Source organism: Apium graveolens, chromosome 4 (assembly GCF_009905375.1).
Source record: "Apium graveolens cultivar Ventura chromosome 4, ASM990537v1, whole genome shotgun sequence".
NCBI lineage: Eukaryota > Viridiplantae > Streptophyta > Magnoliopsida > Apiales > Apiaceae > Apium > Apium graveolens.
In genome coordinates, this window is record NC_133650.1 from 315179087 (window position 1) to 315251175 (window position 72089).

Consider the following 72089-nt stretch of genomic DNA (forward strand, 5'->3'; position numbering starts at 1 on the left):
TGTTGCTTTGTCGACTCTAAGCTTGGTAAACTTTTTGTCTTTTATGTCAAGGGGCTGCCATTTTCTATCTGATACGGGCTGTCGCTAGTATTCTCGACCTCTCGGACTTTGAAATTTCTCCTTTCCAGTATCCCTTCTCGGCGATGAACGTCGAGGAGATTTGGAGTCATACCTTCGAGACCTCGGGGTCCAGGGGCTATGAGTTCTTGACCTGTCATACTTATAATTCGAGCGTCGGGGAGATCTTATGCTTCCCACCGCTTTTTGAAGCATCATCCGATGTTCGACAATCTGGAAAGCCGCATGAAGATGTTGGGGATGTTTTTCTATGAGCTCTTCTAGCAGAATGCCATATCAGCTTCCATCAATGCCTGCTGCTATATAGTTTACTGCCAAAGGTTCCTCTAGGTCTGTTATTTCAGATATAGCTTGACGAAAGCGACCTAAATTGCTTCTCAAGGATTCGCTAGGCCTTTGACGCATCGTAATCAAAGATGCTGTGATCTTGCCCCCTTTGTAGTTGCTTGAAAACCTCCTCTGAAATTTAGTTTTCAATGTAGTCTAGGAGTCGATCGACCTAGATGGGAGATTGTTATACCAACGTAAGGTTGTTCCCTGTAAACATGTAGAGAAGAATTGGCAACGGGCGACTTCTGAGTGTCCGTAGAATGCCATTCGACCATCAAAAGTATTGAGGAAGCCTGAAGGGTCGGTCGATCCATCAAATTGGTCGAGCGTCGGGGTTTTCAAAGTCTTGTCTATCTTAGCTTTTTCGATACTTCGAGATAAGGGGCTTTCAACCGGGGCTTCAAATCTCGACTACGTTTTAACTAAATCATGCAGTTGAGCCATATCTTCCTGCATCTTAAGAAACTCCTCTTGTGATATCGAGTCTGTTGACATCGACCCTTGTGGGGTATCCCCTGAAGAAACTGTTCTGGGGCGTCGAGGCCTGGAATATATAGACTCGGTGGATACTTCCTCCTCATCATAGTAGTAATCTTCATCATCCTTTGACAGGTCTACATACCCCAGCTCTTCATCACCTCCTTCCTTAATTGACGCATGCTTCAACTCCTGTTGTAAATGATGGATTTCTCTTATTTTCTCTAGCTTTGCTTCCAGTATTTTAGTTTCAGCTTCTAACAACTTAAGTTCTTCATCTGAACCTTCTATGCCCTCTATTTCTTGCTCTCGTAAAAGTTTTTTATGTCTCAATTTCTACAAATGCAACCTAGCATCACTGGAGAGGACTCGCTTTCCTCTTTTTGTTAGAACACGAGAGCGGGTGTCTTTAGTGATTCTCCTTTTACGCTTAACATGCGGTTTCTGCATCAGAGAGCCTTCCGGTGGGGGATTGTCCTCCACTGGAAATAGCCGCCTTGGCTTGAGGGTCGATGACTCTTTTTCTTTTCCTGCTGGATTAATTTGCTCTAATTTCTGGACAGTTTGGATCTCTTCCGTGTTTCCGCATTTCTCTGGATCTTCTTCTTCAATTATCATGTTAGAGTATCAAATTTAAGAGCTCCTTTTAGCGCCAAATGATGACCCTATATTTGAGCCATATTTAAGTGAGGAACAACACTCTTTTATTGATAATAATTTTTCCAACCCTTCACAAGTAGGGCAAATATGCTCTATTTATAGGGAGTCCCAATTGGGCCTTTTCCCTTACAAATGGACCCTTATTGGCCTATTCATTTAGAAACTCCTATCCTCTAGTCCTATCTAATATCTTTCCTTCTTTTCCTATTCTGAGGCCCAACATGTATTATATAATCGAGCTCTAATAAGTTTTTAAGAGAATTACAACAAAAATAGGGAATAATACTAACCTTTTTTAGGAGCTTTTTGTGGATACGAATGAGTAGCTTTCCTTTTTGGCCTCGTTGGTGGTAGATGTTCATTAGTTCCACTTTTCTGAACCTTTAAAAAGTACTTTTGTGCATGACTGCGGATCTGCACATAATAATCCCCCCTTGTAATATATTTAGGTCATCCATCAGCATAGGTTTAATATAGAATTCAAAGAGTCTAAAATTAAATTATGCCTCACGATATCTCTTGCCACTACAGACTTCGAGACAACTGCTTCTTTAGGCAAAATCAAGATCAAAACTTAGATATGTATAACTGTGCGGCTCACCAATTTATTATGTCGTGCAACACTGCCACAGCTTTAACAGACAATATTACATGCAACCCCGGTAATATACAAAATATACACAAATATAGTACAAGATATCAAATTTGGAAGCAAGAAGTCATGAAGGATAATAGTACCAGTTAACTATACAATCATATAAGTCTGATCAGATACAAGGCCACATGTATTACTCTTTTGAAAGATGCCGCATAGCACTACTGAAGTAGTGAAGTTAAGTTTTATTCATTAAAATGAAATATCTATAGTAACATAACAATGTCACTGCAAGAATGAGAGAGAAAAAGAGGGAAGGAGAAGACGAGGGAGGGAAGGGAGAGGATGATGGAGAGGGGGAGAGAGAGCCGATTAATATGTTAAGAGCACATGACAGAACTTAACAAGTAAAGAAGTAAATATCCTTGACTTGCGTTCATCGATGGAGCTATAATATGAAACGTTTGTTATTGTGGTTACCTGGATGACAGTCTTTGAACCAATAAATGCTTCGAAATTTTTTTCCAGTCCCGATCAAATCTATGTACAATACATAAATGAATTTTTTTTAACTACACCCAAACATGATATTGAGCATATAAAAAACACCTTTTGCTATATACATTATCATGACATAAAATTGATCAGCATACCAAGGCACGCATAAGAAAGACATTAAATTTAGTAAGTCAAAGTTAAAAACTGCACCGAAATACAATAAACGTTTCGATGATCAACACCATCCTCTATTATGTTATGAGTTATCCTACATCATTTGTGGGAGGGGCCGTTTGCTAGAATATTAGCAGCCAGATAACTCCATTATTATGAGGCCTTTTGGGAGGTGCCCAAAAACAAATCCATACGGGCTCGGCCCAAAGCAGAAAATATCATACTAATATGGAGTTAGGCCTGCTCAGCAAGTCCAACAAGTGGTATCAGAGTTTCAGGTTATAAACGGTCCATAATAATCTTAGATGGGCTCCAGAAGTGACCTAGGAAGAGGTAGATGGGCTAGCCCCAGAATGGACTCAAGGAAAAGGCAGACGAGCCTTCTAGTATAGGCCTAGGGGGAGCAGATAGCCAGATGAACTTTCAATATGGGTTGAGAGAATCGACAAGTGTCGGACCCGATGTGTGAAGGGTGAGATTGTTATGGACCGTTTCAACCATAGCTCTGATACCACTTGTTGGGCTTGCCTGAACATGCCTAACTCCACATTAGTATGATATTGTCCGCTTTGGGCTGAGCCCGCATGGGTTTGGTTTTGGGCACCTCCCAAAAGGCCTCATACTAATTGGAGTTGTCTGGATGCTTATATTCTAGCAAACTGTCCCTCCCACAAACGATATGTGATAACTCCTAACAATCTCCCCCTTCACACATCGGGCACGACACTTGTCGATTCTGCCTCCTTCAGTGTGACCAGACTCCCCCTCGACCCATACTGAAAGTCCATCTGGCTATCTGCTCCCCCTAGGCCCATACTGGAAGGCCCGTCTGCCTTTTTCTTGAGCCCATTCCGGGGCAAGTCCATCTACCTCTTCCTAGGTCACTTCGGGAGCCCATCTGAGATCGTTCTGGACCGTTACAACCTGAAGCTCTGATACCACTTGTTGGGCTTTGCTGAGCATGCCTAACTCCACATTAGTATGATATTGTCCGCTTTGGGCCGAGCCCGCACGGGTTTGTTTTTGGGCACCTCCCAAAAGGCCTCATTCTTATTGGAGTTAACTGGCTGTCTATATTCTAACAATCTGCCCTTCCCATAAACGATGTGGGATAACTCCAGTATGGGCCTAGGGGGAGCAGATAGCCAGATGAACTTTCAGTATGGGTCAAGGGGGAGCCTGGTCACACTGACGGAGGCAGAATCGACAGGTGTCGGGCCCGATGTGTGAAGGGGGAGATTGTTAGGAGTTGTCCCACATCGTTTGTGGGAGGGGCAGTTTGCTAGAATATTAGCAGCAATATAGCTCCATTAGTATGAGGCCTTTTAGGAGGTGCCCAAAACCAAACCCGTGAGAGCTTGGCCCAAAGCGGACAATATCATACTAATGTGGAGTTAGGCCTCCTCAGCAAGCCCAACAAGTGTTATCAGAGCTTCAGGTTGTAACGGTCCAGAACAATCTCAGATGGGCTCCCGAAGTGACCTAGGAAGAGGCAGATGGGCTTGCCCCAGAATGGGCTAAAGGAAAAGGCAGACGGGCCTTCCAGTATGGGCCTAGGGGGAGCAGATAGCCAGACGAACTTTTAGTATAGGTCGAGGGGGAGCCTGGTCACACTGAAAGAGGCAGAATCGACAAGTGTCGGGCCCGATGTGTGAAGGGGGAGATTGTTAGGAGTTGTCCCACGTCGTTTGTGGGAGGGGCAGTTTACTAGAATATTAGCTTCCAGATAACTCCATTAGTATGAGGCCTTTTGGGAGGTGTCCAAAACCAAACCCGTGCGGGCTTGGCCCAAAGCGGACAATATCATACTAATGTGCAGTTAGGCCTGCTCAGCAAGCCCAACATATTATACTACATCCCTTTACACGCATGTTAGCTTATGCTAATATTTAGATCATCAATAAAACCTAGTACAAAGTATCTATATCATTTTTATCTTTTTATACACTGGGTATTTCCCTCTTCCTCGCTACCACTACATGCACAAGTTTCTTTAGTCTTTCCTTGGAAGTACTTGTATCTGGATTTACCATTTAAGAATCTATCAACCTAATAAGCCACGATCCTATGGGGAAATAATGTCTGGCATTAAGATCACATTCCAAGATAATCTCTTTTATATTGGACGGTACGAAATGAGAAACCTTATATCCAAGACATCCTCCACTTATGTGGCTTCTCACAAATTACAAGTTGTGCTCTCTGCGCTTTCCATAATAAAACATCGTCTGGCCTCTTACTTGAATGCCATGTTCTAGTGTAGTGATTAATGCAGATTTCGGGGCCCCAACTCGTAACCTAGCACATATCAAGTATACACTTCTATACTCTTTATTAATAACCGAAACCATGTATAATTTGGTGTTAAAAGTACCAAATTACCAAATTTTGGTACTTATATGACATAAGTTGACTTCTATTCTCTATAAACTTTGTTTTTTTAACACAAATCGACTTCTATTTTTTGTAAATTTTAATATCTTTTTAGTTAGTGTTCATCCAATCGTCTATTTACTTCATAAAATAAAAATATTTTTTAAATGATTTATAAATTATATTAAAAATTTATTAAGTAAAATAACTTATATTTATTTTTAATTTTAGAAAAACTAAAAACTACAAACTACTAGGTAAACTACTAACACGAATTGACTTATATTCTCTGTAAACTTTATTTATTTATAAATTATATTAAAAATTTATTAAGTTACGTTAAATTAAGTAAAATAACATAGATATACTTTTATTTTGAAAAACTACTAACTACAAAATAAACTATTAATACGAATTGACTTCTATTCTCTGTAAAATTTATTTTCTATAGCATTATTTTAAAAATAATTAGGTAATAGTAAATGACTTTAGTAACATTTATTAACTTTAACTGAAAATTATTGATTTGACGATCGTATTTGTTGTGGCGCCCTCCAAACCCGGGTCAGAAGTTTGGGGTCCACATATACACCTTATTTATAACCTGCTTATAACAATAATAAAGATAATAATAATATATGCAGTGACCCTACTTACCAACCACCACAGACCGCAACAGGTTAAAGTATGCACACAAGCCAAACACACTAATATATTACAAACCGTTCAATCTCAACTATTTCAAACTCAAACTGAGTATTAAACATTATTACAAACTTTTACAAACTTAAATTATTCCAAAAGAAGCCTACTAGCTCAGCTTTCTCAACCTGAACCCCTCGCTCTCGCGCTGGACTGGGGATCCTCGCTACCAACTGGTTCCTTTTTAACTGGAAATAATATAAACAACATCGCACAAATGAACTAACTAGCTCAACAAGTCATAATGACAAAACTGAGAATAATGATCATCAGGTGTGTATGATTATGATATCAAGTGAATAATGGATTATGATTTAGAATTGGATATTATACTTTTAATTTAAAAACCAAGGTTAGGTTGTTGATCAGTCACGCACTAACCCCGAGCAAGGCACACAGCATTGCTCTAACTACTGGATCCAAGGCACACATTGGCCTAACTTGACCATTATATGGTCTGACCACGAATCTGGTCCACAATTTTATAAAAACAATCCAATTCTAACATAATAACAGAATATGCAATAATAAACAATAACCGAAGTCATTAACAACAATAAATGTTTAACAATGAAAGGGTTTCAATCCTTGTATGGATCAACCAGGTACTTTCAAAGCTTGAATGCTGGGTAATGAAAGAATTGGATAACAAAGGAAACAACGTTTCAGGGTTTCAAGGATTTGGTCTTTCAAAGCATAAGATATCATGGATTGAGTATATAGTAATCCAGTTCAGTGTCTGGTATTTAGTTTGTATGTATTTGTGGAGTAGTATCGTAGATTTGTGGTTCGTGTTTGGGTATACAATAATCAATGGCTTAGAAAGAATATGGTTCATGGCTCAAGAACAATAACTGAAATCAGGATTTAGGTTTCCGTGCTTCAAAGCACTTGCAACGTCAACAAGACTATCAAGTATTACAATATCTCGAGAAAGTTCAGAACACTTGCCTGGTATTAGCTTACTACTCTGCACTCGCTTCCAATCACAACCGTCTTACTCTTCAACTATCTGTTTTCCTTTTCTACGTTTTGCCTCTTCTGCTCACATATCATAAGCATCTATCAATCATCAACTCACAAGATTCTATTCAACACATACTTCTATCTACCCTTCGTTTTACCCAAATCCGATTAACGGATTGAAATCTATGCAATAACGAAGTAAACACTGAATATATAGACCGATAGTCAAACAACAGGTCATGTATAACACATAATACATCACGTAATCAATGACATATCATTTATAAAGAAGTCTCGGGTCATAAATGTGCTTTCGGGTATTTAAAATAATTTTTAAAACATTTTTCGGAATTAAAACGGGTCGTTGGATCAATTTTGGAATAATAAACAGGGTTCGGTTGGCCAATTCTGGCTCCAAAACAATTTTAGAATAATTATCGAGCCTTGAAAATAATTTAGAATAATATTTTAAAGCTCGAAACTATTTTTCGAAATTTTTAAATCATTTTTAAATAATTAAATCTAATTAAATAATTAATTAAAAATCAATTATAATTAATTAAATCAATTAATCAATTAATTTTCGAATTAATTGACTAATTAATCAATTAAAAATTAATTGAAATTAATTAACTAATTAATTCAGATTTATTTGTGAATTAAAAATAATTTTCGGAATTAAAATAATAATTTTTAGAATTTTCAGAAATTAAAAACGAATTTTTATAATAAAAATAATTAGCAAATATGATTTTTAAACATTTTTAAAACAGGAATCCAATTTTTGCAAAGTCTGGAAACTTCAGGGACCTAACTGTATCGTCCCCAAAAGTCCAGGGACCAAACTGTAAATTTTACATCCCGTCGCCGGAAAACACAGGGGTGGCCGGAGAACACGATTTCGGCCTCCTCACCTTGCCACAAGCTCCAGATCACATCTACAGGTTACCAGGAACACAATCATGCAATCAAAACAACCTAACAATCCCTGAGTTGGCCGGAATTTGGCCGTGAAATTTTTCAGTTTCCGGCGAACATCAGAAAACTTCAAAACACAACTCCCTTCTCTACAGACCTCGTTGGTTCATGAAACTTATACGACTAGATTGCAAATTTCACAGAGAACACAACCCACTATAACACAACATCAATCTATCACAGAATAAGAAACCCCCAAATTTCAATTAAGAACATTCATACGGGTTATAAACCCTAATTTTGAAATTCAAAAATTAAACTCAAATTTGAACATGTTATTGAACTCCAAATCAGACGTACGACATATGAAAATCATCAGGAAAACAAGCTCTACAACATGCAATCATCAAATCATACAAACAATCATCCGAACAAAAATTCATATTTTTAATAAAATAAATTTGAAAATAAATTAATTTTTAGAAAAATAACCTTGATTTCTGCAGTGAAACAAAGCTCAGAATCTGATAGAACACCTCAAATCCTTCGTTTTGGTTACTCAAGCTTTGAAAACAGAGATCGGTAACGCCTTCGTTTTGCTGTTTGATTCTTAGAACAGTTTTAAGAAATTAGGGCTTTTCTCTGAAAATTATATAATTAACTATCTGCAAATGATTTTGATACGAAATAAAATACGGTAAAAGGCTATTTATAATTACGGAAAATTAGTATCCCGTTGGATCATTCCGGATATAAAATGGTACGTTTATTTATAAAAACTGATCCAAACGGTATCGGTTTTCGGGATAATTATCCAGATCAGTACAATTTGTACTGCGGTCTTGGTCTCAGCGCCTGGTTACACGTATTACGAAGTGATAATTGGGATAGTTTAATAAAAAGCTCCCATTTATCGAAAATACGGGTTTTATTGATTTACCGAAACAAATATTGTATCGAAAATGTTGCGCCGGGACCCGCGCAGGACAAACCGTACGCCGGATCGAAAAAGTCGAAACATGGAAAATGCTCGGAATATTACAATTAGGTTAGGAAGGAGTTCTCGGAAGAGTTTCGGGTTCCAAAAACGTAACAACGGTTGACGTCGGTTGGTTCCCGTTTTTATAAAATAGATTTTAATTACCCGGAAAAAGATTTTAGAAATTTCATATGATTCTTATAAATCCATAAATCAACATAAAAATAATTAGGAAGATATGACAATTATCTATATTTTATTTTGGACATATAAAAATTAAAATACTCAATTAATATTATTTTTGAATATTCAAGTACAGATAACACTTAACAATTAACTCACAGAATAGATACTGAGCACACATAATAATTATTTAATACCAAAAATAATTACACGATATATCCCGGATATTACATCCTTCCCCCCTTAAAAGGATTCTGTCCTCAGAATCTTCTAAGAAAACAAATGAGGGTACTTTTCTCTCATATCACTTTCTAACTCCCAGGTTGACTCTTCAACCTTTGGGTTTCTCCACAATACTCTTACTAACTTTACCACTTTATTTCTCAATACTTTCTCTCTTGCCTCTAGAATCTCTATCGGACTCTCTACATATTATAAATCTGTCTGAAGCTCTATTGGCTCATATTCGATTACATGCCTGGAGTCTGGATTATATTTCTTGAGCATCGATACATGAAAAACATTGTGAATGTGCTCCATGTGCGGAGGTAACGCCAATTCGTAAGCTACTTTACCAACGCGCTTTAGGATCTCAAAAGGTCCGACATATCTTGGGCTTAGCTTCCCTTTCTTTCCAAACCTCGTTAGTCCTTTCCATGGTGATACTTTCAGTAATACCAAGCTTCCTTCTTCAAATTCCATGTCTTTCCTTGACTGGTCTGCATATTTCCTCTGACGATCTTGAGCGGTTGTTAATCTTTTCTGGATAAGTTCAACAACTTCCTTTGTCTGCTGTACCAGTTCAGGTCCAAGTATCTTGCGTTCTCCTACTTCGTCCCAATATATTGGAGATCTACATTTGCATCCATAAAGGGCTTCATAGGGTGGCATTCCAATGCTGGCATGATAACTGTTGTTGTAAGCAAACTCTACCAGAGGTAAATGTTCGTCCCAACTTCCTTTGAAATCAATCGCACAAACACATAACATATCCTCGATTGTCTGGATCGTTCTTTCACTTTGGCCATCCGTTTGGGGGTGATAAGCTGTACTCATATTCAGTCTTGTTCCCAAACATTCTTGAAAACTCTTCCAGAATCTTGAATTAAACCTTGGATCTCGATCAGATACGATAGACACTAGAACTCCACGACGAACTACAATTTCTTTCAAGTACATATGGACTAACTTGTCGAGCGAAAATCTTTCATTTATAGGCAGAAAATGAGCTGACTTGGTAAGTCTATCCACTATAACCCAAATGGCATCATGATTAGCCCTTGTCCTTGGTAATCCGACTATGAAATCCATGGTAATATGTTCCCATTTCCACTCTGGAATTTCCAATGGCTGTAGCAATCCGCTTGGTCTCTGATGCTCTGCTTTAACTTCCTGACAGGTATAGCATTTGCTAACCCATTCCGCAATTTCCCTCTTCATATTTGGCCACCAATAATTCTTCTTTAAATCTCTGTACATTTTGGTACTCCCTGGATGGATGGAATATCTTGAACTATGTGCTTCTTGTAAAATTTCATTCTTTAACTCCGTCACCGGTGGAATCCAAATTCTAGATGAAAATCTCAAAATGCCTTGATCATCCTTCTGCGTGCATAATTCTTCACCTACCAAACGATTTATATCTTGATCCATTACATTTTCCTGACATTTCTTTATCTTCTCCCACAAATCCGGCTGGAAAGTCATACTGTACATTTTTGCTTCCTCAGGTTTGCAACTTTAATTTCCAATTCCAATTTCTGAAATTCCTTATATATATCTTCAGGTACTGATAACTCATTTAACTTTTCTTTCCGACTTAACGCGTCTGCTACAACGTTCGCCTTACCGGGATGATAATTAATCGAGCAATCATAGTCTTTGATCAACTCTAACCATCTCCTTTGCCTCATATTAAGTTCCTTTTGTGTGAATATGTACTTTAAGCTTTTGTGATCCGTGAAAATCTCGCACTTTTCTCCATACAAATAATGTCTCCAAATCTTTAAAGCAAAAACTATAGCTGCTAGCTCCAAGTCATGAGTAGGATACTTTTGTTCGTGTGGTTTCAATTGCCTTGACGCATAAGCAATCACCTTGTCGTGCTGCATAAGAACACATCCTAATCCTTTATGAGAAGCATCGCTATAAATTACGAAATTCCCTTGATCGTCTGGAAGTGACAAAACAGGTGTCGTAATTAATCTTCGCTTCAACTCCTGAAAACTTTCTTCGCACTTATCGTTCCAAATAAACTTTTCATTCTTTCGTGTAAGCTTTGTTAATGGTGTGGCAATCCTTGAGAAATTCTGAACGAATCGTCGATAATATCCTGCCAATCCCAAGAAACTTCTTACCTCAGTAGGTGTTCTCGGTCTCTCCCAATTCGTAATTGCCTCAATCTTTGTCGGGTCCACTTTGATCCCTTCGTTACTGACTATGTGTCCTAAGAACTGAACTTCTTTTAGCCAAAACTCACACTTCGAGAATTTAGCATATAACTTCTTTTTCCTTAAAATCTCCAAAGCCGTTCTCACATGTTTCGCATGATTCTCTTCCGTCTTTGAATAGATTAAAATATCGTCTATAAACACAATAACAAACTTATCCAAATACTCTTTGAAAATTCTGTTCATCAGGTCCATAAACGCTGCTGGGGCGTTGGTCAATCCAAAAGACATCACTAGAAATTCATAATGCCCATACCTTGTTCTGAAAGCTGTCTTTGGTATATCTTCTGGATTGATCTTTAGTTGATGATATCCCGATCTTAAATCAATTTTGGAGAAGTACTTGGCTCCCTTCAATTGGTCAAACAGATCATCGATTCTGGGTAACGGATACTTGTTCTTGATTGTCAGCTTGTTGAGCTCCCTATAGTCGATGCACAGTCTCATGCTTCCATCTTTCTTCTTGACAAATAATACCGGGGCTCCCCACGGGGATACGCTGGGTCTAATTACTCCTTTCTCTAACAATTCCTGCAATTGCTTTGCTAGCTCTTTCATCTCAACAGGCGCCATTCTGTACGGGGCCTTGGACACTGGTTCTGTTCCAGGTGCTAAGTCGATCGCAAATTCAATTTCTCTATCTGGAGGAAGTCCTGGTAACTCGTCGGGAAATACGTCTGGAAATTCATTCACTACTGGAATATCTTCAAGTTTTGCTGGCTCCTGACTTCTGTCGATCACATATGCTACGAAATGCTCACATCCTTGTCGTAGTAACTTCTTGGCTTGAATCATCGTTAAGAACTTCTTTACCTGTTTCTGACCTTTGAACGTTACTATTCTTTCGTCTGGCGTTTTTACCATTACTTTCTTATTTCGACAATCTATCTGAGCATCATGCTTAGATAACCAATCCATCCCTAATATCACATCAAATTCTCCTAACTTAAATGGTATCAAATGTACACAAAACTTACTACCAGAAATCTCAATCTCACAATTTCCATAAACTTGGTTCACAGTTACACGTTCTTGATTTGCTAATTCCACAGTCATTATTTCATTTAAGCACTCAACTGGACAGTTTAATTTACTAACAAAATCTTGTGAAACAAACGATCGAGTTGCTCCCGAGTCTATTAACACTTTGGTACATAAAGAATTCAAATTAAGCGTACCTGCCACGGCATCCGTATCCTGGATCGCATCCTTCACCGACATGTCAAAAACTCTAGCCCTTGGAGTCTCATTCACTGTTGGGGTAGATCCCATAATTCTCAATGCATTACTAACTGGGGCTGGTGTCTTGTAATTCCTGGCCATATGTCCTGGCTTCCCACATTTAAAGCATGTAAATCCAATGACTGGAACCTTCACTGCTGGATTCCGGATAGGCTGATCCTTATTTGCTGGCTGATTTCGGCACTCCCTTGAATAGTGCCCTTTCTGGTTGCATTTAAAACATACCACATTCAACTTGTTACAAACTCCTCCATGCTTCTTTCCACAAACTTGACAATCTGGAAAAGTTAATCTCAACTGATTCGGCTGATTCACATTAGCTGGACGATTGCCCTGGCCTCCGTCTCCTGCATTTTGTCTCCTGAAATTAAAATTTCTCCCTGGCTGAAACTTGCCCTTCTTAAAATTTGGAAACTTCCATGTTTGTGACTGACCCTCACTTCCCTCAACTTTCCTTTTCTTGTTTTCCTTATCTTTCTGGAACATCTCACTCTCTGTCTCTGCGATCATAGCCTTCTGTACAACCCCGGCATAGGTATCCAATTCAAAAATAGCTACCTTCCCTCTGATCCATGGCTTCAAGCCTTGCTGGAATCTCTTAGCTTTCTTTCTATCAGTATCAACATACGACGGCACATACCTTGACAATTCCCCAAACTTCCCCTCATAATCTGTTACCGACATATTCCCTTGCTTTAACTCTAAAAACTTCAGCTCCATTTGATCCTGAACAAACTGAGGAAAATACTTTTCTAAAAACAATTCCTTGAACCTTTCCCAACTAATAACATATGTGCCTTCCAATGTCTTCACCATTTCCCACCAATAGGTGGCCTCATTCTTCAAATAGTAACTTGCAAACTCAACCTTCTGTTCTTCCTTTACTTTCACTAAGGCAAATACCTTCTCTATTTCCTTTAACCAAACATTTGCTTCAATTGGCTCTAAGGAACCCTTGAATTCTGGTGGGTTTATTGCCTGAAAAGTTTTGAAGGTTACCTGGGGATTGGTCTGTCTTTGTTGTTGTTGTGCCAGGTGAACTGTTTGTTGGGCCAAGATTTGAAGAATCTGGGTATTGCTGGGTCCATAGGTCCTGGGTTTACATTCGGGTTTGTATCATCTTGATTGTTGTTGTTGTTGGTTTCTTCATTCTGGGTGTTGGTGCGGGTATTTCTTTTGGGAGACATTTTCTGTAAAGAATCAATCAATTTATTTAGCTTTTGAATCAAATATTTGCATAAAAGAAAAGTTTTGTAAAACAGGAATATCTTTTTTTTTGAAAACAGTTGTAACTAAGTAAATTGCATGATTCTTTACAGAATATAAACAGTTATGGAAAACAGGGTACATGGTATCACAGGGTATAACTGGTGCAATAAAATAAATGACAGTGCTGGAAAGGAAAAAGGTACTGATATATATAGATCAAAAGTTTTAGGGTAGTACAAGGGTAAAGATGCTTCGAAAGTAAAAGCAAAAAGCGTACAATAACCTACTCACTAGTCAGCATAGCTAGTCTATAAATACAACTCAAAAGTCTACTGATACACACTATACACTACTGTACATACTACACAACCATAACAACACTGCTCAACATCTCCATCTCTGAATCTCTAACTCAGCTCCAAGGAAACTCTGGTCCTGCCAGCCTCTCAAAGTCCTCCATCACCTCAGTAGCCCAGCCCATCAGTGCATCAGGGCCTCTGCCAGGTAGTGTAGCTCCATGTAGCCTAGCCTCAAGAACCCTCCGTGTCACATGAATCTCCTCTCGAAGCTCCCTCACACCACGATCAACATCTGTAGTCCTGAAGATATGCTGTAACTCTCTGATCTGAGCCAACAAGGAATCACGCTCCAATAGAAGAGCCTCATACCGGTAATAAGGAACTGGGGGCAATGTAGACTGGAATGGGGTACTCGCAACTGAATGCCCAGTGGAATCTGAATCAGCTGGTGGGGGTCCTCTAATAGGTGGCCTCATGCCTGGAGGTGGAATAGCCTGCAGTGGTACGGGCTGTAACACAGGTGGAGGTAGTATAGCCAATGCTGGTGGAACAACAGGACGTGGATCCGAAGACGGCACTCCAACTGAAGGCTCTTAGTGATCAGTTGATACGGGAAGAAAAGAGTCGGCCATCTCTGCTATCTGAAATCATATCGCAATATAAGAATCTCGTACCATAACACGAACTATACTAATATCTGATATACTGAAACACTCAACCTCTCAACGTTCTATCATCCTATGCCTTACTTCTAATCCTAACCCTCTACCCATTCCTGTTAACCTAGGCTTGTGTCAGTGACTTATAACCTGTGGCTCTGATACCAAACCTGTGGCGCCCTCCAAACCCGGGTCAGAAGTTTGGGGTCCACACATACACCTTATTTATAACCTGCTTATAACAATAATAAAGATAATAATAATATATGCAGTGACCCTACTTACCAACCACCACGGACCGCAACAGGTTAAAGTATGCACACAAGCCAAACACACTAATATATTACAAACCGTTCAATCCTAACTATTTCAAACTCAAACTGAGTATTAAACATTATTACAAACTTTTACAAACTTAAATTATTCCAAAAGAAGCCTACTAGCTCAGCTTTCTCAACCTGAACCCCTCGCTCTCGCGCTGGACTGGGGATCCTCGCTACCAACTGGTTCCTTTTTAACTGGAAAGAATATAAACAACATCGCACAAATGAGCTAACTAGCTCAGCAAGTCACAATGACAAAACTGAGAATAATGATCATCAGGTGTGTATGATTATGATATCAAGTGAATAATGGATTATGATTTAGAATTGGATATTATACTTTTAATTTAAAACCCAAGGTTAGGTTGCTGATCAGTCACGCACTAACCCCGAGCAAGGCACACAGCATTGCTCTAACTACTGGATCCAAGGCACACATTGGCCTATCTTGACCATTATATGGTCTGACCACGAATCTGGTCCACAATTTTATAAAAACAATCCAATTCTAACATAATAACAGAATATGCAATAATAAACAATAACCGAAGTCATTAACAACAATAAATATTTAACAATGAAAGGGTTTCAATCCTTGTAAGGATCAACCAGGTACTTTCAAAGCTTGAATGCTGGGTAATGAAAGAATTGGATAACAAAGGAAACAACGTTTCAGGGTTTCAAGGATTTGGTCTTTCAAAGCATAAGATATCATGGATTGAGTATATAGTAATCCAGTTCAGTGTCTGGTATTTAGTTTGTATGTATTTGTGGAGTAGTATCGTAGATTTGTGGTTCGTGTTTGGGTATACAATAATCAATGGCTTAGAAAGAATATGGTTCATGGCTCAAGAACAATAACTGAAATCAGGATTTAGGTTTCCGTGCTTCAAAGCACTTGCAACGTCAACAAGACTATCAAGAATTACAATATCTCGAGAAAGTTCAGAACACTTGCCTGGTATTAGCTTACTACTCTTCACTCGCTTCCAATCACAACCGTCTTACTCTTCAACTATCTGTTTTCCTTTCCTACGTCTTGCCTCTTCTGCTCACATATCATAAGCATCTATCAATCATCAACTCACAAGATTCTATTCAACACATACTTCTATCTACCCTTCATTTTACCCAAATCTGATTAACGGATTAAAATCTATGCAATAACGAAGTAAACACTGAATATATAGACCGATAGTCAAACAACAGGTCACGTATAACACATAATACATCACGTAATCAATGACATATCATTTATAAAGAAGTCTCGGGTCATAAATATGCTTTCGGGTATTTAAAATAATTTTTAAAACATTTTTCGGAATTAAAACGGGTCGTTGGATCAATTTCGGAATAATAAACAGGGTTCGGTTGGCCAATTCTGGCTCCAAAACAATTTTATAATAATTATCGAGCCTTGAAAATAATTTAGAATAATATTTTAAAGCTCGAAACTATTTTTCGAAAATTTTAAATCATTTTTAAATAATTAAATCTAATTAAATAATTAATTAAAAATCAATTAATAATTAATTAAATCAATTAATCAATTAATTTTCGAATTAATTGACTAATTAATCAATTAAAAATTAACTGAAATTAATTAACTAATTAATTCATATTTATTTGTGAATTAAAAATAATTTTCGGAATTAAAATAATAATTTTTAGAATTTTCAGAAATTAAAAACGAATTTTTATAATAAAAATAATTAGGAAATATGATTTTTAAACATTTTTAAAACAGGAATCCAATTTTTGCAAAGTCTGGAAACTTCAGGGACCTAACTGTATCGTCCCCAAAAGTCCAGGGACCAAACTGTAAATTTTATATCCCGTCGCCGGAAAACACAGGGGTGGCCGGAGAACACGATTCCGGCCTCCTCACCTTGCCACAAGCTCCAGATCACATCTACAGGTTACCAGGAACACAATCATGCAATTAAAACAACCTAACAATCCCTGAGTTGGCCGGAATTTGGCCGTGAAATTTTTCAGTTTCCGGCGAACATCGGAAAACTTCAAAACACAACTCCCTTCTCTACAGACCTCGTTGGTTCATGAAATTATACGACTAGATTGCAAATTTCACAGAGAACACAACCCACTATAACACAACATCAATCTATCACAGAATAAGAAACCCCCAAATTTCAATTAAGAACATTCATACGGGTTATAAACCCTAATTTTGAAATTCGAAAATTAAACTCAAATTTGAACATGTAATTGAACTCCAAATCAGACGTATGACATATGAAAATCATCAGGAAAACAAGATCTACAACATGCAATCATCAAATCATACAAACAATCATCCGAACAAAAATTCATATTTTTAATAAAATAAATTCGAAAATAAATAAATTTTTAGAAAAATAACCTTGATTTCTGCAGTGAAACAAAGCTCAGAATCTGATAGAACACCTCAAATCCTTCGTTTTGGTTACTCAAGCTTTGAAAACAGAGATCGGTAACGCCTTCGTTTTGTTGTTTGATTCTTAGAACAGTTTTAAGAAATTAGGGCTTTTCTCTGAAAATTATATAATTAACTATCTGCAAATGATTTTGATACGAAATAAAATACGGTAAAAGGCTATTTATAATTACGGAAAATTAGTATCCCGTTGGATCATTCCGGATATAAAATGGTACGTTTATTTATAAAAACTGATCCAAACGGTATCGGTTTTCGGGATAATTATCCAGATCAGTACAATTTGTACTGCGGTCTTGGTCTCAGCGCCTGGTTACACGTATTACGAAGTGATAATTGGGATAGTTTAATAAAAAGCTCCCATTTATCGAAAATACGGGTTTTATTGATTTACCGAAACAAATATTGTATCGAAAATGTTGCGCCGGGACCCGCGCAGGACAAACCGTACGCCGGATCGAAAAAGTCGAAACATGGAAAATGCTCGGAATATTACAATTAGGTTAGGAAGGAGTTCTCGGAAGAGTTTCGGGTTCCAAAAACGTAACAACGGTTGACGTCGGTTGGTTTCCGTTTTTATAAAATAGATTTTAATTACCCGGAAAAAGATTTTAGAAATTTCATATGATTCTTATTAATCCATAAATTAACATAAAAATAATTAGGAAGATATGACAATTATCTATATTTTATTTTGGACATATAAAAATTAAAATACTCAATTAATATTATTTTTGAATATTCAAGTACAGATAACACTTAACAATTAACTCACAGAATAGATATTGAGCACACATAATAATTATTTAATATCAAAAATAATTACACGATATATCCCGGATATTACATTTGTTACTGTCCATCACATCATTTATTGACTTTAAATTTAAAAACATATTTCAACAATAATAGATTTATGGGATGTATTTAGATTATATTAAGTAATAATAAATTAAGTTTAATAACATCTATTTACTTTTAATTTGTAAATTAATTTTTATCGATAATTAAGTAATATTAAATAAACTATATTGAAAAAGCTAATTATAAGATAATTATCAAAATATATTAAATAATATTAAATTATCTAAAGAACAGATATTTGGTTCATAAGAGAGAGATATAATTAGTTTCACAAAAATAAAAATAATATGTTAGAAATCTATATCAAGTAAAATAATGCAAAACTAGAATTATAGTGGAAAATTTCACAACTAATTCGATTCTTTTAAACCACATAACTATTTTTTGCAAGTAACAATTTAATATTTGATATTAATATATTAATTTCAATTCGTGTTTCGCACGGATTATGAATAATTCTCTACAAATATTAATTCGATATTTTTAGTCTCGGGCTCGTGTTTCACACGGGTTATCAACTATCTATACTACTAAGCGTCCCTAATCTTGGTACTCACTAGAAAAATTATACAACTATTTTTAAAATTTTATGTAATAAAATCTCAACTGACAATAATTAACTTCTACTCTCTGTAAATTTTATTTTCCTTCAATTTTTATTTGTTACTGAACATCCAACCGTCAGTTTACTTAAAAATAATCGTATTAGTAAGTTAACATGTCAGATTTATATAAGTAATTAGGTGCATGCATAACTACAACTATACGGTGAAATTTTAGGGTTACGCTTAACTTCGATTTTTTAACTACATATTTTAACAACATTTTATATATTATATTTAGATCTATATTTTGCACGGATTATAAATTTCAGTTTTATGTAAATAATAATGTGATAATATTATTTTTAATTTTGGGCTCGTGCTTCGCACGGGTTACCAACTAGTAACTGTAACAAGCACAATCTCTATAGGTATATGACTATCCAAACTACCAAAAGTACTACTCATAAGCACCTACGATTACACCACACTCTATTCATCAAAATTAGAACTTGCAACATCCCACAAGTTCATTCATAAAAACAAACACACTCTCCTTTAAATTTCCCCTCAAACTAGTCACAAAAACCAAGAACCACTACGAAGATTACTACTTACAACTTACAAGCACCTCCATTTCATCAAAACTTTAAACAACACACAACATCATTCACAAAAACAAAACACACCCACCATCAAATTCCCCCTAAAACACCAAACCAAAATATCACACAAACTCCAAACTCATAAAAAATTAAAACTTTCACCAACCCACAACCTCATTCACAAAAACAAAACACACCCACCATCAAACTCCCCCTGAAACACCCAAACAAAATATCACACAAAATCCAAACTCATAAAAATCAAAACTTTCAACAACCCACAACCCCATTCCCAAAAACAAAACACACCCACCATCCAATTCCCCTAAAAATCAAACCCCACACACATATTACACAAAACCCAAAAAAAAAACATAAACCAAAACTCACAGTCAAGAAACTTGTCATGCTCAAGCTCCGTCCAGTTTTCTCTAGACTTAGTAATAGTATATGGTTTTCTAATCTTTTTTGACAAATCATCAGACAAAGCAGGGTTAGAAGCCCCTGGTGGAGTTGAAAATGAACTTATATTTTGTGTTGGAATTTCAAACCCGTATACATTCTAAACAATTATCCTCTAGAGATCAAAGATCTGCAGAAGCAAAGTCAAATAAAATAGGTGGGTTAGTAGATAAGATAAATAAATATACAGTGAGATGGAAGTGAAAGAAAACTACAGCTGTCAAAAATTACAAACTACGGCTGTATATGCATGAGAAAAGAAGATAGAAACATCAGCCTAAAGTCAATAATATTGTCTAGGATAAATGGTAGGCTATCTACATGCAAGGTGGTAAAAGCGTGTGTAATAAATTAATGTGACATGCAGCAGCTTTCTCTAGTCTTTGTTCAAAGTCTAAATAAAAAGTGGACTAGACACATGAAACTACAGGAAGCTCAAACTAGGAGAAATAAAAGGGCCATGCAGCTGCCTATAATAAATATGAAGAGTGATGTATGACATGATGTTAGCTTGTATTCAATAGTCTATAAATACGGTATTTCTGTATTGCATTTATAATTACACCAAGTGAAGAAAAACTATAGAGTGCAAGAAAAAAAGCTGAAGCTCTCTGTGAAAAAAAGGCTGTAGCATGCTGTAGTTTTATGTTTGTATAACAAAATAAAACCCAGTTGCTATAAACAGTTGTGTTTAAACTAAATAAAGCTTTTAGTTATATTTTCATAAAGCCCATACACGTTTCCAACAAGTGGCATCAGAGCTAGGTTATTTCGGAGAAGAAAAAATGTCAAATATGATGGCGCAACCACAAATCCCGAAATTAACGATAACAAATTACGGGAACTGAAGTATTCAAATGAGGTGTTACTCGGTTCATACGATAATTGGGATATTGTTGAAAGTGGTTATGACGAGCCCGTATATGCTACCACTGAAGCGGCCCTTTCAAATGCGGAGAAGATGATTTTGAAAGAGACCCGGAAGAAAGATAAAAAGGCGTTATATACAATTATTCAAGGAGTTGACGAATCAACCTTTTAAAAAATTTCAAATGCAAAAACGGCGAAAGACGCATGGGAGATTCTGCAGAAATCATTCCAGGGTGTCGAGAAGGTCAAAAAGGTTCGGCTCCAAGTACTACGTGGGGAGTTTGAAAATTTGAAGATGTAGAGTTCCGAAAATATTGGTGAATTTGTTACGCGTTTGAAAACAGTGACAAATGAGATGAAAAGAAATGGGGAAAGTCTCGATGATGTTCGGGTCATGGAAAACTTGCTCCGTTCATTAACAAGAAAATTTGATTATGTTGTTACTTCCATCGAAGAGTCAAAAGACTTGTCCATGATTTCTATTGATGAGCTCGTAGGTTCTCTTCGAGCCTACGAGCAGCGAATGACCCAGTATGATGATGTAAGCCATTTGGAAAAGGCGTTGCAAAGTAAGCTGTCCTTTGGTGACAGTTCTGGCAGTAGCAGTTCTGCACGTGGCAGAGGTGGCTTTAGAGGTAGCTACCGTGGTGAACGAGGACGAGGAAAGCAGTCCTTCAATAGAGGCCAGAATTCTGAAGGGTATCAGCCATCTGGTCGTGGTCAAAATTTCAGAGGCCGAGGACGAGGCAGATATCAACAACGAGGTGATAAGTCTCAATATCAATGCTATAACTGTAATAAATATGGCCATTTCAGTTATGAGTGTAGAGCACCAAAGGTGGAATAAAGAAGTCATTTTGCAGCAGCAAAAGAAGACAAAGATGTTGGCACTGCTATGTTCCTCACTTACAAAGGAGACCAGGAAAGCAAGAAGAATGTTTGGTATCTTGACTCAGGGGCCAGTAATCATATGACTGGTCATAAGGAATTATTCACGAAGATAGATGACACCATTAGCGGAGAAGTTACTTTTGGTGACTCGTCAAAGATTCCGGTGAAAGGAAAAGGTACCGTCACGATCATGTCAAAGAAAGGTGAAAAGCAATATATAAATGATGTTTATTATATTCCTGCATTGAAAAATAAAATTATCAGTCTTGGCCAACTTGTGGAGAAAGGATATAATATACGGATGCAGGACAATTCCCTCATTATCAGAAATCAAGCTCGGGAATTGATTGCAAATGTGGAGATGTCAAAGAATCGTTTATTTATGTTTGATATGCAAACGAATGTGCAGAAGTGCTTAAAGTCGGTCATTAAAAATAACTCGTGGTTGTGGCATTTGAGATATGGTCATCTTGTATTTTCTGGCCTGAAATTATTGTCAAAGACAAAAATGGTGGATGGTATGCCAGAAATCAACGAACCAGAAAATTTGTGTGAAGTATGTGTAAAGGGGAAGCAACATCGACAAAGTTTTCCCGTTGGAAAATCATGGAGAGCCAGGAGGCCATTGGAGATTGTTCACACAGATATTGTTGGTCTATTTGATATCTCATCACTTGGAGGAAATAGATATTACCTAACATTTATCGATGATTTTAGCAGGAAAAGTTGGGTGTATATCATCAAAGAAAAGTCGGAGGCTCTTGATAAATTCCAGGAGTTCAAAGCACTGGCAGAAAAGCAAAGTGGTCATTATTTGAAGGTACTCAGATCAGACAGAGGAGGCGAGTATACTTCTAATCTGTTTAGAAGCTTTTGTAAAGCACATGGAATGTTAGGTCACACAACACTATAGAAGGGGGTTGAATATAGTGTTTATACAATCAAATCGATTTATCAACACAAGTATATAACAGTAATCAAGTATATTCAATATAATAAACTCTGTTACAATAGAACAAACAGTTAAGTATTATTTGCATAAATTCTGAGGACAAGTTCTGATGGACGTTCTGATGATTAACAAATACTGACTTGTTTTCTTCAGAGTTTAATCATCAGAACTTCCATCAAAACTTGTCCTCAGAATTTATGCAAATAATACTTAACTGTTTGTCAGAAACAACTTAATCACCACAGTAATTTTCATCATTCACATGGAGTGAGAGTGTGTGCATTTGTAAATGATCAGAAAATGATTAAAGTCTGATAAACTTCAGTATATTTTAGAAATAAGGTATAACTAAGAAAAGTGCTTCTTTAATTTTGAAGTCTACTATAGAATAAATGTATGCAAGCGTCCACCTCAACTGTTTGTGCTCATTTTATGCATCTTTTGACATTCTTTTTACAGTGACTTCTCAGTGTAAATGAGTCACAACTGCTATCAGAATTTATGCTATTATCAGATTATTTATCCAGTAATCAGAGTATGTGAAAAGTCACCAAGAAAAATTTATTTGCTTTTCTAATGCATATTACTTAATACCAACAATGCACTTGGGTCTTCCCTTTCACATATATTACTCTAGATCTCAAAGGAGTACCTGACTTCAAATTCTTTTCTTTTGTTTTCTTCAGATAAGTGAGGCTTATCAAGCATGTAGTTCATCCTTAAGATTTACTGACATCAGAATTTGACAGATGAGAAGCAAAAATCTAGTTTGTGACTTAGTAATAAGATACATAAAGTAAATTTGACTAAGATCAAAATCAGAGTTTGCTTGTGTTTGAGATTTCCACATAAACAACTAATTCAAACATGGGATATATAGTATGTTAAAGACTACTAGGTCAGCATCTAGCACAGTAATCCTCATTGGATTGAATAGTCACAGAACATTCAAAACACTATCAGAGTATATAGAATCACATCAAATAACAATCAGTATTTAATATTTTACAATTTAAGCACATATTACCTGGAGATAAGATATTCTGTAAACACTGATCATAAAGTCTGATGCATGAGAAAAAAAACTAAATAGATTTTGAGAAAGAACCTGAAACCATTCCAAGTTCATTTACCAGTCTTGTAAATGTAGCTTCATATAGTGGTTTTGTGAAGATATCTGCTAGTTATTGATCTGTTGTAATAAAAAGCAATTCCACTATACCTTCCATCACATGTTCCCTTATGAAATGGTACCTAATGCTAATGTGCTTTATCATTGAGTGTTGAACTGGATTACCTGTCATAGCATAGCACTTTGATTATCACAGTAAATGGGTATTTTAGAAAATTCTAACCCATAGTCCCGTAATCGATTCTTCATCCAAAGAATCTGTGCAAACAGCTTCCTGCAACAATATATTCTGCTTCTGCAGTTGATGTGGAAATTGACTTCTGTTTCTTGCTAAACCAAGAAACTAATCTGCCTCCAAGAAATTGGCAGCTTCCACTAGTGCTTTTCCTGTCTATTTTGCATCCTGAAAAATATGCATCTGAGTAACCTATTAGCTTAAAATCTGATTCCCTAGGATACCACAATCTTAGATCAGCTGTACCCTTGAGGTACTTGAAAATTCTTTTCACAGCTATTAGATGAGGTTCTCTTGGATCAGCCTAAAATCTTGCACAAAGACAGGTAGCATACATGATATCAGGTCTACTTGTAGCTAAATAGAGTAAAGACCCAATCATACCTCTGTAGTTAGTAATATCTACTGATGCTCCAGTATCTTAATCTAACTTGGTTGCAGTGGCCATGGGAGTGGATGCAGTTGAACAGTCTTGCATTCCAAACTTCTTGAGTAAATTTCTGGTGTACTTGGATTGATTTATGAAAGTACCTTCTTCAGTTTGCTTGACTTGAAGCCCCAGAAAATAGCTAAGTTCTCCCATCATACTCATTTGATATCTTGACTGCATTAGCTTTGCAAACCTTTCACAGAGTTTGCCATTTGTAGAACCAAAGATGATATCATCAACATATATCTGTACCAAAAGTAAGTCCTTTCCATGGTTGAGGTATAACAGAGTTTTATCAATAGTGCCTCTGGTAAATCCACTTTCCAGAAGAAATTGAGCTAAAGTCTCATACCATGCTCTTGGAGCTTGCTTAAGGCCATAAAGTGCTTTGTCAAGCCTGTAGACATGATGTGGAAATTTTGGATCTACAAAGCCTGGAGGTTGTTCAACATATACCTCTTCTTCCAATTCTCCATTGAGAAAAGCACTTTTCACATCCATTTTAAAGACTTTAAACTTCTTGTGAGCAGCATAAGCCAAAAATATTCTTATGGCTTCCAATCTAGCAACTGGTGTAAATGTTTCATCATAATCAATACCCTCCTGTTGAGAGTAGTCTTTAGCAACCAGCCTTGCTTTATTTCTTGTAATTATGCCATCACTGTCAGTTTTGTTTCTGAACACCCATTTTGTGCCAACAATGGATCTGTTCTTTAGTCTTAGCACTAGGGTCCAGACTTTATTTCTTTCAAATTTATTTAACTCTTCCTGCATTGCTTGCACCCAATTAGCATCTTGAAGAGCTTCTTCCACTTTCTTTGGTTCAGTCTGAGATAGAAAGGAATGATAGAGACATTCATTTGATGTTGTTGTTCTAGTTCTGACACCTGCTTCAGGATCTCCAATTATTAAGTCAGGTGTGTGTGCTTTAGTCCACTTCCTTGCAGATGGAAGTTGATCTCTAAAATTGAATCCTCCCCCATGATCCATGTTGTCTCCATCAACATTTTCTGATGCCCCCTGAAGTTATGCTTTCTGAGATTCCAGAATTTGAGTTGGATCCTTCAGGAATTGAAGAATCAGAGTTTTCAGAATTATCAGAATTTGACTCATCAGAACTTGATGAATCAGAACTTAAGGAGCTAGTGACAGGTTCTGATGCTTCTTGAGAGTCTTGAGATGTGGTATTATCATCAGCTTGCTCGCCCTGAACAGGTGCATTTTCCCTTGGAATAATTACCACAGTTTCAATAACATCAGAATTTAACCCGTCAGAATTTACAGGATCAGGATTTAGGTCATCAGAATTTACAGAATCATAATTTAAATCCTCATTTTCAAAACTCAGCTGATCATGATCATTGAAATCTTCAAGTCCAGTAATCTTTTTATCATCAAAAGATACATTGATAGATTCCATGACAACCCTTGTTCTTAAATTGTAGACTCCGAAGGCTTTTGTGGAAAGTGGATATCCAACAAAAATTCTTTCATCAGCTTTTAGATCAAATTTTGACAAATGTTCAGGATGAGTCTTAAGAACAAAACACTTGTATCCAAATACATGAAAATATTTCAGATTTGGCTTCTTTTTCTTCACCATCTTATATGGTATTTTTCCATGCTTGTTTATGAGTGTAGCATTCTGTGTAAAATAAGCAGTCTGCACAGCTTCAGCCCAAAAGTAAGTTGGTAGCTTTGCTTCATCAAGCATAGTTCGTGCAGCTTCAATAAGAGTCATGTTCTTTCTTTCTACAACTCCATTCTTCTGTGGAGTTCCAGGTGCAGAAAATTCCTGCTTTATTCCATGCACTTTGCAGAACTCTTCCATGATTGAATTCTTGAACTCAGTGCCATTATCACTTCTTATTATTTTCACAGAGTCTTTGACCAACATATCTAGCTGTCTGACATGATCAGTTAGAGTAGATGCAGTTTCATTCTTCTTGTGCAAGAAATACACCCAAGTGTACCTTGTGAACTCATCCACTATAAACATAGCATATTTCTTCCTTGCAATAGACATGACATTGACTGGACCAAATAGATCAACATGCAGTAAGTGATAAGGCTCAAGAATTGAGGATTCAGTTTTGCTCTTGAATGAAGATTTTCTTTGTTTTGCCTTTTGACATGAATCACAAAGGCCATCAGGAGCAAATACTGATTTTGGCAGTCCTCTCACAAGATCTTTCTTTACAAGCTCATTTATATTGTTGAAATTTAAATGAGAGAGTCTCTTGTGCCAATTCCAGCTTTCTTCAATTGATGCTTTGCTTAACAAATAGATTATAGAACCATCAGAACTTGTTGAAAGTCTGGCTTCATAAATGTTACCATATCTGTAACCTTTCAGAACCACTTTGCTTGTAGAATTACTTATAACTTCACAGTGTTCTTCAAAGAAATCCACATGATAACCTATGTCATAGATTTGACTCACACTTAGCAGATTGTGTTTAAGTTCTGAGACAAGAGCTACTGTTTCAATGATGACATTCCCAAGATTGATATTTCCATATCCTAGAGTTTTTCCCATGTTTCCATCTCCATAAGAAACTCCCGGGCCAGCTTTCTCCATAAAGTCTGATAGCAGGGTTTTATTTCCAGTCATATGTCCTGAACATCCACTGTCCAGAACTAGGATGTTTTTCCTGTTGCCCTGCAATCACAAAGACCACTATTGGTTAGTTTTAAGGACCCAGACTTGCTTGGATCCTTTGGCCTTTTTAAGTTTGTTAGCATTTACAGCGGATTTAATTTTAGAGTTTATGCTAACATGTTGTTTATCAGACTTTATATCAGACTTTGCATTAGACTTTACAGTAGAAGGAATAATTCTAACTTTCTTTAAAGAAGGTTTTATTTGATAATAATCATAGTACAAACTATGATATTCCTTACAAGTATAAATGGAATGACATAAACTACCACAATGAAAACAAGGATTTTGTGGTTTAAACCTAACAGACTGACTCTTAAATCCTGATCTAGGAGGTAAAGAGTTTATATCTTTATTTTTCCTGCAAAAAGAAACAAGATGGTTAGAATTTCCACAGTTATAGCATTTCTTTCTAGGAGCATTAGGAACATGCATATAATTATTGTTTTTATTCACACTTTCCTTTACATTCCTATTTTTCCTAGCTTCCTTGACCTTGTTCACATTTCTAATCTCTTTCAGCTTATGCTTAAGCTGCTTCTTTGTCATTAAGTCTATGTTAACTTCAGCTGGTTTATCCTATTTTAATTTGTCAGAAGATGACTTTTCTTTGACTTCTGTCTTAGAATCTTTCATCTTTTCAGAATCAGACTTAACAGTTTTTGCTAAAAACTTAACAGGATTTACCTTTGGCTTAATAGTCTGTTTAACAGTAATTGGCTTAATTTGCAAAGTTTCTTTCTCACTTTTATCATCTTCATAACCTAAGCCCTCTTTCCAGTTTCCACTACTTAGTATATTCTGAGTTGTTCTGCCAGAGTTAGTCCAAGTTCTGATAATTTCTCTTTCCTTTTCCAGTTTAGATTTAAGAGATTTATTCAATTTTAGCACTTCATCTCTAACATACAAAGCATCATCTCTTTCTTTCTGAGTTTGATGGAACATAACTAACTCTTTTTCTAAATAGTCATTTCTATTTCTAAGAGCAAGACTTTCAGAGGTTAATCTTTCATTTGTTAAAGTCTGATCTCTAAAACTAATGAATATGGTTTTAAGATATAATCTCAACTCAATAATATCATCAGTATGAAAAGCAAAAGTTGTTTGAGGTACCTTCAATTCAGCAGTTTCAGGACTGCTATCAGTATTTGCCATTGTTAGGTCCCGAATTATCGTACAAGGGGGGGTTGAATACGATAATCACTAAATTAAAAATTCTTTCGAATCTTTAGCGGATAAAATATTTAGTGCTCGGTTAGTGGTTTCGTGTTCTTGAGAGGAATAGTGTTTGGTACGATAAAAACAAGGAACACAAGATATTCGGGGAAATATATATTCGTATATAAATCCTCGAGGGGTGTTGCTACACTCCGATAAATAAATTAACCGGCTACAATCTAAGAACAACAAAGTTCCTAGCTACTACAAAGATTTACAAATCAAATCATATACAATAATCTAGCTTTTGTTTGTACTAGGATTTAGTTACCGGGTAACGATTATAATGCCCCTAAGAATATACAAATGTTAAATCGGGCATTATAACGTTACTCTGGTGAGAAGTTAAACGGATATTCAAGTAGCTTGAACTCCTCTGTAAATCTCTGCTTCTTATTTTATCAGCTCTCTTTTTGTTGGAGAAGAAGATAAACAGAACACGCTCAGATCTGCTGCAAAGTGTAGACTTTATACACAATAAAATTGTGTGGCTGAGAATTGAGGAGCTCTGTGGCGACAGCTTTATTTCTAAGGCGACAGGTAGGCTCTGTGGCGGCAAGGTAGTACTATAAGGTAGTACAGGAGACTGTTTGATTTGTGTGACGACAAAGGGGGGAAGCTAAAATGGATTATATTATTCTAACTCCCCTATGGCGACCACAGGGGTTACAAGTACAACTTTTGTACTTAACAAAAAACTAAACTTAACCTTATAACCTGTGTTGCGACAATGTCACACAAGGTTACCTTTTTCTTTATATTTTTTTCATTTCTTTTTTTTTATTATTTTCTTTTTGCTTTTCTTTTGTTTTCTTTTTGTTTTGTCTTTCCTTTTTATTTTTCCTTTTTTTTGTTTCCTTTTTCTTTTGTTTTTCTTTTCTCTTTTTTTCTATTTTCTTTTTCTTTTTCTTTTCTCTTTAAGTTTAAATTATAATTAAATTAATTTATAAAATAAACTTAAATATAACTTATATTAATAAACTAATTTAGATTTATAAAATAAAATTATTTAAAGTTTATAAGATAAATCAATTTAAGTTTATTAAATAAATTTTATTAAAGTCCTTTAAATAAATTTATTTAATTTAACAATTAAACTTTGAGCTTCGCCAATCCCCTAAGTTGTTGATGTAATAACTCGAATTTTTGAAACCTTGTAAAACGTTTAATGAATAGTAACCCTGACGGACGGGAAAAACTTTTGAGCCCACACTATGTAGTGCATGAGAAAATGAGTTTCGGAATTGATATTACGATTATACGTACCAAATGAGTGTATGTAAACGCTATTAGTTTTCGAAGAAAACGAACTTTGAAAAATGACCGTATTTACGACTCATCGAGGATTACGGGAATCACAATATAATTACGAGATTAAAACCCTACGGATTTATATTCAAGTCTAATAATTAAAAATATAAGGAATAAATACGAAAGGAATTACGTCGCGGACCATTTACGAGTAAGTATTACGAAAACGTTTAAGCAACTGAGCGAACGCGTAAACGATTAAATAAACGTAACGCACTAACTAAACCATGGTAAGAAATTAACCATGGTTACTTCATCAAATATTGAGCTAACCATAGGATGATCAAGCTAGCTAGCAAAATAATGTGCTAAGGAAGATAACCCATGCAGTTTAGCTTGTAACCTAGCAAGCTACTTAGATTTGTCCCCAAGATTTGCAACAAAGAATAAACCTAGGTTTCAACCTAGGAGAATAAAAATCAAGTGCAAGGTCTCCCACCCCATTTCCTAGAAGCAACCTAGCAAAACAACCAAGAGAAACAACCAAGGGAAGCTAGTATAAAAACCCCCCACCCCTTTACTTCTTCCATTCGGCTATATCAAAAAAGGGGGAGGAATTCAATTTCAAACTCAGACTCTATCCATGGTATAATCATCCCATTAATTCTCAAGCCTCCTAGCAATTAAAATAAGGTAAGAAAATTCTTTCATCTCTTTTTATCAAGGTTTGATGGGTGAAATAAAATCAAGAAACTCACTAATGAATAGTATGAATAGTAACCTCTCTTTGGTTTCTTGATTTCAATGGTGGTTTTAGGTTCCAAAAATCATACCAAGCACTTCCAAGCCTCCACCATCCTCAAGAACACATCTCAAGATTTCAAGAAAGGTAAAAATCTTTGGCCCAACTTTATTTAAGATCCATTTAGTATGTGGTAGTAAACTTAGTTCAATGAGTGGTATTGATGAAATCTTGGTGTTTAAGTTAAGTAGATTTAAGGTTGATTGTTGTTGCCTCAAGAACATGATGTTCTTGAGAGGATTTTGTGTGTTGATGATGAAATGATGATTGTTGGTGGATGTGTTAAGAGTTAGGGCGTAAACGAAACCCCGATCGTAAACGTAACTCCGTTAAAACCAACAAATCGTAACTTTAAGTTTCTGCAGAAAGTCCCAAAATTTTAAACTGTATTTTCTTGAAAAATAACCCTTTTTTAGGATAGACAATTTTATAAGGATCATTTAGGTGCTTGAATCGATTGATTCTGATTTACGGATCAAAAGTTATGGTCGTTTTACTAAAAGTGATTCACGCGACAAAAACTGCTACAAATCACGAACTTTGAAAATATAAAGGATAGACTTAAAAGTGTTCATAAATCATAAAATTTTTACAGTGAGTAATATATTGAGTTTCCTAACTGCCATAATAATTTCAAGTCAAAATAATTATTTCTCAATTTTATAAAAATATCGGAGCCGAGACCGCGCGAGTAGAAACCATAAGAATCCATAAGCGGAGCCGACGACAATAATGAGAATGAACCTAAGATAGTTAGAATAATGAAGCGACCATAATGTGAATAATGACTTAAAGGAATAATAAGGGTAGTATAAGTTGAGAGGGTGCATAATAAGTAGAACATGAGTGCGAGTCGCCGTAAATTAGAACGGGACCTAACGAAGTGAATTGTGTTTATGGTTATAGATTTCCGAGCAGAACCTAGAGCATCCTCCACCTCGAGATACCCAGGCAAGTTTACAAACCCAACTCCATTTTACTGTTGTGTTGTGAAAAGATTGTTTTACTATCATTGCATAAATACCATGTTTGCCATGATACGTAGTTGTTGAATTTTCGCATAATGTAGCGATGTTGTACGATACGTATATATCGTAAAATATTTAATTCCGCTTTAAGCGTGATGTATGATTATAAGACCGAGAACTGGTCAGGTTTGAGATAAAAACCCGGGAATCATTCCGGTGATATTATAGGACGGTTATAAGTCCATAGTAGTACGTTTTAAAGGGACTCATCATCCACTTACGAAACATTAAAATACCTCGAACTTTTATTAAAACGATTTCCCAACGATCATATTACCTCAACTATATTTTATGGTTCGAATAATAAATACTATATACTTATTCCTTTATTATGGGAGTAGTATACTCCAACGATTATTTATTTCAAACCCGATTAATCATTATAGATTATTAATTATGTAGACACAAACTAGTTGAGGAATATTATTTTAAAGATTCTTTTAGAAAGTAAACTCATTCGAGGTTTAATTATTTATTGACTATTATTTAATTAATTATTATTCTTAAAGGGTTTATTATTGATTTAAAAATCATAGATCCTGAATAAAATATACTTCCTGATTTCAGAATATCATTCGAATAATATCAGATCGTCGGTGAATATTATCCCGACTTATTTAATATTTTGAATATAGTTTCAAGGAGAAACTTATCCCCCTTATTTACTTATTTGTTGAAAACGGTCAACTCACATCCTTAGTACTTCCTCCGAAAATTTTCGGAAGTACATATATATATATGAGGTAAGCTGTTTCTATCAACAAGCAAAATGCTTAGGGAACTTCGATGTGGTTCGAGTTCTCGAGATATGATAGAATTCTTTGAAAAGGACAAGGAAGGGGTAGACTCTGGTACTATGTGTGCTAGATGGACTACCAAAGGTACCGCAGGCGAAGGTACTCTGTGTACTCAGGAACTTGTGAAGTATGTGTATACCCAAAAATGGGACACGTAGCCCGAATGCGGCAAGGGTGATAACCGGGATACGAAGGTGTCGTCCTTCTACTAGTAGAAAAGGTTACTATTATCATATTACGACTGATCATCGTATACGGTGGCTCCAACGAGTGTCCTGATTCTTCCAATTGGAATTGAGATGCAATACCGTAACCCAAGCCTAGGTGCTGGGATTACTATTAAGGTATTCGCATGATAATAAAATCCCTTAAAGAATTGTTTTCATAAGAAGGTGTGTATCACCAAGGAAAATTATTTTCGAATAAAACATAATTATCATATATGATATTATCATACAGTCATTTTCATACTGTACATTATTATGCTGGGCATTATAGCTCACACTTCTTTTCTTAAATTGACACAACACAACAGTGAATCAAGATGCCTACCATGAGAACCACAGCCAGGAAACGGGTAGGAAATGGCTAGCTGTTCCGTAGATTGTTTGGTGTTGTACCACAGTTAGTTCGAGTAAGCTGGATTAGTTTTCAGTTGTTCTTAGTTCGGCTTATTTATAAGTATGACTTATGTAAGGTAAGAAACAAGAAACATATATTTGGCTGGCGGACTAGCCTTACTTAAAGGTTACTCCCCGATAAGACTAAATTACTCTTGGGTTGTAATAAATATCACTTGATGGTTGAAAATTACTCTAGTTATGAATGGTTCATTTCCAAGACAATAACCTGTAAGTGTGTGTGATAAGTGTGGGGTCATGAAGCGTGAGTATTTATATATTGTAGTATGAGTTGTGTGGTTGTAAGAGTTTAGATGGCGTGGCCTCCGAGACTCTTGACCCCGGGTTTTGGGGCGCCACAATTGAGCTGTATATCCCGCGCGCCTCTTCTCGTACTTTAACAGATAAACGTTCAATCCAAGTACGTTCCTCAACTTAACAATTCTTCTATAAATAATACTCAGATTCCTTTCACGAGCTGTTTACGCCTAGTGCAACTGGTCTGGTTCACAGACGACTAACCCTGATTCAGGTCTTCGTATTATAGCCTTGATTACATTGTTAAGCTTGCCTCAACTTTATTGCTTCGAACACTGACTGTCAATAAACAATTGTACTTTCACTGGAATCCTTTCTGGTACTTTAGACAACGTCTTCATTAACCTCTGTATATACCTTGTCTTCAATTCTTCAGATTTCTATGCTTCGAACACTGTCTATCTTCAATCAATGCCAATACACTAAAATCTTCTGGTAGCACTTGTATACTGAATCTTCAACATCTCTGAAACCCTGAAAGTCTTTAATCTTTGTTCTTCACTGAGGCATGATCAAATTAATGAACTTCTTTCAGTGACCTGTAGACAGACTTCAGGCTTTCTTCTAATCTTCTGATTCTTGTATTTGCCTTGTCTTCATTAACCTGATTTCTTGTGTAGACGTAGTATTATTAACCTGTCATGTTCTAGTATTGTTATCGTGTTGAGTTATCACATAACTGTTCATACAACTACGCAGTCTCACCAATAGCCATCAAGGCATAGTTCACCTCATCTTCAGAATCTGAAGTGTCTGTCCAGCTTTTCTTCTTTGTGACAAGTGCCTTGCCTTTATCACTTTTTCCTTTCTTGCAGTCAGGAGATATGTGGCCTCTTTCACCATAATTGTAGCATTTGACATTTGAGTTGTCTCCTCTGTCAGACTTTCCTCCTTTGCATTCAGACTTTCTGAACCCTTTCTTATCAGAACTTCCACCTTTCCTGGAAAACTTCTTGCCTTTTCTGAATTTCTTGTAGGCTATCTTTGTGATACCCTTCACCATAAGAGCACACAGTTGTATCATCTCTGCATCAACATCCACTTCAGGTCAACTTTCAGTTTCTGAATCATCATCATCAGAATCTGATGATTCTGAATCAGACTTTATGATGAGAGCCTTTCATTTGCCCCTCTTTGAGACAACAACTTTAGGAGATTCCTCCTCAGCTTTAAGAGCAACTTTCCTTGACTTTCTTCCATGCCTCTTGCTCCTTTGATCCATCTCAAGTTCATGAGTCTTGAGCATACCATAAATTTCATCAAGAGTAGTTTCAATAAGGTCATAGTTGTCTCTTATGGTAGTAGACTTCAAATCCCAATTTTCAGAAAGAGCTAAAAGGAATTTTAGATTTGAATCTTGAAGATCATATTCCTTGTCCACCAGTGACAGATCATTCAAGAGTTTGGCAAACCTGTCATATAAATCAGTTAATGACTCATCAGCTTTTGAGTCAAAGTGCTCATACTCTTGAGTGAGTATAGTCTTCCTGTTCTTTTTTATTGCATCAATTCCCTGGCATCTTGTCTCCAAAGCATCCCATATTTCCTTTAGAGTCTTGCATCCAATTACCCTGTTTGACATGACATTATCAATTGCACTATGCAGCATATGCCTTACCCTTGCATCTTTGGCAATAGATGAGATGTCTTCAGCTGTGCACTCACTTTTCTCCTTTGGTATGGTCTTTGTTGGTTGATCAGCAACTGTAACAGAAAGCTTGGTAGGCTTATGTGGTCCATCATTAATTCTATCAAGGTATTCTGGATCTGTAGCTTCCAGAAACATAGTCATCTTCACTTTCCATATAGGATACTCAGATGCTCTCAGTATGGGAACCCTAATAGTCTCATATCGACTGTGGGTTTGAGTGTTTTGAGTATCTTGAGTTTTGGTGGGCTTAGTTGGAGTTTGTGTTTCTTCAGACATGATTGATTGTTTGGATCTTACTATATGTGTGTTAACAGAAAGGCTCCGATACCACTTGTTAGGTCACACAACACTATAGAAGGGGGTTGAATATAGTGTTTATACAATCAAATCGATTTATCAACTTAAGTATGTAACAGTAATCAAGTATATTCAATATAATAAACTCTGTTACAATAGAACAGTTGTTCTCTCTCAGTGATGAACAATATCACTAAGAGCTGCTAGGTTACAATATATAATCTTCCTCGTGAATGATAACACATATAGTGTAAACCCTAAACTGTGTTTATATAGTGCACAGTTACAAGATATCTTCTAATTGATATGGAATATAATTATGTCTCCTAAAATATATCAATCAGACATTATCTTCTACAAGTCTTCTAGTCTTCTAACTCTTCATGCATTTCTTCTATTGTTTTAGTCATGATCCTTTCCTGTAAATCAGCTGCTTCCTTATTTGAAGTATTCGCACTTAAGTCCTGATATAAATCCTGACGGTCTTAAGTTCTGATATTAAGTTCTGACTTCAGTAAGCTCTGATTTCCAGTAAGTCCTGATAAGTCCTGGTTTAAGTTCTGAAACTAAACAAAATATATTAGACATGAAATCTCAAATATATCTAACATGGAATCAATTATCAGTTGACAACTGCCTATACTCCTCAACAAAATGCAGTTGTAGAAAGAAAAATCGCACAATTCTTGACATGGAAAGGAGTATGGTGAAAGCAAAGCACTTGCCAAGACCTTTCTGGGTGGAAGCCGTTCTATGTGCAGTTTATTTGTTGAATTGTTGTCCAACAAAAAGTTTCAGAAACAAAACTCCAAATGAAGCATGGAGCGGGAGCACACCATCAGTTGGACATCTCAGAATTTTCGGGTGTATTGTTTATGCCCATATTCCCGATCAGAAAAGGAAGAAGCTGGATGATAAAGGCGAGAAATGCATTTTCACCGGATATGACAAAAGGAGCAAGGAATACAGACTCTATAATCCCCTAACGAAGAATTTAATCATTTCTCGAGATGTTGAGTTTGATGAATCTGATTACTGAAGATGGAGCGAGGATGAAAGAAAAGTTGCTGGTTTATTTTTCATTGGTGATGACGATGCTGGTACTAACCAAAACATTGAAGATGACGATGATCAAACTCCTCCACCAAGTCCAAATCAACAAACTCCTGGATCGACACCATCCACGGGAGGAAGCAGCAGTTCAGGGGGAGCACCACGAAAGATGCGGAGTCTGGATAATATCTACGAAGCTACAACTCCGGTACAAACATCCTTTGATTATTCCTTATTTTTCTTAATGGCTGAATGTGATCCAGTTACATTTGAGGAAGCTTCTGAAGAAAGTAAATGGAACAAAGCCATGGATGAAGAAATTGGTGCAATCAAGAAAAATGATACATGGGAGCTCACAGATCTTCCAGAAGGATACAAAGCAATTGGTATCAAGTGGGTCTATAAAACCAAGACGAAACAAGATGGAGAAGTGGAAAATACAAGGCGAGGTTGGTGGCTAAAGGCTACAAGCAGAGATATGGCATTGACCATGACGAGGTATTCGCTTCAGTTGCAAGAGTTGATACAATCAGACTTCTTACAGCAATTGCCGCTCAGAATCAGTGGAAGATTTATCAAATGGATGTGAAGTCTGCATTTGTAAATGGTTATCTCGAAGAAGAAGTCTACATTGAGCAACCTTCGGGAAATGTTCAGAAAGGCCAGGAAGATAAAGTCTATCGGCTAAAGAAAGCATTGTACGGTCTAAAACAAGCACCGAGAGCATAGAACACAAGGGTTGATGAGTACTTTCAGAGAAATGGTTTCGTGAAGAGTCCATACGAACATGCTCTCTACACGAAAACAAATTCAGGGGGAGATATTATGATCGTTTGCTTATACGTGGATGACATGATCTTTACTGGAAACAATCCTGGTATGTTTGATGATTTTAAGAAAGTTATGACTAATGAATTTGAGATGACACATATTAGTCAAATGTCATACTTTCTTGGGGTCGAGGTGAAGCAAAACAAAGATGGCATTTTTATGTCTCAGAAAAAATATGCGGAGCAGATTTTAAAGAAGTTCAGAATGGAGGAATGCAAGTCAGTAAGCATGCCAGCAGAACGGAGCATAAAGCTCAGAGTTGATTCAACGAGGGAGTCGGTAAATCCAACGTTGTTCAAAAGTTTGGTTGGAAGTCTGAGGTACCTAACTTTTACTCGTCCAGATATTATGTATGCAGTTGGATTGGTTAGTAGATACATGGAGAAACCGAAGCAAGATCACTTCATGGCAGCTAAAAGAATTTTGAGATACATAAAAGGTATGCTTGATCATGGCTTATTTTACACGCATTCTCAAGATTCGAAATTAGTTGGATACTCAGACAGTGATTATGGCGGTGATTTGAATGACGGAAAAAATACATCGGGATATGATTTTCATATCGATTCAGCAATATTTTTATGGTCTTCAAAGAAGCAACAAACAGTTGCTCTCTCAACATGTGATGCGGAATACATCGCAGCAGCAGCAGCATGCGCGTGTCAAGTTATGTGGTTAAGCTATATTTTGGGCGAGTTAAATCTTGTCAAGGAAGATCCGGTTACAATTTACGTGGATAATAAATATGCTATTTCACTAGCGAAAAATCCGGTGTCACACAGTCGCAGCAAGCACATCAATATTAAATATCATTTTCTTCGCGAACAGGTAAATGATAAAATTGTGGAACTGGTGCATTGCAGAACAGAAGAAAATCTAGCGAATATTTTCACGAAGTCATTGAAGCCAGAGATTTTTTATAAAATGAAAGAGAAGCTTGGAATGAAAAGTCGGGTTTGAGGGGGAGTGTTAGAATTTCAAACCCGTATACATTCTAAACAATTATCCTCTGGAGATCAAAGATATGCAGAAGCAAAGTCAAATAAAACAATTGGGTTAGTAGATAAGATAAATAAATATACAGTGAGATGGAAGTAAAAGAAAAGTACAGCTATCAAAAATTACAAACTACAGTTGTATATGCATGGGAAAAGAAGATAGAAACATCAGCCTAAAGTCAATAATATTGTCCAGGATAAATGGTAGACTATCTACATGCAAGGTGGTAAAAGCGTGTGTAATAAATTAATGTGACATGCAGCAGTTCTCTCTGGTCTTTGTTCAAAGCCTAAATAAAAGGTGGGCTTGACACATGAAACTACAGGAAGCTCAAACTAGGAGAAATAAAAGGGTCATGCAGCTGGCTATAATAAATATGAAGAGTGATGTATGACATGATGTTAGCTTGTATTCTATAGTCTATAAATAGGGTATTTCAGTATTGCATTTATAATTACACCAAGTGAAGAAAAACTTAGAGTGCAAGAAAAAGAGCTCAAGCTCTCTGTGGAATAAAAAAGGTTGTAGCCTGTTAGAAAGAAAAGAAGCTGTAGTTTTGTGTTTGTATAACAAAATAAAACTCAGTTGCTATTGTGTTTAAATTATATAAAACTTTTAGTTATATTTTTATAAAGCCCATATACGTTTCCAACATTTTGAAAGGGCAAGCCCGTTTGAAGATCCAAGTGGAAGTTCTCAGGTGGGTTTGGATTTAAAGATACCATCAACAAAGTGATAGTTGTGTGTGTTTATGTCAAAGTGTTTGATATACTGTGCCACCTTAGTTAAGGTATTTTGCAATTGAATTTAATAATTGAAGGAGTATTTTCGGTAAATAAATGAAACAAGAAAAAGAGACTTATATTTTAAAACGACCCCGAAATTTAAAATGAGACTCATGCTTTAGAAGAAGTCAGGCCGACACGACCTAATTTTAATAAAAACCCGTGTGAGACCATCTCCAATAATAATTAGTAAAATTATTAGCTAAAATATGATAAATTGATGATTATGTAAAATTTTAGCTATGTAGAAGGGTGAAGACTTTAACAGTATTATGTATAAATATGATACCAAAATTATCTATTAAGTGAGCTCATGGGTGTTTACCCAGTATACCCAAAGGGTAGCTGCTGCAGGTTCTCTATGATAATAAAAAAAAATTATATCCAAGAAATTTAGTGGTTCGATAAATTTAGCCCACCAAATGTGATTACGTATTTTTTTGCTAAGGGAAAGTATGTTTGAAGTGCTTCAAATTTTACATTATTTCTAAATATTATCACCTAGATGCTACCTAAACTCCACATACATAATTTACATAAGGGTTTTGTACTATTGAAGATACTCTAATATATTTAATATTAAGTTTTTTTATAACCAGTTTTCGTAAAAAATTTTGCATCTCTAGGTAGGTATGAAAAAAATGACGTGATTAGTAAATGATAAATTTTAAAAGACTTCATATTGTAATTAAGAAAATTATTGATTATACACGTAATTCTGGAAAATTTATTTGAGATTCTTGCATTTTTCTTTATATTTTTGAGAAATCTGATTCTATTTTCATACAACAAAAATCAAATGTAGCAAATATTAATATTCGGTCCTAGATAATGCATCTAAGAAGTATCAAAAAATTGGCATTTGAATTTTTCATAAAAAATGGTTAAAAAAGCACAATATATAATTATTTAAATTATAAATAACATATAAATTACGAAATTAAGCATGTTAAAAACAAAATTATTGATTTTATAAATAAGTTGGTAACTAAAATATCTAAAAAAGTACTGAAAGTTGAGAGTTTTAATATTAAATGGAGGAATTTATTTATCGTTTATCGTATTATCTTAAAACTCGATATTTTTGGAAGACAATGATTATATTAGATGTGTTTCAATACTCAGCTTGTTCATTTTTAGAAGACACTGATTCTCTTAGCTGACCTGTTTTTTTGGAAGTTGCTTGTGTTAACTCTGGAGTATAATTCATAATCCCTTAAACCTTGAAAATGTGTTTTTGATAATATTCCAATCATCGAGTTGATTATTCTAGTAATATTTATTTTAAAATAACAATACATTTACATATTTATAATTATCAACTTCGACACCAACATATTTTAGATAAAAAAAATTAGCACTTTTCTTATTGAGTAAATAACATGGAAAATAATTGTTATACAGAATTATGTACAAAATTTTGTAATGTGAAGGATTTTAATTGGAATGGATCCTCTGTATTCAAATTAACAAACCCAATTAAATCACCCCACATCAATTGTCATGTCATTTTGTACAAATTTTTTGAACAAACATATGTACACCTAACACTACTCAAATAACATTCTGTTAAACCAATTTACATGATCATAACCAACATATTTTATTTAGAAGATTTTTAGCACTTTCCTCATTGAGTAAATATAACAATCGACAAACCAGCTTTAAGCGCTTATACCACAGTCAATATATCAGCAAAATGCATACCTATTTAAGTTGCACCTTAAAACAGGATTGAGAGTTCTTTATCTTTTTTGATAATTAAAAACGGTTTAAAGTCGATAATTAACTCACAAGTATAACTGTAACCGAGCACAACTTCAATTTAGACATAGTACCATCATCTAGTTTTCGGTGAAGGATCTAAAAGAAGAAGAGTTGTACTTGGCGCAGCAAGGATAAGGAACAGAAAAAACTTATAAGCCAGTCCCAGGAGGTACTGACGAACACAAATCACTTTCAATCATCCGCCATCATGGTTTAGTCCTGTCCCACCAAACATAGTCACAAGTCGGGCTAAATTAGCAAGGGTGTGAAAATATGCAGGTATATTTAACGCAGGTATATTTAACACAGTAAAAATGCAAAAGGTCTTAGGGAGAGAACATGAACTTCTAAAGAAAGTAAAAGTGTGATCATTATATTGAAATAACAGAGCAACTGACAAGAAAATAATAGGACATATACACTGAACCGCATCAAATGATATATTAATAAGAATTCATCCTGCTAGAGCCTAAAAGGTGACAACTAGCATAGGTGATATACTGAACCACAACAAATGATAGAGTTATAAGAATTCATCCAGCTAGCCAACAACTAGTCATAAAATTCTAAATCCCAAATAAAACATGTCCGTAAAAAAAAAGACCTGTGCCTTTATCAAGGAGGCAGGAGCCTTTTTCACAGCATATGTGCACCAGAAAATGAGCGTAGATTAAAAAAGAAACTTTCTCGCACTATATTTTATCAATAGCATAAATCCTAAGAACAATATAAATTTCTCACACCAATATGCTACAAAGATAAAAACTGATTACTGCCAGTAAATTACTGGTTTCCAACAAGTATAACTTAACTATTTATTTTTTTTACGAGCAAATAACCAATGATAATAGAAGCAAGGTTGACAAAGCAAGACCAGATAAGTAGAAAAATATTGATGTACATAAGAAAGATAGGGGTCAAATGGCACTTTTTAGTTGCAAAGACAAAATACAAGAACAGAAGGTAGGTGAACACTAGTCATGAAGTTCGCCCAAATTTTATAATTTTTATCCTGTGTCATGACTAAAGATAGAACACACAGATAGTCATACATTTACGTATGCATTATTGGACCTAAAATCAAGTATGAGTATGATAACTTCATTACAGTTCTGAATTCGGGAATGCTTGGACACTGAAAATAGCTTCAACAAAACACACAAACACAAATACACACACACACAAACGTATATGATACATCAGTTGAAAAGTTATAGTTATTTCCAAGAAGGTAAGCAGAGCAATATCAAGAAAAGTTAATACTCCTAATTTAGGTCAGTGGCTTTTAAACATTATTGCACAACCTGAAAAAGGTAAACAAAATTGTACCTTGTCATTCATTTAATTCCACCGGTAGCTAGAATGAGTCTACTTTCCTGACTCAGATGAGATCAGCATAATCTAAATTAAATCTCCGGGCAAGTTCCACTACTTCGCTGCAGAAGGCAGGAACCAAAAAGGAATCAGACATGAAAAGAAATAAAGGGAAATATCATGCTAGCTATAATGAAAGTTGAGGAGGGCCGCTTATTAAATTTTCTGAATCCGGTCAACCAGCAAAATAAGCAATCCGATATAAAAGAAAAAATTGTAGAACAGTTAAAGCTGATAAGATGCATATCTATATCGAAGTCACTCGATGAAAATGCAAACAACAATTGTAGAAAGAGATATTGAAGTGAACTCTCATATATACAGAATAACTAAAAAAGTGCTAATGAGGAGCAAACCAATCTGACTACAATTCACATGTTAGGAATGCGTACTGGAACATAAATGAAGGTGGAACAGTAACTAATACATGCCTTTTAGCAAGTGCACTCTAATATTAGTTATTCTTATTTTAATACATAAAAGTGCAACACCAAGAACGTTTAACGGCACATTTCAAAATGATAATTGTTTCCTATATGACACTTTATATTAATAAATGCAACATAAAAGAACTAAACCTCAATATTTTTACATAAACAAGTTCATATGTAATATCTAAGTTTTCACCAAAAGGTTTTTAAATGCGGGGTTGTTTTCCCTGGGTATAGATTCCGCGCAATGCGTGTGAAAATGATACAACTATGAACACTTAGATAAAAAACGCTTAGATACTTATGTGGCATATATAATGAAGTTTGTGAAACTAAGTGTCCCCGGAGGACTTATTTTTATATATCCTCCTGACTTTTTATTATTAACTTGACATGTATAGCAAACTAAGTGTCTATAATTCATTGGTTTATAGCAAACCATGCTTAACTAAATGTATAATGTATAAGATTATTTACAATTTCACTTGTGCAAAATTTACATGCCTAGTCCCTGCACCCGTCTCCAATTTGGATCCATATTAAAAAAAAAATTAAAATTTAACAGTCCGATATTTGGATCTGCACCCATTTCCGACACCTTACAGTGAGTCTGCCTAACATAGTAAAAACGTCACATTGTTCATTAATAAATTAAGGATCAGATTTTTTCCATAAGAAATTTTTTTAGTTTCCTAGTCAACACATTTATATATAGAATCTTGTAACAATTATTATTATTCACAGTTTAATAATTAGATATATGAATTTTTTAAATAGGAAATGTGGATTTACAATTATTTCTACCTTTTTCTGAGTTGGGCTTTATCCGATTATTTCACCTTCCCACCAAGTTCCTAGCCTTCTCTAGCCACTACCTTGTATCAAGTAATATCAAGACTTTTTTACTTTCCTAATTTCTAGCAACACGATTTTGCATCATTACCTCTTTATCAAAGTTCGTCAAAGGTGAGACAAAAACATTTGCAACAAAAAATCATTATAATTTAATTTCAAAGATGCCTTTACGTATAACTCCAATCACAATTGATTAAGAGACATGTTAGTGAAACTACAAAGTTTTAAAATTTCATGTGCTTTAGTCAAGTCATACAAGAGATTAGAGAATCAAAAGCTGGCATTTAAATCAACAACCTATAGATAACTACCAAGCACATTTTTAGAGGTTTTTCTCTATATAAATTATATCGACAAATGTACTTCGCTTTTTGGTTTTGGTTTTAACCAATTCCTCTTATAATTCCATTCAATATGTTAGTATCAATATGTCTCCGAAATTGTTTTAGCACCTATTCTTCAAGTAAGAGATATTAAACCAAATACACTTTCTTTATCTATTTATGAAATACAATAAATAAGCAAAGAGTAGGTACGTGGCAAGTAATGCTGAGTATTGTCAACTCACATATACATATTAAATTAGCCACATGGAAATGGTCCACATTGAGTTATTTGAACTAATGGTGACCTTAAACTGGGACGTTGGGTGAAACAAACACTACTCTCTCCCAAAACAAGGGCATATAATGATCTTCAGAAGCAATCATATTTAAGGTGCTCTAATCATAATGTCACTATTGTGTGTATCTTTTAGTTACAACCATTAATATATTCAAACCTCACTATCTAGTACAAGTAAGTAATTTTGTTCAACATTCTACATAAAGTTAAATAATGTAACTTCTAAAGGCTCTAAAATATCTCTATTTTGGGGTCAAAACAAAAATTAGATAGTTAAAACACACATAAGAACATTCACATTTATATTTTTTATACAGTTTCCACTTATGACTGAGATATTTAAAAGTAAAGAGGTGTTAATAGATTGTAAATGACAAAACTACCGGCAAATCGTCAATACAATTATCTGCAAGGGAATATTATCCAAAATTTTCACTTTCAGCAGAATAACTGATTCGCTAGATGAAGTATGTAATACTGCAGTAATATACAACTAAAGCAACATGAAAATTTCAGGCATAACAAATTCATGTTTAGAGCACCTAAAAGATTGACATGGTTGTGGCTAACCTACGAATCGCTTCTCTCAAAGTAGGATCCATATCATTATCATCAAAGTAGTTTCGAACATTGGAACTCTCGTCTTGAATCCCATGTAGCTTCAATGTATCAGCAGAGGGACCTCTAGCGTTTGCAGAATCAATAGCATTTGAATCCTGAATAAACAATTTTTTATTTACTTAAATTTATTGCAGAAACTAGAAAGTAAAACTACGCAGTGCGCTATTAGGAAGAAGTGCAATATCACAATGGATCCATGTGTCTAACCTTGGCATGGTTCTTAATAACTTTCATTGAAGCAGCTGCTTCAGCTGAAGAAGAAGTAGTACCGGAAGAAATTTTCTTTTGAGCCCTTTTCTTGCGATTTTTCTTCTCCTTTGAAGTTTGTGTCTCTGCAAAAGCAAAAGTAATGGAACTAATCAATCTTGTTACATGATGGGAAAGCAAGATTATCTTGTGCCATTTCCTAACTCCAAAACAAGAATGTAAGGGGTAGGGAGCAAACAATAAACAGAAATTATTGCATCAATTTTTAATGCACAACAGTAGTGTATGAAGCAAATTATGAAGCAAGCGAAATCCTAGAATAGAATTTCAAACTACCATCTGTACCTGTCAGAGTAACAAAAGTATAACTAGAAAGATACCATGAGATAACGTCACCAAAGAATACCACAGATATATTCCATTACTCTATTTTTACAAAATAAAACGCTTGGATATTATACATGTTACTTGAGGATATGCTGATTTACAAATTATTTGATGAGGTACGCAAGTTTAACCTTCAACATCAGACTGCAGAAGAAGACACATTACGGATACATCAAAACAGAGCAAGTAAGTCATCACAGGGCTTGGAAAATAAACGAGAACATGTACGAAAGTAAAGAACTCTAATATTCACGGAAGGAAAACATCCCAGCCACTTCGTCCAGATTTCATTACTTCTTTAATATTCAGATCACTAACAGACTTCTTCTGTGTTCCACATTAAGATAAACTTGGTTCTCTAGCAGACTATAAATTATATATAGCTAGTCGATAAGCTTCCGAGAGTGGTATAAGATAATATTGTCATAACTCTTAAGTTTTAGAAGGAACATGATGGACACTTTATTGTGTGAATTCTGAAGTGCTTTGATTACTGGTTACTCAAGCCAGAAAAAAGGTAAGCATGCTGCAAATGAGGGGAATAAGAAGCAAAGATACCTCCATCTCCTCCATTAATGAATGAAACCAGGTCATCAACTTCACGAGTATCTTCATGTTGCACAACCTCCAATCCAGCCATGAAGTTCTATCAATTTAGAAGATAACCAAGAGTTAAAGTTTTCTATTGAAATAAGATAATTGAAATATATCTTCAGGTAAATCTTTTTCTAATGGAAATTTCACCTTCAGATTTTCTATTTCATTCACAACTATCTGCTTCTTCTTTTTGTACAATTTTTCCAAAAGCCTTATTCTTGAATTAGAAGCTGAGTGCCCCCGTGACTCCAGCTTTTCTACCTGCATCAGTTGACATAATCAACATAATATGAAACAAATGATCAAAAACGCGAGTTTCAACACTGGACATCAGAAACTAAGTATGCTGGTTACACGAAGAAAACCTCTGGGAGATCATCACTTAATTTAAACATATGCCAAATCTCTTCAGTAGAACTTTTACTAATTCTTTGTGCCATTGCATCACAGGTGCAATCAATCAGCGGCTTAAGTTGCAGGTAGTGTGCAAGAGTAATTAACTCACAAAGACTTCTTGCATCCATTTGGAGGAAGTTTTTATCAAAAGTCTTGCGCTCCTATTCAAAGAGAAAGCCAGCTATTAGAATTTGATATTTTATGTACTTCATCAAATGCAACCGCAAAGGAGATTCTGCCACCATTGCACCACAAAAATTAATTTAATTTGTCTGGCTATAGACATTTGATATTCATATGCTTACATGGTTCCTGATCTTTACATACTGGACATTTCCAACTCTTTAGAGATAAATTTCTCATAGCCCTGTATTATTATTTTTCATGTAAGGGAGACAAGGAGTAGATACTCCGTGATGCATTACTCATTCTGGACAACTTACGTATGAGAGAAAGTAAAGAAGACTTTACAACAGTCTTAGTCAAGGAATCACAGAACATAGGTTCAAAGCAAAGATATCTAACCTCGAGAGAGTGACAAACTTTGTGAAATCGGCAGTAATCAAATACTAAACTTAAAGAAGTTGCTCGAACACTTGGGAGTACGGATATTGGACTATCCTCGGAAGATCCAAATCCGGATCTTATTTCATGATCAAATGTAGGGCATAATATGGCAACCTCTTCTTCCACTGCTTGTGTAAAACCCTCCGAAGTTTGAACCCATACATAGGACTTCATAGTCTGGATTCCACAATAACGAAATAAATACTAAAAACTATAGTGCTAAAAGGGTACAAAGTTTACAAACTATATGGCGGTGAAACACAAATAATATAATGCTGCATGAGATTTCATTGTTCAACAAATATACTGTGAGCAAATAAGATACCTCACGGAGCCCCATAAATTTCGATCAAAACTTTGGCCTCAAGTAACATCAGTGCAAAATCTAATATGCTTTAGACTACCTTTATTCTCAAATACAGATTTATCAATCTGAAGAAAGAAAAAGCAAATAAAAGTTCGTAGACAGGTACGTACATGTAAATTTTGTAGTACATATAACTAAATCTAGTTTACATAAATCGGTTTTTCTATCATGTGTCCATGAGTACACAATAAGTGCGGAAAATTTTAAATTTGGGCCATTTTGATTGGTGTAGCTTTTGTGTATGCAGGGGGGTCCACCACTATTAAAAAGAAGAAACTAATCAAAATGAGTTAAACTTATAATTTTCCACGCTTATTGTGTGCCCTTGGGCACATGGTAGAAAATTCGTACATAGATTAAAGAGGAAATGAAAAAGAATTTGGAGAATGAAAGCTTATCTTAAAAAGTCAAAGGGGTGGGGATATGACCAAAACTTATATTTATAACAATTGTGGGAGCAAGTAAACAAATAAAAAGTACAAAATCTAAACAGAGGGAGAGAAAGAGGGTAAAATAATGGAATGTAATTTAAAAAGATAAGGCCTGAATATAAACATAAAATATAGAGAGTGTTTGGTGCATAAGATTTTTAGTACGAGGGTAAAAGTTGAAAGAACCCAACGCCTCTTGGTGTTTTGGTATCTTCCTCGCTCCCTTTACGGGATGTCGAGGATTCGAACCTTGTCAAAACATAGGGGTGTGCGTGAATGTGTTTAACTAGCAAAAAAAGGTAAAAGATAATGCTTAGAATTTAAGAGGGAGAAAGAAGAGTGAATTGTTTATCAAAAATATATCAATCAACAACATGTGGATATTCTTGTTGACTGGTCTTAAAAAAACAGAAGACAAATGTCCATAGTCACTAAACCTGTGTTTGTCTTGAGCTTTAATGTCGCACATCTTTAAAACTTAATATATAATATAAAATGCTTTAACTAACTCCTTTTTTGAAAAACAACACAACTCTTCTACTACTATTCTACTACTATTCAGAAAGGGAAGAGAAAGGGAAGAGAAATGAGACTGGATAATAAAAAACATCATTTGTTCTCAATAGTGATCAGATAGTTGACTATACAGAGGAAATAAATAGATAACATGTTATATTGAATAAAGAAAAAAAATTAACAATATATAGAGATCATAATATAAGACTACCTCTGGCTTCTTCCCCTCACTTTCAGCTTTCAACATGGAATTGACAACAAGGTCGTTCGACATAGATTTTATCTCCTTTCACAATCCAACTGTAACCAGTATTTTGCGAAGCTGTGGATGACCAGATAAATATTGTTATACGAACAAAAAGTTGAACAAGGAGATTAAAATAAAGAATATTACCAAAATCCTTCTTTTAAAAGGAATCATCTCTCTCTCTATATATATATGCAAACGGTATCTATATAAATATATCTCCTTTGAATTATCATTATCTTAAGAAAAAGTACAATATTGTGTTTTTACATTTTTGTTCGAATAATTGCTTTTTCCATATTTTAAATGCAAAAAGAAGTAAAATTTGAATAGGAATAAAATATTGGGCCCCGCCAATTAAACAAGTCCCGAAATAGAGGTATGTCCCACTAGAATAAAAAAAATACTCCCTCCATCTCATATTATATGTCTTCTTTGAATTTGTGCCGGTCAAATTGACTTAAGTTTGACCGAAGTTTATTAATAATTTATAATTGAACAAAATAAAAAAATTACATCACCGAAAAGTAGATTTAATCTATTTTAATATATAATTTTTAGTTTTTTAAAATAATATACAAGTAATGTTTAATCGTTGGTCAAAAGTTGGTCAATTTGACTTCTATAAAAGGAAATGTGACACATAATATGAGATGGAGGGAGTATATGATAATGTTGAATTTTATGACATTTTTTAAATTAATTTAGTAGGGCCTTACAAAAAAGTAATATAAGACAAAAGAACAATTCTAACTGGTGGGTCCTACTTCCACAAAATTTGACATTATAAGGTACGTAACTCATGATATTCCTACTTGTCAAACTTCCTTGTGTCAACCTTTTTATAAAGGTAGAAACAGTTACAGGAAATACACATTAACATTCAACACATTTTACATCCTCTAATTAACTTTTTAATTCCTATCTTTAAATGGAGCCTACCACTAATTTAAGCATTTTACGTATTCTCGTATTAGACTTTTATCTAAAGTTATCATCCAATATATTACATAAGCAACTCTCCTCCGCATCACATTTCTCGCCATTCTTTTAACAGGGAATACATCTAATATATTCATTCAGTAAATCTATTCTTTAATTACAGTAAATGTATTGTAATGATCAAATATTTCCAACTCTAGGTTGTATCTAAGGAGCACAAATACTTGGGTTATCCATGGTATCCCCGTGTCAGATACTTGACAAATTTTACCAATAGTACTAGAAATTGCTTTTACAAAGAAAAAAATCAATTCTTTCAACGTATTTTCTTTTGGTTTAATGATTAGATTTTAAATTTAATTCGATTCGCATTAGGGCCTTAGGTCTGATAATAGGTTTTATCATACAAAGCATAACATCCAACGACTATCTATATCAATTATATATAATTAAGGCTAAGCAAAACCGAACAAGACCGAAAAACCGAACCGAACCGTGCTAATTCGATTCGGTCGGTCCCGATTTTTCAAAAATTCGAACCGAATAGACCGAAATAAAAATCAGATTAGTCTTCTTTTTTAAAAAAAATTAGTCCAGACCGAATAGACCAAATCATATATACCATAATTTTATATTAAATACATTTTATATATATCTTAAAAATTATTATCCTAATTTTTAATTTGTAACTATATTTATACACTCTTAGAGCTCTCTATATCACATTACTATATAATGTTTTAGAGTTTATAATTTTTGATTTAATTTTTAATGCAGTTTTGTAAAACAAATTCGGTCTGTTTGGTTTTTAAACGGACCAAACATAATTATTTTGATTCAGTCTGGTTTGTACCACAATTCGGTTAGGTTCGTTTGAAGAAAAAAATGACATTTCATTTTTCGGTCTATTCGGTTCGGTTTTTTACCGAACCGACCGAACGCTCAGCCCTATACATCATTGAATAACCCGTGTAATGAACAACCTTATTATCAAATTTGTCAAATATGTTTATCCTCGCATTAGGCATTCGCATCCCTGTATTGTATCCTTACTTTCAGCTTATATTATGATGCGCCGAGGAAGAGTACCAAGAATTTGAAGTGAACACTGTTAACATCAACTTTTAGTATCAAAATGAACATTATATACTTATATTATATAATATGCATAAGGGGGATCTTATCCAAATATTTGATAGTTATGGTCTATGTACTACCAATTAAATATTGACCGTTAGATCTTTAAATAAATTGATCATAGCCGTTGGATTTAAAATAAAGGAATATACTATGATCAATGATAAGCATGTATTCTACATTGAATAAAATCTCCTACCTTTTCAATGATTTAAACCAAAAAAGTAGGTATCCTACATTGAATAGAATAATAATGCAAAATTTGCAATTATTTTTTGTCTTCAAATTCAAGATAATATTTTTTGTTGTCTTTAAATAAAATATATATAATATTAAAAAATCATGCATCGCATGGATTCTAAGCTAGTATTAGTAAAAGAATGAATAGATAATTTTGAATGTTTAAATGTTTCAGATAGATTAAAACTATAAATTTGGTATTCCTATCTATCTATATTTCATACTATTAAATCTAATTTGGGTGATCAACCTCTATCTATATTTCATAATATTAAATCCAAAAATTAAAATTCGGGTAGTAGGTTAATCTTACGATACTTGGCCCAAGTTAAAAACAATATGATTATGGATTATATGATCCTCTGGGCCGCATAAAAATATTGAAAAAACATGAACCTTTTATTTAAGATCTTGCAGAGTTATAATATGAATAAACTATGAGATATTTAACGTGATTCTAGATATTATATACTCGAGTTAAAAAAGATTATTGGTTAAATTCTCACTAAAAATAGATGAGCTTTTAGAAGTGAGATCATATATTGTTAGATATAGGGGTGTTCATAGGTTTGTCAACCCGATCAAATCGACTTAATCCAACCCTCTTTTAGATCGATTAAACTGATTTAAAAAATACCCGATTCATGGTTGAGTTAAAAAAAATTCAAACCGCATTAAATGGGTTGGGTACGGGTTCAAAAAAATTTCGGCCAACCCATCCGAACCTGATTTAACTTGAGTCTCGTTCGCTAATTTTAATATAATCTATATATTATATGCAATTGTACATTATAAAATATAAATATCTTCATTTATAGTTACATTTTGTGTATGTGCATATGATTTACGACATGATATACATTACAAAAAATTCAATTTAAATAATAGTACCAAAATCGTAAGTTCTACTTATTTAATTTTATATAAATATTTGAAATTAGCAATTATATATAGTATTGAAAATTTTTCTTATATAATCATTCAATCCGTTTAACCCGATCCAACCCAAACCGATATACGACGGGTAGGGTTGGGTCAAATAGTTTCAAACCAATTTAATTAGGTTGGGTTGTAAAAACGCCTCCAATGCGGCCAACCCGATCCATGAACACCCCTAGTTAGATATATGATATAACATGTGCGATTCAGGTGATTCAGAGATTATACTATCATATACGTTATTTAGATTCCTCATTTTTTCTATAAAAATAATTCAGCGCAATTATTAGGTTCACTCTAGAAAACTTTTCTATTAGTGTGCCTGAAAGGCAGTCTAAGTATTAATTTAACGGTGCGGATGTGAATATCACATAAAAATAAGCATATTTAGAATTTTCAATTCTATCTTTGACACTAGAAAAAAAATTATATTGTTACAAAACTAATACTCTATTACGTATTTTTACAAATCATCACACTATTATTTTGACATGATTTTCACGTTCGTATTCTCGAATCATTTTTTTCATTAAATTATATTATAAATCATGCTAATACAGAACTTATCTATCATGGCCTTTATATTCTCTTTTCCTCTTACTATTGCCAGTGGAGTATCGGGCAATACTCCACTTTCAGTGGAGCATCATGTAATTTTTTTTTTACTTTTTTGAATATTTAAATTATAATTTTATAATTTTATTATTTAAGCATGTACCATATTCTACAATTTTTAATGTGTTAGGGTTCAACAATTCTCAATCTGGGTTTTAGATATATTTTTAAAAAATGAATAAAACAAATATCAATTTAGGGTTTAGGGTTTAGGATTTAGGTAAACCCTAACTAAAATGTGCACCTTAATTTAACAATTTTAAAATTTTACATGATACTCCACTAACAAAGGAGTATCAGGATACTCCACTGGCAAGGATACCTTGCAACAAGCTGTTACCCCGTATCTGGTAGGTATTTTGGGGCACTTAAAATGTTGGTGGGTATTTTGGGCAATAGTTATTAGTATATGGTTATTTAGGCGTTCACCCAAAAATTATTTAGGGTAGTTAAATCCAAAACTTTTACAAGCGTTGTATGTCAAATTGTTGATGTTTGTACATATATTTGTATGACAACTGTACCACATAATCATTATCATGAAAGAGAGTATATTATGCATAATTCCTTATATATTCTTAAAATGCAAAAAGAAATAAAATACTCTTCAAGTAATAGGTTCCACCAAATAAACAAGTCCATAGTAATAAGAGTTGTGAACTATATCAGACAAATTATATAATTAGAAATCAATCTTGTGTTAAGGTTCCACCAAATTAATCTGACAAATTATTCTTTATATAATTAGAAATCAAGTCCATAAGTTATAAGACTTGTGAACTATATTTGAAAATTCTTTATCAAAAAGAAATAGAATACTCTTCTAAGTAATAGGTTACACCAATTACCAATTATATAATTAAAAATTAATCTTGTTTTAAGACTTATAATAACGCATAAGTGTGTCAGTTGTGAATACATAAATGTACATAATAAATGTACATACCTATGATGATTCTTATTCAGATTTAGTTCTACAATATCAATATATAGGTGTGAACACAATATCAATACAAAAAGGAAATTTATACATATAATACTGTACACCTTTATATTTGATATATTTATTGATATTGTATAACTAAAATTTGAATAAGAATAATCATAGTCAATAAGAAATTAATGTACGTTCAATCAAATTTTAGTTATACAATATCAATACACATGTTTGTCACTTGTCACTTTTGACTGTTAAGATTTATACATGAAAGGTTCGAAGATATATTTTTTTGTTTTCAAATTGTAAGCAAGCTAGTTTGGTGTTTTTCATCTTATTTAATTATTAGTACCAATTTAAAATGCATTATCTAAAAGGGAGTTAGACGAGAAACAATTTAACATTTATTTTTTTATTCAATATAGTGTTGTTTGTTAATTTGTAACAATGTTGTTGTTTGATCTTGTGGTCATCTTAGAAGTAAAGTATTTGCTAATTTAATAATTTTTCAGATGAAAATTCTGATACCTTGTAAGTTTCAGGGAACAACAAAAATTATTTAATTACTTTTAAGTGTTGAAATTGATTTAATTACTTATATTTTGCATGTGCATGTCTATATGTATCTTATAGATTAGTTATGTGTTCATCTCGATTTAGTGATGGGCTCCACACCTAGGCGCAAGGCCCTAGGGCCTTGCGTCTAGGTACGCCTCTAACCATTAATAGCAATTCTTCAATCCACCGTCAAAAAGCCCACTTTGACACTTCAATCTATAAAGGAACCACTTATTACTACTTGGAATCCACGATCTCTTTACCTTTTTAAAAAAAAATTAGATATTTTTGGCTTCTTGCACCTATTATATAATTCAATCAGTTGTTTGTATATTGTGGTCACCAAGTATAATAATAGAAGTCCAACTACCAAAATTCAAAGACTTAAAAGTAGCGAGTCCAAGTTTAAAGAATCAAATAATTCACAAATAATTAATTTGAAAATTTTAACACAAAGTCTTGAAGTAGGCCGGTTCTATGAAACAAAACCAAAATAGGCTGAACAAAACCATTAGAAAAATAAAGAACATACACTAGGATGTAACAAGTAGTGAAAAAAGTGAAAGTCACTTACGTAATAATAAAACAAACAGGAGGTCCCTCACCATAATAGGTGCATCATCATTGATTATTATTATAGCAGACCAAGCAAGGACAAAATTTGCGGCTGTGGGAGGATGAGCCCAAAGTTTTTTTTAAAATCATAGGTGGTTCAAGATTTTCACATGCCAAACTCCCCCAAACCCTGGACCATAAAAGACAATCAACCCCACATTTCGAAAGAAGATAACAAATAGACTCCGGCCTCCTTGACACAAACAAATGACTCACAGACAAAAACCCATTTAAACTGAGCTTTTCTAAGAATCACAACCAACAAAAAACTTTATATCAAACGTACAACTCTTCCACACAATCTTACCCACAACACATCTTCCGGAGTACGAGAAGAACTAAGCCTTTGAAAGGCTAGGTTGATTTACAATAGAGCACAATGGAACCAGGCTTCCTCTCTCCCCTATCATCCAAGATTTTATGTAAAATCTCTGCTGTAAGACTTGCAACACCTCGACCAAATAGATCATACCTAAAACAGGCGATTTAGAGATTCTATTATCAAGAACATAATTACAGTTTCCTAAACTTTTACCTTTAAAATAGGCAATCATATATATTTACATATATATTAATAACTTAGGATAGTTTCGTGCAGAATGTATGAGGTCTTTGCTCAGTTTTTGCTAATAATTGAGAATAATCACAATACTAAGTTTTCGAGTTTGCATTCAATCATCCATGTCCGACTTTACTACTCTTGTATTTAACAGCATCAAAAAATCATGCAATATAACAAGTTATACATTTAAGTGTGTATATATTGCAGTTCCGTTACAAATCTTTACCCCTAATGCAGCTAACTCCTACAAAAATTTATTAAAACAAAATATTAACCAATACAGCCATTAAAGAACAGAACAATCAATTAAAATTCATTAAAATTTTAGACGTGGATTTTTATATGTATGAACCATATTAGGTCAATACAAATAACAAAAGTCATCGATGGTGTTTAAAACTCCAGCGAACTTAACATAGTCCATTCTCGCGCTAAATAGATTCAAGCCGGACCGGTGACTAGAATAGAACGGGTTCATCGTCATCCACCACTTATCCCGATTAACATTTTCTGGTTACAAATAATTCTTCTATTTAGGTTTCACACCGACAATTAGGGATCAAGTATTCAAATACGATATTGAAACCTCTACCACTAATAGCAACTGTCACATTATTTCGAGACAGTCCAAACAATTTCCTAATTCCCATTCTCATTAACAATCCAAATACTAGTTAAAATCGACATTAATTTTTGACAAATCATGATATTTAACCCTTATGCTAATGCAGCCCAAGACTTCTGAAAACGTATTAAACAAAAAACTAATAACAAATATTAGCATTATAAACGTACAATAATCAAGTGATAAAGTTTGAAACAAATTTAGGTTAAATAAATATAAGGAACATTCAGAAAGTAAGTATAGAGAGAATACATACAGATGCTTTGTATGTATATAAGTTCCAGAAGATAAGGCTGGTTGATTAGTTGGCCCATAGTTTACCGCCGGGAGCGATCTTTCAACTCCGGCAGGTGTTTTAAGCTGCAACGAGAAAAAAAGAGATATTTATATCTACAGTCTACTATATAAATAGCATAATAATCTATAGTTTTTTTATATATCATGATGTTTTTTGAGCAACTACAACAATATCTTATATACGCACTTGAGTCAAATTTTGAATAAATGGAGATAAAATTTCTCTCCAACAAACTTCAAGTCCCCCTCTGGAAGAACTTCGAATGCTTCCTCACTTTAGGAGTGAATATCCCCTCAACTATTATTATATTATATTTTTTTACCCGTTATTTTATATTTAATTAATGAATATAAATATGGTAGTAAGTGTATGTTTAAAACGAAACGATTAAGCTTAATATATATAGAATGTCGTTAGTATGTTTACAAATAAAAAACTACAATTAACATATATGTTGACAACAAAATTGACCAAAATCTTGAATTTTATTTAAATAAACTATATGTACTCTTCTATATTATTACTAAATTCACTACTAACTTACAATTAAATTACTCAATTTAAAAAAATAAAAAATGCATAACTGAAGTCAGAATGACTTGCAATCATAATATACAATAATGTAAAATTTACATTATTGTTAATATTAAAGTTGATTTTAATGAAAAATATTAGTTTTTGAAATTTAACGTATATATGTATGAGAAAATGTTAGTTTTTTATTTACACTACTGTTAACAAAATAAAATTAAGTCATATGTATGTGTGTGTGTTAGCATTTAATTATTGTACGTTATACTTCTCTTAGTAAATTATGATGGTTTCAATTATTTATATGCTAAATATCTGATTTATGTACATGTATAATCATTATTAACATCTAGTGAGATAATTGATTACTTAAATAACATGCATTTATAATTATTCGAAAATTAAAATTATGTAATAAATAAATTGCTATAATTTATATATGGTATTCACATTATCACTAACAAACAATCCATATCTATTTTTTACGCAACCGGGTATCAATCATGGTTGTAACATAAAAATGAATTATATATTTTTAAGACTTATTATTGATATTCATGAATTTTTTTCAAGAATTCGAAAGAAAAATTGTATTTATATCGTTATTTAAACCGTTTTTTAAGTTTCATTCATTACGAATCTAATATTTATTCATATAATAATTTGATAACATTTTATACTATTCTTCTAAAATTAAAAAATTTCAGTTCGATAAAGTTTTATAAATATTAGTTGAACTGATTAATTCATTCAAATTATTAAACAATATATGTTTTTTCCTTAAATAATATAAAATGCATTGAATCAAATGTTACAATATAGTATAGATATAACCTTAATTTGAATAATTCAAAATATTAAAATAATTCAAAATATTTGTACAATATTATCTTGATCAATGAATATTGCTAATCTAAAAGAATTCTTTTTAAAAAGATAATTTTTTTAAGTGAAAAATGAAAAATAAATCGATTTAATATATCATCGTATTTTTAACAAATCTAGTGAGATCTCATTTCAAATTTCAAATATTCTTAAATTGGGACAAATCCCAAAAATAATAATGCGTTACCAGTGAAGATAGTAATTTTAATATAAATAATCAATTGACTTGATCCTATAAAGAACTCAAACACATTAATTTATATTAACATAAGATATTAAAAAAAATCACATTATTGGTAATGTATTCTCGCCGAGCTTGTAATTTAAATTTACTAAACGTAGAATGTGACGATGTTTTTCGGTCGGGTCATGTAGTCAAATTTCGAGTATTTTTTGAACAATGGACCAAGTTCTAAAATGCATTGACTCATTATAATTCGAACTTATCTAAATATGTAATACCGATATAGAGTATTTATATATAAGCGATTTTATTTTCAAAATTTTTTTAAAAAATTATATATGTACATTTTAATTACTTTTTATAATAAAAAATATGTTAAAAATATATGAGATATATTTTCAAACTAAAAAATGATTCATAAATAAGATAATAATCTATTTATGTACTATGCCTAATTTTATATATGGATTTCAATTCTTTAAAATTAACTGTACAAATATTCAACTAACTATCTTTATTTTTGTAGAATTCAAGTATCTTTAAAGTTAAATAAAATATTCATTTAGCACACTTACATATTATATGTATGATAAAAAGCACATGTGACAATATGATGTAGTGATAAGTGGTTGTATAGTTAATTGAAATAACTTGAGTTCGATTCCCACAAACCACAATCTTTTATATAAATATTAAAAATAGGGGTAATTTAGTCTTTTCAATGAGACTTTTTAATCTCATCAAATTATACCATTGTTCTCCTATTATATATAGAAGAGAAGAGATATGTGAAGTTATTATATGTTATGCTAAGGTCATGCTTGCTTAGAACAAAAGGACCAAAATGTTACTATTTGAATGAATAATGTCCAAAATGTCATTTACCTGGAAAAAAGCCCAAAATGTCATTTAAAAACAGTATATAATTTACCATTTTTTAAAAGAGAAAAAGGGAAATCAGATGAACCTGATATATCGTTTTTGTAATATGCGGTTTGTAATATATGGGATATATCGTGTATTTATTTTGCTAATAAATAAATATTATGTATGTTATGTATTTATTATGTGAATTATTTGTTACGTGGTATATGTGTTTGGATGTCTAAAATTGATATAAATGGAGTATTTTAATTTTTATCTTCCTATTTATTTTTATGTTGAATTATGATTATATAGGAAATTTATGGATTTTATAAAATATTTTTCCAAGTATTTATAACTTATTTTATATAATCGGGAACCAGCCGACTTCACCCGTTTTTATGTTTTTATAACCCGAAACTCTTCCGAGAATTCCTTCCTAACTTAATTGCAATATTCCGAGCATTTTCCATGTTTCGACTTTTTCGATTCGGCGTACGGTTTGTCCTGTGCGGGTCCCGGCGCAATATTTTCGATACAAAATTCATTTCGGTAATCAATAAAACTCGTATTTTCGATAAACGGGATCTTTTTACTAACTATTATAATTATCACCTCATAATACGTGTAACCTGGCGCTGAGATCAAGACTGCAGTACAAATTGTACTAATTTGGATAATTATCCCGAAAACCGGTACCGTTTGGATCCGTTTTTATAAATAAACGTACTATTTTATATCCGGAATGATCCAACGGGATACTATTTTTCCGTAAACATAAATAGCCTTTACCGTATTTTATTTCGTACCGAAAATCATTTGCAAACAGTAATTATATAATTTTACAGAGAAAATTCATATATTCATAAAATCTTCCGAAAATCAAACCAGGCTTTGAAGGTGTTAGTGATCTCTGTTTGGAAAGCTCGAGTAACCAAATCGAAGGGTTTGAGGAGTACTATCAGATTCTGGAACTCGTTTTACTACAGAATCAAAGGTTGATTTTATATATATTTATTTATTTTTGAATTATTTTGATTAAAAATATGAATTTTTGTTCGGATGGTTGTTTGAATGATTTGATGATTGCATGTTGTAGAGCTTGTTTTCCTAGATGATTTTCATATGTCATATGACTGATTTGGAGTTCAATAAATGTTCAAAATTGAGTTTGATTTTCGAATTTTGAAATTAGGGTTTATAACCCGTATGAATGTTCTTAATTGAAATTTAGGGCTTTTTGTTCTAGGGATTATTAGATGTTGAAATATAGTTGGTTTTGTTCCTCATAGAATTCGCAATCGATTGGTGTATAGCTCGTTAACAGATGATACCTGGTTCGAAGGGAGTTGTGTTTTGAAGTTTACGTCGAGCTCGCCGGAAACCGGCGAACTTCTTGGCCATTTTCCGGCCAGGTCTGGGGTTATTAAGAAGAATTGATTGTTGGGTTGTGTTTCTTGTGAGTTGTAGATCATATCTGGAGGAGTTAGTAGTGTGAGGATGCCGGGAACGTGTTCTCCGGCCATCCCTGTAATTTTCCGGCGACTGAACTGCAAAATTGTAGTTTAGTCCCTGAACTTTTGGGGACGATGAAGTTTAGTCTCTGTAGTTTGCAAAGTTTACAAAAATAGGATTCCTGTTTATAAAATATTTAAAAATCATATTTCCTATTCATTTTAATTATAAAAATTTGTTTTTAATTTCTCAAAATTCCAAAAATTATTATTTTAATTCCAAAAATTATTTATAATTCAAAAATAAATCTGAATTAATTAGTTAATTAATTTTAGTTAATAATTAATTGATTAATTGGTCAATTAATTCGAAAATTAATTGATTAATTGATTTAATTAATTATTAATTGATTTTAATTAACTATTTAATTAGATTTAATTATTTATTATTGATTTAAAAATTTCAAAAAATAAGTTTTGAGCTTTAAAATATTATTTTAAATTATTTTCAAGGCTCGATAATTATTATAAAATTATTTTGGAGCCAGATTTGGTCAGCTGAACCCTGTTTATTGCTTTAAATTTGATCCAACAACCCGTTTTGACTCCGAAAAATGTTTTAAAATCATATTAAATACCCGAAAGCCTGTGTATAACCCGAAATTTCTTTATAAATGAAATCTCATTAATTGTTTGACATGCTATGTGTTATATGTGACTTGTTTGCCTGACTGTCGGTCTATATGTTCCGTGTCTACTTGTTTTTAACGTAACTTTCAATTCATTAGTCGGATTTGGGTAAAACGAAGGGTAGATAGAGGTATATACCGAATAGAATCGTATGAGTCAAGTATTGATATATACTTATGATATGTGAGCGGAAGAGGCAAGGCGTAGGAAAGGGAAACAGATAGTCGAGGAGTAGGAGATTGTGATTGGAAGTTAGTAAAATCTAGCAAGCGAATACCAGGCAAGTGTTCTGAACTTTCTCGAGTTATATTATAGATACTTGAAAATCCTATTTTATATTGCAAGTGCTTTGAAGCACTGAACCCTAAACCGTGATTCCAGTTATTGATCTTTAGACCATAAACCTTATTCTTTCTGAACAGTTGATTGTTGAATACCCAAATACAAACCACAGATATACGATACTACTCTACAAATACATACAAACTAGATACCAACCACTGAATAAAATTGCTTACATATTCAAACCATTGTACCTTATGCTTTGAAACACCAAATCCTTGTAACCTTGAAACGTTGATTCCTTTGTTATCCAATCCTTTCATTACCTAACGGCCATTCTTTAAAAATTATCATATTATTCCTGTGAGAAGATTGAAACCATCTCATTATTGGACATCCAATATTGCTTATGATTCTGTTCATTACTTTACATTGTTTATTATGTTATTATGATAGAATTGGATTATTTTATAAAATTATGGACCAGATTCGCGGTCAGACCAGATTGGTGGTCAAGTTAGGCCAATGTGTGCCTTGGATCCAGTAATTAGAGCAGAGTTGTGTGCATTGCTCGGGGTTAGTGCGTGACTGATCAGCAGCCTAACCTTGGTTTTTAAAATGAAAATATAATATCCAATTCTAAATCATTAATCATCGTTCACTTGATACCTTAGCTCTTTTCACTTGATGATCATCATTCTCAGTCTTGTCAATGTGACTTGCTGAGCTAGTTAGCTCATTTGTGCGATGTTGTTTATTTTCTTTTCCAGTTAAGAAGGAACATGTTGGTAGCGAGGATCCTCAATCCAGCGCGAGATCTAGGGGTCCACGTTGATCAAGTTAAGCTAGCTGACAGCTTTTGGAATAGTTTTAGTATATAAAGTGTGTAAGAATGTTTTAATACTCAGTTGTAAGTTTAAATAGTTGGGATTTGGGCGTTGCAATATAAGTGTGTGTATGTGTGGCTTGTGTGCATACTTTAACTTGTTGCAATCCGTAATAGTTGGTAAGTAGGGTCACTGTATATTATTATTATCTTTAGTATTGTTATAAACAGATTATAAATAAGGTGTGTGTGTGTGGACCCCAAACTTCTGACCCAGGTTTGGAGGGCGCCACACGGTTAAACGACATGTGGATGCATATTTTACTTAGGCAAACGACAAATCAGCTTAGCTCTAATGGACCCCATACATTAATTTAATTATATCATTCATTAAAATATCAGCATATTTCTTTAATTTCACACATATAATGTGTATGTATATTCCTTTCTTTCTCATTTTCAAGTTTTATATACGCATATATTTAATAGTAGGATGCATATATATCATTTTTGTAGACTCTAGTCTCTACTGGTACAAATATATATGACTTAATGCGTATAAACATCATTTATGTGAAATTTTCATGCTATAATGAATAAGACGGAACCTCCTTCATGGATATCATACAGATTTTAAATGCACGTGATTATGTGTTCTTATAACGGAGAAAAAAGAATTGTAAACATACAAAAGGAAGATGGAGAGAAGTGAAGATGGAGGGTGGCGTATGAAAATATGTTTAAGTATAAAAGGATATAAAACGATGCGCTTAACCTGACATAAAAGGTAGTGGTTATATTCCTTTTCCTCTTTTTAAAAGCACAAAAATGCTATATCATTCCCCGTTTTGATATTTGTACTTTAACAAAAAATATTTTCCCGTTAAACACATAACACAGTTTAATTTGAATATATTAAATTTGTCTGGAGAACATATGGGATTTTGAGAACACACAGGATTCTGTAATTTGGGGAGGGAGAAATTGCGATTTACACGAACAAGCACAGTTTCGAAATCAATTAACCTGCCTACATCAATCATGAACCTTGAGATAATTAACTGGATTGCATCATGCTGTTTGATGAAATTACCCAATGAAATGAAATTCACAATATTATACTACAATCTCCTTCCTCTTATTTGATCAGGACCATGTGTTACTTGTTTATGTTTTTTATGTTCTAACATTAAGTACATGAAGAGAATGTAGTTGTGGTTGCATTGCGTAATGTTTCCATCACGAAGTTCGTATAGAGTGATGTCTATATTACTTTCTATGTGTTGCTTATTTTCCTTTTGAAAAATCATGTTTTACAGCTAAGATCTTGACATTGTGTTTTATTGTAGTAGTACCTTTCTTTCTAACATTTTTCAGCTCTGAATGTCTCCGTGTAGTAGTAAAGAGCTCTTAATGTTGTGCTAAACAATGATTCCATAGTTGGTAATAAATATAAATACAAGTATCGAGTTGCTATAAGTTACTTCCTCCATCTCAATATTAACATTTTCCCTTCTGGATGTCCCATCCAATAATTTTGACATCAAAATAGTACTCGTATGCCATCAAAACAGTACTCATATGCTATAAGTCAGAATTGGTTTTCCAGTTGCTAAAATAGTAGTTGTATGCCATTTCCTCCGATCATCATGCAATTGATCCCTCTAACAAGGTTACCATCATGTTGATCATTAATTTCAGGTAATTATAATAAACTTTGATGCCAGTTTTGGCCATATCTGTATTGGATGCTTATTTGATTATGTTACTAGCATAGTAATGATGATAAGAATATCGATGCATTTGTATATTTTCTAAATAAAATAAGCCTATGATAATTAATTATCAGAACTTATCAAATTGTTGTCATAATACGTAAGATAATAGTTATGAGATCTGTTTGTAGTTACAACCTGTCCTGTTTTGAATAGAACCAAGTTTCATTTAAATTTGGTCGTGCACTTAAGTCATCAGTTCTAATTTCTAAAGCTAGTTTCAAAATTAAGCAGTAGGAGCACCAACTGAAATGAAACTTGTAATATAAATATGAATGTTGTCGTTGGTTCTTGCTGATTTTAGACGTGTTAGTACTTGGTACGAATTGTTCTGCAGAAAATGAGAAACATTTTACAAGGAGAATGGACATTTGAGAGATTCAAACAGTTTATGCTAACTTCTAAAAGGCAGAAACAAGAAAACATTATTTGAAAGCACATAAAGAGAGAATGTAGAGGGAAAGCCTAGAAAGTTTAGTTAAGTCTAATGAGACTCAATTATAGGATATTTTATAAAGTTGTTGCTAAATTGTTATTATGAGAAGAACTAGTACCAACATCTCATCTCTTAATATCTATATGTTAAGTGAAAGGTTTTGATCGTACTTATTTATTGTTTATTGTTAACTTGTACTTCTATATGTTTGCAGGACGTGCATCCGGGCCCTGTTAACCGTAGCCTTCTTCATTTTCAGCATACACATACATTTTTAAGTATTTGCCAGTTAGGTGGTGGTGATATGTTGAAGTGTCGCCGAAAAAACCCTAATAATGAAGATGATCTTCCACCGCTAGATTTTCGTATGGTCCCTTTACTTCAGTCTACTGGTTTCTATGGTGTACCTCGAGTGAAATCTTTACAGCTGGATTGGAGTCTCATATCAGCTCTTGTTGAGAGATGGCGGCCAGAGACTCATACCTTTCACTTGCCTATGAGAGAGGTCACTATTACTCTACAAGATGTAGGTGTTCTTTTAGGGCTTCCTGTTGATAGTGATGTTGTTATTTCTGATGTCACCCCTGGCCCTGATATGAGTTGGCGTTCTTATGTTGCTAAGCTTTTTGGTAAAGATCCCTGTCCAAGAAAGACATGAATGGATCAAGATTCGGTTGTATTTTATTGCTTCATGTGCTCTCGCACGTTTACCGCAGGATGCATCAGCAGATGATATTCTGTTTCAGGTCTTGTGTTAACTTGTTCATCTGTTTGGTGGTGTACTTTTTACTGATCATTCGGGAGGTCTCTTCCATCCATGTTTCTACATTTTATTCGTGATCTAGACAGATGCGGAGATTATGCTTTGAGTGCTACAGTTCTTGCATATTTGTATAGGGAATTATGCAAGACAAGCAAAAAGAACATTGATGAGGTAGCTGATTGCCTGCTATTGTTGCAGTTATGGGCATGGGAGAGATTTCCCACTTTTGCTCCCATTTGCACCTCTTATACTTTATTTGATGCTCGTTTCTAGGAGGGTCAGGTTGCAGCTCCACGTGGACTCGGGTACTTAGCATTTATTAATTTGTTTGGGTTAATTAATCCCCAAATTGGGTTTTAGAACTGTTTAAAAGAACTTGATATGATACGGAATAGTTTAGGGTTTAGGGCTAGACTTTATTTTCATGTAATATTAGAATTTAACATTTTTTAATTTTTTAGGGTTCATTAATCCCCAAATTGGGTTTTAAAAACGTTTAAAATAATTTAATATGATACGAACTTTAATTTATATGAAACTGAATGTTTATTTTAATGTCATTATAGGTGGCTTTATGGTCATTCCTACACTAGTACGGGTGGTTGTACCCTTCCTGTTATTCGGACGCTATTGGATGGGCTTGGATCATTTCGGTTTATATGGAAGCCTTACACTCTCGATGTCATTTATGATCTTCTTGCTTATTGCTTGACTGGTGAGCGTATTTGGCGCTATTGCGGGCCTTTGATATGTATTTTCATAGTCGAGCTTCATTGCCCTGATAGAGTTGCTAGACATATTGGGCTCGTACAGACTATACTTGTTGATGTTGTTTACTCGGGGGCAGAGCATAGTACAAACTTGAGGGGCAATGACAAAATCAGATGGATTCAGAAACATGCAGCTAGCACATCTATATGGGCGCATCGTTTAGATCATTTATTTGTTGGAGATGCGATTGTTGCTGAGAGTGCAGTGCCTGAGTACCATCCTTGGTATTTAAAGAGGATTGTTAGATTCATATCTCGTGTTGGTGCATTTAATCATCACATTGTAAGTTTTCTTCTTATTAAATCATTGTATAGGTTAATTTGCTTTCGTAGTTTCATTATAAATATTTTAGTAGTTTTTTTTATTTGATACATGAATCTTGTAACATGTGTGTCTTTTTTTTATTTGTTTTTTCAGGATCTTATGTTCAGGCAGAAATCTGAACGGACACAGGATGTTCTTCCTGACGTGTCTCATTTTACTGACCACTGTCATAATTTTGTCAGAGAGTACACATCACATGGTTTTGATGAGATGTCTGTGGAGGTTCGTCGAGGTAGGCAGTTGGAGGAGGAGCAGCAGCCGACCCGTCGAGGTAGACGCGGCGGTGCACGAGCTGCTGCTGGTAGGCGAGCTAGAGTTCTGGTTGACGATGATCATGTTGCTAAAGAGCTTGGAAATAATGGTATTCCATTATATACTGATTCTCATGATGTTCCCGAGTTATTTATTCATGCTCGTACTGATCCTATGGCTACGGATCTTGGGGATGATCGGGATCCTCCTGTACGTGATTTTGTTGCTCATACTATTTCCGTTCATGTGCCGGGATCATCTAGTCACGTCCAGCATGATCCTCAGATTCTGGATAGGTATGGATATGTTCTCCCTTTTGATCTTGGCTTGACTCCTACTCCCGAGCAGCCTCGTACCGAGGACCCTTCCACTGAGCAGCCTCATACCGAAGATCCTTCCACTGAGCAGCCTCCTCCTCTGTATCGTTCTCACTGGCCTATTGAGCGGGTAGCTATGGATTTTTCTATTCCATCATTCAGTCTCCATGTTACACCTACACCTCCTACTGATCCTGATGTCGGTACGGATGTCACTTCTTCATAAAGTACCCATGGCCAGAGTTCACAAGACCGTCCCGGGAAGTATGGACATTTCTACACATCTCAGGGTAAACGACGTTCAAAGAGAACTTGTCATCCTCCAAACTGTGGAACAGATGGCAGAAGTGCATAAAGAAATAAGGGTAAACATAGCTTTAAGTTTTTAAGTGTGTGTGTTTAATTGTGTGTGTTTAGTATGCATCTTAATTGTAACTTTAAGTGTTTGAGTGTGTGTGCCTTGTCAAATGTAATTCCTAATTTATACTGTATAATTATAAAATTTATTTTTTATACAGATGATGGAGTGGATTGTGGATTATAGGCACTATGCAGATATTAGAAAATGCAGATGATGGAGTCGTTTGTGCTTACTTTCTCTATTTTTAGGATTTTACTTTTGAAATCTTGTAAAAAAAAGACTTGAAAGATATTGTATTGTTTATTAGGATGCAAACTTTTTATTCATTTTAATTCATATGATAACTGGTTTCTAAGCAAGTAAGACTCGATTCTAGTATGAATTTTAATAATTTGCGCGATGTATTATTTTTGAAATTAAAAATTGATAGGAGTTTGTATGATTTTAAGTTGTGTTATCGATGGAAAATTTTTAATGATATGAAATTTGATATTATTTACAGTTGACGATGATGATGATGTTGAGATGATGTTTGGAATTATTTTTTGGAATGGACCTCCTTTCATTGTTGAAATTTATTTACAAAAAATTTCAACTTGTGCATTGATTGAAACAAGTTCGAGAGTTTCTGAGGGTAGTGGTAGTAGGGGTTTTGGTTGTCAAACTACTAGTAGTATGTATATTGGCGGTGATACAATTAGTAGTAGAGGTTTGGATACTTATGATATTGTTGAGTCGGCTTTGATCACACGGGAGGAGACATTGGAGCCAATAGAGTTGAGGGAGGGGATGATATCCGACTCAAAAAAGTGTTGATGCATACGGTTAGAGATTTTCATATCTGGAATCATCAAGAGATTAAGGTGGTTAGATCAAGTGACGTGTATTGGATTGTGGTTTGTAAGATTAAGGATAGTGGTTGTGAATGTAGTTTAAAAGCTAGGTTGCGAAAATCACTTGGGAAATTCCAAATTATGGAAACTTCGGGACCACACACATGTTTGCGCACCACTGTTACTCAAGACCATCCTAATTTCACATCTCATGATATTCTTGAGCTAGTCTAGGATCAAATCGTAGTCGATCCCACGGTTAAGAAAAAGTGTTGATGGCCACAGTGAAAAGCATTTTTGGTTACCAACCGGGAAGAAAGAAGATTAGACATGCCAAAAAGCTAGCAATGGTTGAAAAACATGGATGTTGGGAAGGATCATATGAAGACCACCATTTTTTTATGGAAGCGTTGCAATGTTTTAATGTGGGAACCAAGGTTGATTGGGTTTTTAAGGAGGATGAGATGGAAGATCGTGGGAGCTTAGAGATATTCTATTTTTTAATACTAGTATCGTATACATTTTTAAATGCTTTTTCATATTTATGTAATGTTTTGTAGTTAACGAGTATATTATGTCTTTATTTAGAACAGGAAGTGACATTCAAGAGACTCTTCTAGGCTTTCAAACCATACATTGATTTATTTGAGCATTGTATGTATGTCATACATATACATGGGACTCACCTATACGGTCCATATCCAGGTTTATTATTGAGTGATGTAGCAGTGGATGGCTTTAGTCATATTCTTCCATTGATGGATTATTGCTGCAATGCGACAGACAGGATGGTGCGAGCCCCTTGACCATCATAGATTTTGCATTAGACACTTGGCTATAAATTTTGCTACTGCACATAGGAGAAAGGGATTAAAAATAGGTTAGTTGAGTTGGCTTCTGAGGTGCAAGAGAAGAAGTTTGATTTTATATGGGAACAATTGTTGATTGAGGATCCTAGAACGAGGGAATGGTTTGAGGATAAACCATTAAGTAAATGGTATTTAGCATATGATGGAGGGAAACGTTTTGGCGTGGTGACCACCAACCATGCGGAAAGTTGGAACAACGCGATCCTTGATGCTAGAAAGCTCCCGATTAGTTTATTGATTAGAGCACTATTTTTGAAGTCGATTGAGTATTTTGATGAAAGGCGTTTGTAAATTGCAACTGAATTATCTAAAGGTCGATTATTTACTAATCAATGGAAACGGTTTATGATCCCACGTTTTATATTTTCCATGTACGTTGAATGGTTCATGAAGTTCCGCTTTAGGTTTTACAAAAAGAAAAGCAAAACGCTAGACGAACTTCTATTATGAGGTGACATATCGGGCCATTTTTTCAAAAGTGACAATTTGGACCATAATTTGCAATGAAGTGATAATTAAGGCCGTCACCCGCTTGCTTACATTTCAATTTCTTATTTAATCTCATTTTTTATATTGTTTTGAAATCTTTTTTCATATTCTCTACTTTTATCTCTTCATTAATTCTCATCATTCATTTTTCACTCATTAATTTCCATTAATTCTCTCTCAGCCCCATTTTTCATCTCCTCTAATTCTAATTACTCACTTATTTTTTATTTTTTTGACTGATTCACAATATTATAAACTCTTAAGTAAAATTTGCAAAATAAAATCTTTCTATGACCTTTATATAACATAGACAATAAATTATTTTTATAATACTACAAAAATGTTAATATATAACTCTCTCTTTAATATATACTTAAAATATTTTTTACTAAATTAACACATTCATTTCAAATAAACTAAATATTAACCAGGAATCGGCCCGGGAACTAATCTAGTTTGTAAATAAATAAGGTCGTTTGGTTCGATGGATGACATTGGTTGAAATTAGAATCGGTTACGTACGGGTTGAAGTATCATTTATTACTGCTTTTATCGGAATATGTTTGATTTAAAATATTTGTAAATTATAATTTTAGTTAACTTATATATTGTTTTAATTATTTGTTTTTAATAAATTTTATTTCATTAATTTTATTTTAATTAAATATTATAAAAAAGGTTGATTCACCGTACTCTCTCGTAACTCCGCTGTATGGGCTGCTTCTTCCGACGCCGCGTCTGAACCCTTCTTGCGGTTGCGGTGTAACTGCCGTGAGGTGTCTGCAAAATAAGACCAGAGGGGGGGTTTGAGCCCCGCGATGTCTCCGTTGTGAAAGTAAGAACTCACTTTTGGAGGAGGAAGCTAAATAAGAATGCAAGGTGGTTGTGTGTGTATATTTGTGTGTAAGAGAGCGTAACCTTTAAATGACCTTCCTCCTGGGACATAAATAGTCCAAGGGTAGGATTTAGGGGTTGGTACCTTTAGATCAGGATCATTCGTTGCTGGGGTCGGAGGATGTCTGGCTCGGATGGATTTCATACACGTGTCTAGGTAAGGATCCTCTTATAATGCACCAAAGGTGTGCTGACGTGTGTCTAGCTTGTCTCAATTGTTGGTTGTTGATGGTTGTCATTGTCACGTGTCCATGTCCGTACCTCACGTGTTTCTCCTTGGTAGGCTGTGAGGTTGGCTTGTGTTTGGGTTGGGTAGGACCTGGAACTTCCTTTAGCCCGGCTCTCCTTATGGTTGGGTTGGACTCTAGTTGGGAGGTTACATTGCTCCTAGACTAGGCCATTTACCCGACTATCAATATGAGTCTGACCCATCCTATTAGCTTACTTTTGTATTTATTGAGGGGGTGCTGGCTCTCCTTGGGCTTGATCTGCCTTAGTGCTGGGATGTTTGTACCCTATCATTTGCCCCCACTCCCTTATGTAGATTTTCTGGATGATGTAGTAGAGTAAGGATATACGGTGGTGATGGCCTTGGAGGAAAAAAAAGTTGGTTATCTTGGAGGAAAATTTTTGTTTTTTTCTTGCCCCCCAATCCGGGTATGCGTGTAGAGACCAATCCGGATTCAAGGAGAAAAAGTTGTTTGCCTTGGAGAAAAATTTAGCTTCTTTCTTGTCCCCCAATTATCCGGATTCAAGGAGAAAACGTTGTTGGCCTTATAGAAAAGTTTTGCTTCTTTCTTGCCCCCTCAATCCGGGTATGTGGTGTAGAGGCCAACCTGTATTCAAGGACAAAAAGTTGTTTGTTTTGGAGAAATTTTTTGCTTCTTTCTTGCCCCAATATGGTTACGGGGTGTAGAGACTAATCCAGATTCATGGACAATAAGTTGTTTGCCTTGGGGGAAATTTTGTTTTTTTCTTACCCTTCAATCCGGGTATGGGGTGTAAAGACCAATCCGGATTCAAGGAGAAAAAGTTTTTTGCCTTGGAGAAGAATTTGGCTTCTTTCTTGCCCCGGGTATGAGGTGTAAAGACCTATCCAGATTTAAGGACAAAAAATTATTTATCTTGGTGAAAAATTTAGGAAATTAGTACACAAATCTTATCAAAACGCTCTACAAAATTACCTACCTAATTTTATTGGGGTCGTTACAAATATTTACTTAAAGTTACATGCGTATATATTTTATAATAAAGAAGCTACTTACATCAATTTTTGATGTTCTTACATCAATTAAAAGTAGAATATCAAAACATAAAAGGTATAATTTTAATATTAAATAGGAAAGAAGTTATATTAGTTATTTTAACATCTTGAAAATGAAAAATAGAGTCGTCTGTTTATGATGAGTAGGTAAGTGTCCTATATTAATATATATTATTTAAGATATTTTGATATTTATATAATTTTATTTTTGATAAATAATAATCTTTAAATTTACAATATAAATAAATAAAATTTTAACAAAATAATTTCAATACAAAAATATAAAATATAAATACTAAAAATTATTATATACTCCCTCCGTCTCAATAAGTTGTTAATGTTTGAAACAGAGTGATCGACACGTATTTTAAGAATTATATCTACTACAATTACATTAATTATTTTAAAAACTTTTTTCTTCTAAGTAAATATTAAATATTTAAAATTTTATTAAAAAGAATTTTTTTTAAAATAAATTATAAAACTACAATCGATTAGAACCTTTGAACTTTTATTTTAAATATTAAAAATCTATTGAGACGAAGGGACCATATAAAAAGGAAGTTGGGTGATATGGATGGAATATACATCCTAAAGACACAATAAATGTCGCATTAACTACACTTGGGCTTCTTATCTAAAAGTCCAATACAGACCTGTCTGATCCGAACTCATAGCAGAGTCAAGACGGCCCATGTAGACGAGACCCACTAGCTGAGGTCATCAAGGTCCACGAACACAAGCTGTTCACGGACTAGGCCCAATACGGCTGGAAGAGCAGAGACATGTGTTCTAAATGGACTCAAAGTCCTACACAGAAGGTTTTGGAACTCCGTCCGCAATTGGATTCCTAATCACCATCTAAGTTGGAGACTTGTCCACCAAGTCTCCCAACAAAAATCTAATCTTAGACTCACCTCTATATAAAGGGCTCTACCCCTCAACCTAGAACTACGTTTTTGGCTTGATTCTCTACAACACAGAGATACGTAGGCATCTTGTAAGGATCGATAGTCCCGAATGCAAGAGCAGCCATTAAAGCTCGAAGCTCATCAACCCTAGCATTAAATACTAAAGTACTCAGGTCATTATTCCACAACATTTGGCGCCGTCTGTGGGAAACTAACAACAACCATGGTGAACACACGGAGCAGAAACACTAGTGGGACATACACTCCTGTCCCATCGCGAACAATCGCATCAGTGGTGGATATACCACCGCACTCAACTTATACCTCCACCCAAGGAGGAACCCTGGTAGGGGCAACTGAGGCTCAGCCACAAGGGACAAATCCCCCAGCTCCTCAAGGGACGAATCCCAAT

General features: G+C 34.3%; 2 protein-coding genes across 4 annotated transcripts; one reads left to right on the forward strand and one right to left on the reverse strand.

Annotated features, from left to right (window-relative positions):
• Nucleotides 1-21250: 21250 nt before the first annotated feature.
• LOC141720258 (uncharacterized) lies at nt 21251-36961 on the forward strand. The gene is made up of 5 exons (XM_074522607.1): nt 21251-21659; nt 21759-21949; nt 22196-22632; nt 36221-36681; nt 36777-36961. The coding sequence occupies exons 1-5, from the start codon at nt 21251-21253 to the stop codon at nt 36959-36961; spliced, it is 1683 nt and encodes a 560-aa protein (XP_074378708.1).
• Nucleotides 36962-40405: 3444 nt separating this feature from the next.
• On the reverse strand, nt 40406-55808 carry LOC141721853 (SKP1-like protein 20). 3 transcript variants are annotated; one of them, XM_074524987.1, is made up of 12 exons: nt 55661-55808; nt 54525-54689; nt 54208-54347; nt 48199-48309; nt 46632-46850; nt 46076-46267; nt 45858-45971; nt 45672-45759; nt 44727-44851; nt 44469-44614; nt 41944-42050; nt 40406-40833 (listed from the first exon to the last, which is right to left on the reverse strand). In XM_074524987.1, the coding sequence occupies exons 4-11, from the start codon at nt 48259-48261 to the stop codon at nt 41996-41998; spliced, it is 1002 nt and encodes a 333-aa protein (XP_074381088.1). In that variant the 5' UTR covers nt 48262-48309; nt 54208-54347; nt 54525-54689; nt 55661-55808; the 3' UTR covers nt 40406-40833; nt 41944-41995. The 3 variants fall into 3 exon arrangements, with proteins under 3 accessions (XP_074381088.1, XP_074381085.1, XP_074381086.1); XM_074524984.1 differs by having other exon boundaries at nt 40409-40833; nt 54177-54347; XM_074524985.1 differs by lacking the exon at nt 54208-54347 and having other exon boundaries at nt 40409-40833.
• Nucleotides 55809-72089: the final 16281 nt, after the last annotated feature.

Bases quoted from the DNA above. Each gene is read 5' to 3' on its own strand.
- LOC141720258 (XM_074522607.1), top strand. From the start codon at position 21,251: ATGAAAAGAAATGGGGAAAGTCTCGATGATGTTCGGGTCATGGAAAAC. The intron at 21,950-22,195 runs GTGAAAGGAAAA...ACGAATGTGCAG, and splicing joins GTGACTCGTCAAAGATTCCG to AAGTGCTTAAAGTCGGTCAT. The intron at 36,682-36,776 runs GTTGGTGGCTAA...GACTTCTTACAG, and splicing joins AGTGGAAAATACAAGGCGAG to CAATTGCCGCTCAGAATCAG.
- LOC141721853 (XM_074524987.1), bottom strand. From the start codon at position 48,261: ATGTCGAACGACCTTGTTGTCAATTCCATGTTGAAAGCTGAAAGTGAG. The intron at 46,268-46,631 runs GTTAGATATCTT...CTCTTTGAATAG, and splicing joins AAGTTTGTCACTCTCTCGAG to GAGCGCAAGACTTTTGATAA. The intron at 42,051-44,468 runs GTTAGCCACAAC...TGCCTTCTGCAG, and splicing joins TTGAGAGAAGCGATTCGTAG to CGAAGTAGTGGAACTTGCCC.